General features: G+C 34.9%; 4 protein-coding genes and 1 long non-coding RNA gene across 7 annotated transcripts in view; 1 reads left to right on the forward strand and 4 right to left on the reverse strand.

Annotated features, from left to right (window-relative positions):
* The window catches only part of LOC133182704 (uncharacterized), an 18,399-nt gene extending 18,179 nt beyond the window's left edge, over window positions 1–220 (reverse strand). The window contains exon 1 of the mRNA XM_061317554.1: window positions 44–220. Within this exon, the coding sequence (XP_061173538.1) occupies window positions 44–178 (135 nt within the window). The 5' untranslated portion in view covers window positions 179–220. The remainder of the gene's footprint in view (window positions 1–43) is intronic.
* Window positions 221–9,642: 9,422 nt separating this feature from the next.
* LOC133183661 (peroxiredoxin-5, mitochondrial-like) lies at window positions 9,643–17,936 on the reverse strand. Its single transcript, XM_061318594.1, has 6 exons — window positions 17,825–17,936; window positions 16,389–16,523; window positions 16,237–16,278; window positions 14,395–14,484; window positions 10,331–10,425; window positions 9,643–10,053 (listed from the first exon to the last, which is right to left on the reverse strand). Exons 1-6 carry the CDS (start codon window positions 17,918–17,920, stop codon window positions 9,930–9,932), a joined length of 582 nt encoding a protein of 193 aa, XP_061174578.1. The 5' UTR covers window positions 17,921–17,936; the 3' UTR covers window positions 9,643–9,929.
* Window positions 17,937–26,735: 8,799 nt separating this feature from the next.
* On the reverse strand, window positions 26,736–31,588 carry LOC133183662 (splicing regulator SDE2-like). Its single transcript, XM_061318595.1, has 7 exons — window positions 31,540–31,588; window positions 29,569–29,674; window positions 29,159–29,270; window positions 28,431–28,600; window positions 28,129–28,270; window positions 27,344–27,761; window positions 26,736–27,081 (listed from the first exon to the last, which is right to left on the reverse strand). Exons 1-7 carry the CDS (start codon window positions 31,582–31,584, stop codon window positions 26,863–26,865), a joined length of 1,212 nt encoding a protein of 403 aa, XP_061174579.1. The 5' UTR covers window positions 31,585–31,588; the 3' UTR covers window positions 26,736–26,862.
* Window positions 31,589–31,700: 112 nt separating this feature from the next.
* On the forward strand, window positions 31,701–46,590 carry LOC133182330 (synaptojanin-2-binding protein-like). The gene is made up of 4 exons (XM_061317134.1): window positions 31,701–31,825; window positions 38,908–39,044; window positions 40,835–40,948; window positions 46,170–46,590. Exons 1-4 carry the CDS (start codon window positions 31,768–31,770, stop codon window positions 46,356–46,358), a joined length of 498 nt encoding a protein of 165 aa, XP_061173118.1. The 5' UTR covers window positions 31,701–31,767; the 3' UTR covers window positions 46,359–46,590.
* Window positions 46,591–50,556: 3,966 nt separating this feature from the next.
* Window positions 50,557–58,088, reverse strand: LOC133182332 (uncharacterized). 3 transcript variants are annotated; one of them, XR_009720538.1, is made up of 9 exons: window positions 57,854–58,088; window positions 56,893–57,064; window positions 56,237–56,307; window positions 55,035–55,181; window positions 53,207–53,711; window positions 52,953–53,043; window positions 51,932–52,852; window positions 51,686–51,778; window positions 50,557–51,579 (listed from the first exon to the last, which is right to left on the reverse strand). It is a non-coding gene; the product is annotated as an uncharacterized LOC133182332 (long non-coding RNA). The 3 variants fall into 3 exon arrangements; XR_009720536.1 differs by having other exon boundaries at window positions 56,237–56,310; XR_009720537.1 differs by having other exon boundaries at window positions 51,686–51,808; window positions 56,237–56,310.
* Window positions 58,089–62,991: the final 4,903 nt, after the last annotated feature.

Consider the following 62,991-nt stretch of genomic DNA (forward strand, 5'->3'; position numbering starts at 1 on the left):
CGACTCCTGATCCATCGCATCATTCATTAAGTAAAGCACTTACATTGTATCCTCCCCATACTATCATGTATTTATCTGAACATACTGCTACATGTCCTATCCGTTCTGGAGGATTTCTAACTAACTTTATTCTGTCACAATCATCACTGACACTGTTACAGTTACTTTCACTTGCCATGTTTTGATGGTTGTCATTTTCTGAATATCGAACCCGATGCTGGATTAATTTTTACTCGCAGTACGTTTTACAGCGGTAAAAAAAAAAAACTTTCTATTTACTGAAATGATCTCTAATGTATGAGTAATTTTCTTATATAAGGATTTTTTTCTTTTATAAATACAGTACTACTTAATTTAAAACAAGAGGCCCAAGGGCCTTAACGGTCACCTGAGTATAATGATCCATAGATTAAAACAAAATATGCTGAAAAATGAAGCTACGTTGCCCAAAAAGCAAGAGAAATAGGATGACCAGGAATCAGCAAAATATTAATTTAGTACTCAGTAACAAATCTTAAAGTTGATCTATTTATTTGCCTGTACTTTCCCCAGTTTGTCACTATCCTCACTATCCTGACTAAACAAAACAATAGTTCTAAAGCATTAGTTAACATTCCCCCTCACATTGGCCTCTCCTAGGCTTTGAAGATTATTTAATGTACAAAGATATAATATTTTGTCCCATTTTCATTTATCTATTATTTAAAAGTCTACATGACTATTAAAAACTATGAAAGTACTTTTTGTGTTAAATATTATCAAAAATTCTTGTATAACTATAATTCTGTTATTCAATTGACCTTTTAAGTTTACTTTATTCACAGTGATTAACTATCATAGATGCATAGCAAAGAGGAATAACTTCTTTCAGTAGAAATTTATAAACTGACCAAAGGGTACAGAATATCACCCTTGCTTATTACAACTTTACAATTACTCTGTTCGCCTCTTAGATGTCCAGGAGCAGAGAAGAAGATTTTCAAAGAAATAATCCATTTTCACTACAGATTCAATATAGCCCCACCCTTAAATACCAGAGCCCCTGACTCAGGGGACAAGATATTCACAATTTTGGAAGAGGCACCCTTGCTCATCATAACCATGTACTTAGTTTGTTTCCTTAATAACAATGGGCAGAGAAGATTTTCAAAGAAATAATGCATTTCTACCATATATTTAAAAGAGCCTCACTTAGCTGCAGGTCTGTACCTTGCTGGTCTGAAAAAATGGGGATGAACGACCAGAGAGCTACAGTGCCACCCATTGAAAAAAATGTATATTTATTGTGCACAAAAAGTAGTGCACTGTTTCTTGATTTATTTCTCCATATTTTTAAACTGCAATCTCAAAATATTACTGACCGTGTGTTCTTAACTCATTTTTTCACTATTCCCACATGAAAACATTTCCTATAACTGTTGTTAATAGCCCTTCTGGGCCTGAAATTTAGACCATCCAAAATTTCGCCTGTCAATACTGCCATTTTGGGTAGCTAGTTGACAATTCAGCCAAATGCAATTCGTAAAGATGTCAACTACAAGAGTAGTTGATAGAGGTCTAAGGAATTTTTTGAAATCGAGCTTTTGTGCAGTTGAGGTAAGAATTTGGAGAAATAATATCCAGAACCGAGCGCAACTTTTTGTGCGCAGTAGATATACAGTTCTTTCTATGGGTGGCACTGTAGCTCTCCGGTCTGTCAATTTTTTTTCGGAGAGCTACAGTTCTGCAGCTAAGCCTCACCTTAACACCAATCATCCCTGAACCGCAGTTATGAATTTCAAACTTTTTAAAAAAGATATCCTTGCTCATCATAACCATGCAATTAGTTTTTCTATAAATACCCAGGGGCAGAGAGGAAGATTTAAAAAAAAATAATGCAATTGCACTCTTTTTCAATAGAACCAGGAGTATAAACCCCTGACCCTTGGGTCACAATTTTGGAAGAGGCACCCTTGATCATAATAACCATGCACCTAGTTTATCTAGTTAAGAATTAATGCAATTTCACTATATAGTCAATAGACTAGCCTGCCCTAACACCACAACCCCTGATGCAGGGGCCAAGATATTCACAATTTTGGAAGAGGCACTCTTGCTCATCATAACTATAAACTTGGTTTATCTGGTAAATACCTAGGAGCAGAGAAAAAGATTTAACAAGAGGCCCAAGGTCCTTAATGGTCACCTGAGTATAATACAACAATTTAGAAGTTAAATACACTGATAGATGAAGCTTTGTTGCCCTAAAGCAAGAGAAGTAGGAAGATCAGGATCAACAAAATAATTAGTCTAGTATTCAGTATCAACTCATAACTTAAGTTCTAATCTGTCCCCCACTTAACATTATCACCATGCGGACTATTAACAAACTATTAGTGCTTCTGTACTGTTTTTAAACCCATATTAAGACCTCTAGCATTGACCTCTCTTATGGTCTTTGAAGAACTTTTAATAAGATAAGTTATTTTTGTCTCATTTTTATTTATCTATTACTTACAGGTCTGCCTGATTATTAAAACTAAGAAAGTACTTTTTGAATTATACGATAAACATTCTTGCATAATTATCTAGGGATGTCAAAATATTTATTTTCTTTAGTCGAATATTCGATTGCTTTATTCGAACGACAGTCGAATATATTCGAAACTTTTCGGAAACTAAAATTTTATTTCAAACTTCACTGGTACATCACATATCAAATCCCAAATCCCCTTTTTTTTAAAATTGATTAAAAAGTTACATAAAATGTTACACACAGATGTTCACAAGAACTTAAAATGTGGATAAAGTGTTTATTTTTACTTAGTATAGACCGTTAATTTCTCCAAAATGTAAGATTTCACCGTCAATCATGTTCATAAATTGGTCTGTAAAGTCGGTTTTTTAGGAAGCATAAAAAATGACTGTGTGATATATTTTTTTAAAGCTAAAATGATGGGGGGGGGGGGGGGGGCACATACGGTGACCTTGATAATGTTAAATATTTGAATATACTTTTTGTACCAATTATCAAAATGTCTTTAAAATATGTAAAAGAATATCAATTTTATAATAATTATCGTAGTGTCCAAACATGTCACGGCTATAATGGGTACATGGTATGAGATCAAGTCCAATTAATAGTTTTACAAAGAAAGCGCAGTATGGCGAGATAATTTTATTATGAAAACAACACATTAATTGACAATAATTCACGCGGAAGTGAAGCGTTTCTAATCACTGTACTTTCTACATGTAAAGTCAGCAGTTTTTAATGAGGAAAATTATCTTATCGACTGTGTCTGAGGGAAGACGGTTTCTCAATTTTAGGATGAGAATTCCAACTCTTTATCACTCTTTTATTGAATTTATTTATTCGAATGTCGTTTCGTTATTCGATCGTCGGTCCATTCGACTGATGGTCGAATAGTTGACTATTCGTTGACATCCCTATAATTATCTTATTCTATTAATCTTTCAAATACATTATTTACAGTGATTATCAAAGGTGAATGGAAAAGGGGAATAACTTCTCTCAGTAGAATACAAATTAATAGAGCCCTGTCCAGGACCAGAATGCTTAGACAAATTGTCCAGATGTTCAAAATTCTGGTAGAAATACGCTTACTTATATCATTTAAACTTTTACTCAGTTTGCTTCCAATATGCCCAGAAGCAGAGAAGAATTTCACAGGTACAATGCATTTTCACTACAGATTCAACAAAGCCTTACCCTAACACCAGAACCCAAGACCAAAGGTCAAGAAATTTACAAATTTGGAAGAGTTACCCTCATCATCATAACTATGGACTTCAAAGAATTAACACTTTTCCACTATATTATCAAAAGCCCCCCCCCCCCACCCCTTCCTCGTTATGCCAGAACCCCTGACCCTAGGACCACAAGATTTAAAAATTCTGTTCGAAGCTCCCATCTTCATCATAGCTAAGCAATTTATTTATCAGCTCAACACTAAGGAGCAGACAGGATTAGTTAATGATTAATTAATAGAGTTAATGCATTTTCACTATATAATCAATAGAGCCCCCCCCCCCCCCCCTCAAGAACCCCAAAAACTGAGGCCATGTATTTAAAAATTTTGGAAGAGGCATCCTTGCCTATCTTAATCATGCACTTAGTTTGTTTAAATAATCTCCAGTAGCAAAGAAGAAGATTTTCATAGAATCAATGCATTTTCACTATATAATCAATAGAGCCCCGCCCTAACACCGGAACCCCTGACCCTGGGGCCATGAAATTCAAAATATTTAAAAAGGCATCCTTATGCATCATAACCATGCACTTGGTTTGTTTAAATAATCTCCAGTAGCAGAGAAGAAGATTTTCAAAGAATCAATGCATTTTCACTATATAATCAATAGAGCCCCACCCTAACACCAGAACCCCTGACCCTGGGGCCATGAAATTCACAATTTTTGAAAAGGCATCCTTATGCATCTTAACCATGCACTTAGTTTGTTTAAATAATACCCAGGAGCAGAGAAGATTTTCAAAGAATTAATGCATTTTCACTATATAATCAATACAGCCCCGCCCTAACACCAGAACCCCTGACCCAGGGGCCATGGCTTTCACAATTCTGGAAGGAGCCCACCTCCTCATCATAACTATGTACTTAGTTTATCATCTTAATGCCCAGGAGCAGAGGAGAAGATTTTCAAAGAATTAATGCATTTTCACTATATAGTCAATAGAGCCCCGCCCTAACACCAGAAACCCTGACCCTGGGGCCATGAAATTCAAAATTTTGGAAGAGGCTCTCTTGCTCATCATAACTATGTACTTAGTTACTTAATTTAATACCCAGGAGCAGATAAGATTTTCAAAGAATTAATGCATTTTCACTAGATAGTCGATAGAGCCCCGCCCTAACACCAGAACCCCTGACCCTGGGGCCATGAATTTCACAATTTTGGAAGAGGCACTCTTGCTCATCATAACTATGTACTTAGTTACTTTATTTAATACCCAGGAGCAGAGAAGATTTTCAAAGAATTAATGCATTTTCCCTATATAATCAATAGAGCCTCGCCCTTATACCAGAACCCCTAACCCCGGGGCCATGAATTTCACAATTTTGGAAGAGGCACTCTTGCTCATCATAACTATGTACTTAGTTACCTTATTTAATACCCAGGAGCAGAGAAGAAGATTTTCAAAGAAATAATGCACTTTCACTATATGATCTATATAGCCCCACCCTGGGGCCAAAACCCCTGACCCTGGGGCCATGAATTTCACAATTTTGGAAGAGGCACTCTTGCTCATCATAACTATGTACTTAGTCACTTTATTTAATACCCAGGAGCAGAGAAGAAGATTTTCAAAGAATTAATGCATTTTCACTATATAATCTACAGAGCCCCGCCCTAACACCAGAAGCCCTGACCCTGGGGCCATGAAATTCAAAATTTTGGAAGAGGCACTCTTGCTCTTCATAACTATGTACTTAGTTACCTTATTTAATACCCAGGAGCAGAGAAGAAGATTTTCAAAGAAATAATGCACTTTCACTATATGATCTATATAGCCCCATCCTTGGGCCAGAACCCCTGACCCTGGGGCCATGAATTTCACAATTTTGGAAGAGGCACTCTTGCTCATCATAACTATGTACTTAGTTACTTTATTTAATACCCAGGAGCAGAGAAAAAGATTTTCAAAGAATAAATGCATTTTCACTATATAATCTACAGAGCCCCGCCCTAACACCAGAAGCCCTGACCCTGGGGCCATGAATTTCAAAATTTTGGAAGAGGCACTCTTGCTCTTCATAACTATGTACTTAGTTACCTTATTTAATACCCAGGAGCAGAGAAGAAGATTTTCAAAGAAATAATGCACTTTCACTATATGATCTATGTAGCCCCACCCTGGGGCCAGAACCCCTGACCCTGGGGCCATGAATTTCACAATTTTGGTAGAGGGCTCAATGCTTATTACAATGATGCCAACAGTTTGACTGCTTGATGTCCGGGAGTAAAGAAGAAGATTTTTAAAGATTGCATTATTTTTGGTGGTTTTAGCCCCACCCCTCAGGCCCCAGGGGGGCAGGGACCATGAAATTCAAAAATTTTGTTCCCCTTCACCCATAGATGCTATATGCCAAATTTGGTTGAAATTGGTTAAGCGGTTATAGAGAAGAAGCTAAAAATGTTCAAATGTTAACGCACGACGCACACCGCACGACGACGGACGAGAACGGATAGCAATAGGTCACCTGAGTGACTCAGGTGACCTAAAAATAAAGTGCCCCGCCACAGCATGATACGCCCATCAAATGTTATTCAATTGTCATAAACAGTTTAGAGTGCAAGAAAATCATGTCAACCTTGATTCTCAGATTTCCATGACTTTTCCATTCCTTATAATATTTGCTGTTTATACATCTCCTGTAGTGTAGGCATTAATTATAACAAATATTACATCATAGTCATAGATTTCTAAACTGGTTGTGTCAGAGCTTGACAAATGCCCATCTGCAACCCCCCCCCCCCCCCCCCCCTCATCTTTCATATTTGTTTGATATTTTCAAAAAATTAAACAAAAAATATCATACTAAACAATATCAAATTTAGTCTTAACAATTTAATCTATACCAAATTAATTTTGAAAATAAAAGGCTGGCCATCAAGTGACATATGCTATAAACTGACTAGTAGATCTTCTGTCTAATTCCCAAAGGATGCAGATAAGAACAGCTTGATCAGAGATGCTCTAACAGAAATGATTGAGACAGCTAGCCTTCCTACATTGAACTCATTAATTAATTATAATCTTTAACTGGATGCATGTCCACTCATTACTCCCAAGGGATGAATGGATCTGCACTGTCTGCTTTGTAGTCTGTATTGCAGTAAAAATGCATATTTATGTCATTCTGTTGAAAACAGAGATTTTTTTAATTTGTTACAAAGATTTATAAAAAGAAACAAAAACTTGTGTAATCTTGATGCAACATTTTTAATAAGGTTACTGCATGACTTTTAGATTTGTAGGGACTATACCTGCCACATTTTTAAAAAAAATTACTTTTTTTTTTTTTTTTTTTTGAATTTTAATGTCAAACTGCTTTTAAGCTGCAGTGCATATGGACAAATGGACATGCTGTTTCCAATATCCCCCCCCCCCCCCCCCCCCCCGCCCGGTAAAATTAGTTTTAATTATATTACACAATATCAAATTACTTTATTTTACAATATCATACAATATCAAATTAGTTTTAATTACTTTTCACCAAATTCATTTTAAAAGTTAGGCTAGCCAACAAAATCTATTTGATTCTAATTAATTTGCCCAATTTCCAAGAGATATAGATAACACCTGCTTGATCAGAGATGCTCTACCTGAGTTAGCTCCTCACACTAAAACTCATTAATTTCTCTCTAATTTGACATGCAATTTTCTGTTATCAAAATTCTCCTTGACCAGTGCTTGATAATTACACCCATGGGAGAGGTGGAATTTCTCTTATAACATTACATTTGTTATAGATTGCTGTGAAGTATATAGTGAAAAAAATAAATATTTTCTTGATTTAACACTTTTTAATAAGGATACTGCAACATTCTTACATTTTTTGGGATCGTATAATTCAATAGTATAGAGACACAGTTTTTTAAAAAATTTCACTTAAATTGAAGGTCACAGTGACCTTGAAATAGGTCGCGACACACCTTCTACCTAAGATGCATAAATTGGCCAAGTTTGATGATTCTAAGTCGAATAGTTTTCTTGTTATGAGCCGGACAGGATTTTTCCATATTTGGCCATAGCATCTTAATTAAAGGTCAGAGCGACCTACTTTTAATGTGCGACACACCTTCTACCCAAGATGTATCAGCTGACAAAGTTTGATAATTCTAGGCCTAATAGTATTAAAGTTATGAGCCAGACACAAAAAAGCTAACAGACGGACGGACGGACGGACATGAACGCCATAACATAATACGTCCCGTCTTAAGACGGGCGTATAAAAAAATAATGCACCTTCACTTTATAATAGTCTAAGAGCTCCCTCCTGCAGAACCCCTCACCCTGGCACCACAAATTTCCCAATTTTGGAAGAGACACCCTTGATCATCATACCATAACCATACACCTAGTTTATCTGCCTTATACACAGGTGGAGAGAAAAGGATATTGAATGAATTTATGCATTTTCATTATAATATGATCATTAGAGCCCCACCCTAAGTCCAGAACCCCTGACCCTGGGGCCATGAATTTCATAATTATGGTATAGGGCTCAATTAATGCTTATTAAAATCACACCAACAGTTTGACTGCTTGATGTCCAGGAGTAAAGAAGAAGATTTTCGAAGATAGCACTAATTTTGATGATTTTAGCCCCCTCCCCCAGGCCCCAGGGGTGCAGTGACCATGAAATTCATCATTTGCACCCCTTCACCCATTCATGATTGATGCTACTTGCCAACATTGATTGAAATTGGTCCAGTGGTTCAAGAGAAGAAGCTCAAAATGTTCATAAGTTTATGACCGACAGACAACACATGATGACAGACAAAAACAGATAACAATAGGTCACCTGAGTGACCCAAGTGACCTAAAAATCCTACAAATAAATTTTTTTTTGAAAGAGGGAGGATAAAACCATAGGCACCTAATGTATGGAAATTGGCTTAGTTGTTACAGATGGACAGACAGACAGATGCCAGACAAAATGTGATCAGAAAAGCTCACTTGAGCTTTCTGGTCAGGTGTGCTAAAAACAGTATCTTTTTCAATTGGAATTTTAGTTTGAGATTTATAAAATTGTGTTTCTATTGATGAGAACCTCATTGTAGCACTAATATTATACTGTGCCATCACATTGGCGCTGATTTTTTAATTGTGTCCCTCAAGAATAAACTGTGGCAGGGCTGCTCATGGAAAACCCTGGTTACACTTAAGGCACAATGTTAACATAGGGCCTTTTTGGCCCTGTGAATTTCTGAAAATTCAAAACTGGCCAGTTTTAGTTGAAAATACATTAAATTTCACTTGGACCCTTAGTGACTGCACATCTATTAAGAAATTACTGTAATTTTCTCGCTAGTTTATGTATCATGACATAATGAATTGTGTCATTATCTTTAAATGCTGAAAATTTTTTCAAAATTGGCAAAAAATTTAATTTTTTTGATCAAGGGGTGCACGGCTCATATTTCAATTCTTTGCTGAAGGTACTCACACTAATTTTCTTCAAAATTCAAGAACATTGCAATTTCACAAAGCCTGTTCTTCAATATTTATCTGGACCCTCAGAGGAAACTTTAGAGGCAATGAAAGCACTCTCTACTTTATACTGATGTTTAAAATGGGACACTGGGACTTGGTCAGTTACTTGGTATATGGGGAGGGCCATTTTATGGATAAAGTGAACCTAGCTCTTTTGTATAACCTGAAGACACTTTTGAAGGGAAATTGCCTCATTTTTAACACTTAATGAAAGAGAATCAAATAACAATTTAATAATTACCCAAGGTATACTTGAACAACTGGCTTTGGAACACTTGTGTTACAAAATGCTTCATAGTTTTTAAAGTGTAAACTGCCCTATCCCAGGTAATATACCATATAACTTGGGTTGCTATCAAATTCATTCCTTAAATAAATCTGTTTTCCTGTTAGTGTACAAACATGTATTTATTGTCTCACAAAAATCATATTCATATAACATAGAATACTACTTATATACACAAATAAATTGATTTACAAACACTAGATGTATATTATTTTCACAAACTTTCACATATTACATACTACATACATACATCTAGATGACCAACAAAATTTACACAAGATTGTCAGCATTGTTACAGATTCAAGTCAAACTCTCCCATTTGATGAAAATACAAACACTCATGATCTGCTCAACTATATTCTTAAAATTACATTCACTCCACACATGCAGTTCCTGGAAAAATCAAGTGGCATCTGCAGATTTAGCAGATTTAAAGTTTCTGATGCACAGTAAACAAGCCAGTCCTGTGTGATCTGGTTCTGTATTGATACTCTTAATAACACTGTCCTCTATCACAAGAGCATACCTATATAATCAAATTATAGGGGCAGAATTAACACAATGTAAGTGTCTGGAAATTTCACAATGCAATACAAATGGTCATTGTACTTCAACTTGCAGTAAGCCCAAGTTTGCATGTATTTAATTTTTTTAAAGTCAAAAATTGATTTTTCCCTCTAAAAGAGACTGTGATCTAATTTTAGTGCATATTTTAGTTTGTATCTGAATTTGAATAATTTGTAAGTAAAAAAGCCCTTTTTCATCAAACCAATCATTTTTTGAAATATGCAGTTATGTTCTACCTTTTAGACCTGATATTTCCAAGTAACTTTGTGCAATCCAGATCCATCTTCATGGCCTTTGTGAATTTGCACTGAGGGTCTGCCAGCATCCTTATCTATAAAGCAATACACTAATACATTCAATACATGTACATGGATTCTGAATAAATCCAGTCTAAGAAATCACACACTGCATATCTAAAAAAAAAATTCTTTGGTGAGACAATCTGAAGGTTAAATCTTTCAAAGAGGTTTGCAAGGACATTGTACATGTAATTCCATCATATGCAAAACTTTCATCTCATTCCTTTTTTGCCCATGCCTCTGACATGGCGTGGTTGACAAAAATCTGTATAACTGAAAAAAAAAAATGTGCAAAATCTGCAGCCAAACCTCATTATCTTGACTGAAAAACAAACTACCAGTAGATGTGTCAGTGTGACACAAATGCCCCCACTGACAGGCAAGTTTCAAATATCTCCAAGAATATGAAAATAACAGTGGGTGGAAATGGCACAAAAATGAAATAACATATTGCTGCTTTTACTTTCTGGAATCAGTTCTTTACCACAACATACTTTTGCTGCGTAAAATGGTGTTCACTTACAAGCAAACCAACAACAGTTAATGATTAGAAATTTTCAAATTCTAGGGGCATTATTTTTTGCAAAAATGGGTCAATCAAAAACGAAACTTATATTTGATCTGTAGGTCATCAAAATCGAGAGATATTCCAAAATCAACTCATAATCTATAAGCATGGCCAAAAAAAGCCCAGAAATCAGTTTTTTAAAGTCTCAACACAAGACTTGAACTTGATCTGTAAGTCACAATATCAAGAAAACATGACAAAAATCAGCACATTATCTACAAGCATAGCATAAGTCTGGAAAACTATGATGGAATGACAGAAAGACAGGAGGAAAGGGGTAACACAATGTGCTTGGCCATTTCATGGCAGGGGTATAAAAACTCAGAGAAATCAGGCCCCAGGATCTTGAAACAGACTTAAACTTAAGTCAAATTTCCAATGTAAAATGTTTATTAATTATTGAATTAAGCTCTCAATTTGCAGATTAAAAAAACTTCTGTGAAGCAATATTGAAAAATATTTTAATTTTGGTCTGATTGACTTCTACAACATTTTCCAATCTATCTGGTACTTTGACATACCCGTGGATTTTGACATAAGGCCATTCCAAGTTTTTTCTATGTTTAGCGTCCACCCATCTTTCAAACACCTACCTACCTATTCGCAAAAAACACACAAGCCAAATAATAAAACACAGACTATATAGTCTTTAAAATGACGTCATTCAAAGCATTTGATTTCATAAATCTATTATTCTCGTAGAAAGATCTATTCTTTAGCAAAAACAAGGTATTAAATGCTTAAAATATACCTAATATGATATATTGTACACAAATACTTAGAAAAATTGATAGAATCTAAAGATTTTGACCAGAAAAATCAATTTCAGGACTCCTGATTTTGTTTGTTTTTTCTGATATGGGGTGTCAAAAACCAAGGCGCACGTGGATGCTAAACATAGAAAAAACTTGGAATGGCCTAAGCTTAAGATGTTTCATGATCCCTGGGCCTGAAGATTTGAAATAAGGAGGTTAATAATGGGACTTCCAACCTATCAGGTACTTTGACATACCCGTGGTATTTGAGATATAAATTTTCAAGATAATGAAATTCAACTGTATTTAAAATGCTGCTAACATTTATAAATCAAGATTATAGCATTTTATTTGCAAAGATTATCTTATTCCCATGCAATCTATTCATATAAATAAAATACAATGGAGTTCAGCCACTGGCAAATAAAATATCTTATGTGATACAATAAATGCAATTTACCACTGGCTCAACAGCTAATTAAAATGTGTCATTCTAGCTACACAGGAAACAGAAGTACATGTACATGTATATTGTATCCTATATGCTTTGTTCATGGGCATTTACACAGAAAACCATCAAGTTTGTTCATGGGACTATGTATATTTGCATACCATTCTTTATAGACACAATTTAGTGCTTCTATAAGTTCTAAGAACTGTACATACATGTGGTGTAATACACAAGTATTTAGTGGAAGAAATCTTTCATTTTAAATACGCAAGTTTCAAGATTATTTCCCTTGGTGTGCTCTTTTGTTATGGAGGGGAGTTTTGTTTCCGCATATGCAGTTAGATGGGACAGTTATTTATAGATTGGATACATTACATCATCCATATACAGGTAAACTTCGTTATCTCGACATCGATGGGACCATCGGAAAATGTCGAGATATCCGAGGTGTCGAGATATCAGAGTTGAGACTTGACGTCCAAGATTTCACTGCACAGCAAAACAGACAAGCTTATTATATGTATATCACTTCAATATGGACTCTAGCTCGACATATTTAAGCAATCCCTCTATTTTCATTAAAAATCTAAGAAGTTATTTTTAAAAATCTTGTTTATAAAACGTGTTATTTTTCGAAATCTTTCTAAATTCACAAAGTTTCAGCACAAACTTACAGCATTCGCTTTTGTCAGAACAGGATACGATATGCGCTCTAAAAACTTCGAACCGTATAAAGTCGACATCCGAGATACGGAAAAACATTAAATGCGTATTATTTTTTTCTTATTTTATTCAGGAAGAATGTACATTATAATTATTTTTTAAAGAGATTTGTGTATCTAAACTAACACAGTGATGTTACAGATGTATGAATTACAGCTGATTCGGTCAATCGTGTTGTTAATTCGATTGTTTCCTGTTGAATACATTTTACTACAAAATATAATTAAAACATCATTTAATTCCTTAGTTTGAATTATTCAGTGTGTTTGTTATTTATTGTAATTACCATTTTCAAATTTAAAAATTATTTAGGTTTCGATATTAATAACTACCTGTACATTTACGCAGAATCGTGTCGATTTATCAATGATATTACCCAAGCTGAACATGAGCAATTAACGTCTCAAAGACGCCGAGGGGACTTTGGATTCACCTACATACACAGTCTATAGAATTAATTAAGCAGTGTGCAGTCAAAACTTGGGTGTGAAAGGTGAATTTTTGACGACGTCGAAATAACCGGAGTCGTCCGTGCGTGACGAGCGACCCTATCTGACAAACAGTAAGGTTTAGTAGAGCAGAAAATTGCCGATGTCGACATATACCAGGTAAATTTTGCTCTTGGGACTGTGACTATACGTCGAGATAACCGGGGTTGTCGACATTACCGAGGTCGACATATCAGAGTTTTTGCAAATCATTTATATAGTAAATACTGCCGGGACCGCGGACGGACGTCGACATATCCCAGGTTGTCGACATATCCGATGTCGAGATACCGAAGTTTACCTGTACCATCATAACTGATTGTCGGGATACACTCTTCAAATTGAAAATTACCAAATTAAAGTAATATATTTTCTACAAGCAAAAAATAGGAACAAAAGAAAATAAAAATCAGAACAAAATGAAATATCAGTGGATAAGAACTTATCAAACGAGTGAAGAGATATGGATCTTTACATGTAATAAGTACACACACATGTGGTCATTGTACGTTGGCATTCTGAATGGCTCTTTCCCTTATAATAACTTCAAATAGCCCAATAACTTTTTAGAAAAAGTTTGTACAATCAAAGAATTATTTTTCTTACAAAGACTATAATGGTTCTTTTGTTTTCAAGTATCTTAATTGAAAGTAAATTTTGTAAATATGTATAGTAGAGCTTTACAAAACCATCAAAATGATCACTGCTTAGCATTATCATCTTTCTAAAACATTAAATGAATTGTAAAAGCCATAGCCATCATTCATTTATTTAAGCATGCAAGTTTGTATACATAAATAACCTGTCCCAATTCCATGCTGATATGGATACTTTTTGCGCCTCTATCGTCAGAGAGTTACAATCTCAAAACTCGAGTATTCTCCCCAACAGAAGAATGCTGGCACATGCCTTTTTACATATTTTATTTAGCATTAAAATATATGATGCCAGTATCCTGAAATTATACCCCCATCCCATTGTGGAAATCATTTTTGAAAATGATAGGGTTTTCATACCTTTCCTCTAGTCTGCAATTTGTCTGCCCAGGCTGACATAACAAATGGATCATTGACAGCCACACAACAAATCATATCATAGCCTTCCTCCTATAAAACAATATGTACATCATTAACAGCCACACAACAAATCATATCCTAGCCTTCCTCCTACAAAACAATAGCTACATCATTAACAGCCACACAACAAATCATATCCTAGCCTTCCTCCTACAAAACAATAGCTACATCATTAACAGCCACACAACAAATCATATCCTAGCCTTCCTCCTACAAAACAATAGCTACATCATTAACAGGCACACAACAAATCATATTGTAGCCTTCCTCCAACAAAACAACAGCAACATCATTAATATCCACACAATGAATCATATCATAGCCTTCCTCCTACAAAACGATAGCTATATCATAAACAGCCACACAAATCATATTGTAGCCTTCCTCGTACAAAATGACAGCTTCCTCATAAACAACCTTACAACAACACATATTGCAGCCTTCCTCTTAAAAAACAAAGGCTATATCATTAACAGTCACACAACAAATCATATCCTAGCCTTCCTCCTACAAAACAATAGCTACATCATAAACATCCACACAACAAATCATATCTTAGCCTTCCTCCTACAAAAACAATAGCTACATCATAAAAAGTCACACAACAAATCATATTGTAGCCTTCCTCCTACAAAACAACAGCAACATCATTAATATCCACACAATGAATCATATCATAGCCTTCCTCCTACAAAACGATAGCTACATCATAAACATCCACACAACAAATCATATCCTAACCTTCCTCCTACAAAACAATAGCTACATCATAAACATCCACGCAACAAATCATATTGTAGCCTTCCTCCTCCAAAACAATAGCTACATCATAAACATCCACGCAACAAATCATATTGTAGCCTTCCTCCTATAAAACAATAGCTACATCATAAACAGCAACACAACAAATCATATTGTAGCCTTCCTCCTATAAAACAATAGCTATATCATAAACATCCACACAACAAATCATATCATAGCCTTCCTCAAACATCATTAACATCCACACAACAAATCATATCATAGCCTTCCCTACAAAACAACAGCTTCATCATAAACAACCGCAAAACTACAAAACAATAGTAGCTACTTTATGAACACAAAACAAATCATATCTAAGCCTTTCTTCTACAAAACAATAGCTACATCATTAACAGACACACACATAACATATTCATAGTTTCATCTTAGCAGAGAAATTATACATGTTTATTACATTTAATTGCATAAAAATGATATTTTCACTGTGAAAAATTATCAAAAGACTGTTGTAAAAAATACTCCCTATAGACTTTCATAAGACAGAGTAAATAAACAATCTTTACAAAGACTAAAACTATTAATGTTTCACCAAATTGTTATTAAAATCCATGTTCACAATTTTCAATCTCACTGTTGCTAAGCTATGATGTCTCAACTGCTCAACTATGATGTCACAGCCTATGACACTGCATTATGAAAAGACAGGGGCAAAAGAAAATGCAATAAACATAAAATTCAATGTTTTGTAATTGAAAAGGGAATTTATTTCACTCAACATACAGGATTTTTTTTACTTTCACTTGTGCTTCATACTCATGAAAATATTTTTTAAAAAAATCCTGCCCTACGTGTGAAATAAATTCCCTATTCAACAACAAAACATTGAATATCCTCTATATATCATGATATATACAAGTACATTTAATTGCTTTATATCAGATATTATTAGTAATATTAAAATGTCTTCCTTTTCATTCTTAAAAATGTTTTTTACATTATCATCATAAAAATTATGCTTACCTTCAATTTATCATGGTGATTTAGATACTCTGGGATGTGCTTCTGTAAAAAAAAAAAGAAGATGTAATTGGAGGGTGGAGTAGCAGAGAAAATACACCCCATCTTCAAAATATGCAATTTTTATAGTATTGTCAAAGTAAAGACTAGCCTACCTCTGAACAGCCAGGAGTAAAAGCTCCCACCACAGCAAACAAGACACCCTTTTTCCCTTTGAACAATTCCTGAGCATTCAGGGGTTTTGTTGGAGAATCTTCAAACAAGTCTTCTGAAGGAATTTTTTCACCAATCTGAAATAATTAATTCTGTACAACTCAGAGCAAGAATATTTCAGGTATAATTTGACATAAATGTAGAAGTTATAAAATACCAGTATTAACAAGATGCTTTTGTCATTCTGACACCACTAGTTTTGGGCATATGTAATACCACCTCATCTATTCAGCTGTATTTTATTCTCAGTGCGTTCTTCTCTGTCCCCTCACTGTTCACAACATTCTACTCTATTCCTTCAGTGTTCACTCAATTGTTCATACTCTGTTCCCTCATTGTTCACACCATTCTACTCTATTCCTTCAGTGTTCACTCAATTGTTCATACTCTATTCCCTCATTGTTCATACCATTCTACTCTATTCCTTCAGTGTTCACTCAATTGTTCATACTCTGTTCCCTCACTGTTCACATCATTCTCCTCTATTCCTTCAGTGTTCACTCACTATTCATACTCTGTTCATTCACTCTTCACATCATTCTGTTCTATAATTCCTTCAGTGTTCACTTACTGCTCATCTTGTATTCCCTCACTGTTAACATCATTCTCCTCTATTCCTTAAGTGTTCACTCACTATTCATACTCTGTTCATTCACTCTTCACATCATTCTATTCTATAATTCCTTCAGTGTTCACTTACTGATCATCCTGTATTCCCTCACTGTTCACATCATTCTTTTCTATTCCTTCAGTGTTCACTCACTTTTCATTCTCTGTTCCCTCACTTTTCACATTCTACTCTATTCCTTCAGTGTTCACTCACTATTCATACCCTGTTCCCTCCTTGTTCACATCATTCTACTCTATTCCTGCAGTTTTCACTCAATAATGTAGATCTAGAAGAGCACAATGTTTCATGGACTGTAGTGTGCCACATCTTTTAACCTCAATTAATCTGTACTTTTGGGATTTAATTGCTGCATTCCATTGGTACTATAACAATAAACCATTACTATGGCCATGCTTAAATATTTAATCTCAGAATATTTGCTTTTTTCTATATAATAGCATACATCTCTACGATCTAGTAGTCATTATTTGTGGCCAAATGTGGACACTTGGATGAAGCATAAGGTTCAGGTTCAACCCCCCCCCCCCCAAATCTAGACTTGAAAATAAGAGAGTAAGAAAATATAAAGCTTAACTCTTCAGTGAAAGTGCAATATCTACCATCTCCAAGGCATGAAAATGAAGCTAATCATTTGCAGGAAGTCACTGCAGGGAAAACTGAATGATTGTGCAACCAATTGTACCATATGGTGATTAATCATGATTATTACAGGGTAAAACTTATCACATTTTGTACATCAAAACATACCCTAAATGTTCGATTACTGTTTACTGCAGGGTTACATAAAGATCGAGTAACAACACGATTCATTCCTGCACAAAAAAATCTCATGGAGGTTGCCATTTTTGTTTACTTTCGATGCACGTAAACGTCACTTTTATTTTTAGGTACACGTGTCTACTTTCGTTTTTTGTTGGAATGATAAACATACGGTCATCCGTAGCAAAATCCTAGGCTTAAGCTTCACTCAGGAAGTGAAGATTAAGGCTAAAATTTTGCTTTACTTTATTACACCTTTACTGATAAAATTACCGACTCCAAAATAGTAGAGATGAAAGCAAATGCTTTATGACATCATTTTTAATATATTCGATCAGTGCATATTATCTATTCAAGATATATTACTAAAGTCAGGTACTCTTCACACAATTGCTCCGAAGAAAATAGTTCCATTCATGATCAGTAGATACAACATTACAACAAATGTTAAGAATAATGATGTGTATTCAATACGTTAAAGAAAACAAAATTAACGTAAAAAGATTTTAAGAAAATCACTTTTCCCCAGAAAAGGAAATAAAAAGTTTTCATATTCCTACGCTCGCTGCCTCCTCAGTCTTTTTCACGAAAATATATAGGTCATCCTTCGATTGATAGTGATAAATCTTTTCACCAATTATATAACTGTCATGATTATTGTTCGTTAATTGCCGTATATTTTCTTTTGAGTGAGAATATTAATCATTAACTGTGTGTGTGTTTTTTCTCTTTTTTTAAATAACGGAATGGTTATTATGTGGTTAAACACCTGCAATCGTAACTTCTCGGCAAAGCAACGTGATTTGCCGAGCTCGTCTGAAAGGATCTTCGCACGTGTGTTAACCTAGTCTATTTGGTCTTGCAAGCACAGGTATGTGCACCGTTCGCTAGTGACGCTTAGATCATGTAGACTGGGTATCAGTATTTGCTACGGACATGAAGAAGAACTATACATCAGTTTCATAACAAGTGCAGGTTTTTTACTCAAGCCCTAGACTGGGCTAGAGGGGCTGAGTTACCTAAAACGATGCTAGGTCATTGGTCTAATCAGTTTAAAAACACGAAAATATACTATTTTTGTAAATAAAAACATTTCTAGAAACAAAAATGAAGTCTATCTTCAAAACGTCTCTATATTCAAAATCTATATAAAGTGTTAAATGTCGGATTTTATTCTTTGACGAAGGAGTGATGCTCCACCGCCGCAACCGATCTCGCGCTTTCCTTTGCGTTTAACAACGGCCGTCAATGTATCTCTAGACAAGTTCATTGATTACTCTTGTTGACCCATCTTTAACATCTGCCTATACTTTGAGTGATAGTACTTTAATAGCACAAAATTAAAAAATAAATTAAAATCTATCCTTGATAGATCTATAGTTTTGCTATATAAAAAATTGGGCTATCTTTGATCTTTGCTTGGACTTGTTTCGAATTTTTACAGAAGATTCTATCATTGGAAAGTTAGATGGTACACATGTAGCACAGGCCCATAGTACGCGGGATTTTTTCGGAGCCCCCCCCCCCCTTCACTTTGAAAACGTTGCCTGTAACATGCTATTTGGATTAAATATTCCTGAAAATGAGTGAGCTGTTAAATACATCTTTAAAATTATATGGTTAATTATATTTAGTCTATATTCTATGTGAAATTAAAACTATTTCTATAAGCATCTGCAACGTTGTGATAATAAAAGTCACTAATCGCATGTATCGTTATATTATATACATGTATGTACATGCAGTTTCCTTAGTACATGCATATTTTATTCAACAAAAGATGTTGAAACTCAGTAGCCTAAATATTATGTCATTTTAGGTTATTTATGGCCATTGTATAGTTGACTTTCTACAGCTTGAGTATCTCTGACGTTTTATCAGTAAATAGTTTTTTTTTTTTAAATTAGAAATCATCTGAGCACAATGAAAATTCGAATAAATTAAAAGTCGAATATCTTGGATATGGGGTAACCCATATCTATTCTTGTTATAAGTAAAACGGACCAGTCAGCAAGGTCAGCCAAGAGCTTGTACACAAGGATAATTTATGCATATAAGGGTGGGGTTGAAAGGGATATCTAGGGGAAAAATTACATGTACTCCATGGCTTGCAAGATTTAGAATTATAATTCTTAAACCAAAATAAAGTATGCATTTTATAACCCATGTTTGACCTTTAAACTTCAACATCTTGCAGACAGTCACTGACAGTAAAACTCATGTGACAGATAAAGACTGCGGCCTCTGCATTTTTTGCAGCTGACAAGATAATTATGTATAATCCCAGGAGACTCGTGAAAGCTTTCCTCCTTTTCTACTGTAATCAGGCCCGTAGAATGCAGGGGGGGGGGGGGGCTTTTTCTGAGTATAGTCTTTTGCAGTAGGATGCTGCATGGTTGCCCAAAAAGTTAGAGAAAGATCCAGCCCCAATCTCCCAACGCAAAGGGATTTTCAAGTTTTTATGTTTTTGGGAGGTTGACCCCTTCTTCTAAGACCCTTACTACGGGCCTGTTATTTGTAGTTTAATTTCTAGGAGTTATCTCTTTTTCCCATATTTTTTCTTATAAAGTTAGGAATCCACCCCATCATCTCATTTCCTGTCTCAATGACGTACAAAATCAACTGCACTACAAAACATCTAAATATGTCTAACCACAGGCCCCTGAAGTGTGGATCGATAGCCCCCCCCCCCCCTTTAATTAAAAAAAAAAAGTAAGAGCTTATAATTTCTCAAAAATATATAATTTCCCCGTCAATCACAGCCACATATCAGATTGTACTTTTTCTTACGTTTAGAGAATGGCCTTATACTGTATAATAACAAGAATAGATATGGGTTACCCCATATCCAAGATATTCGACTTTTAATTTATTCGAATTTTCATTGTGCTCAGATGATTTCTAATTTAAAAAAAAAAAACTATTTACTGATAAAACGTCAGAGATACTCAAGCTGTAGAAAGTCAACTATACAATGGCCATAAATAACCTAAAATGACATAATATTTAGGCTACTGAGTTTCAACATCTTTTGTTGAATAAAATATGCATGTACTAAGGAAACTGCATGTACATACATGTATATAATATAACGATACATGCGATTAGTGACTTTTATTATCACAACGTTGCAGATGCTTATAGAAATAGTTTTAATTTCACATAGAATATAGACTAAATATAATTAACCATATAATTTTAAAGATGTATTTAACAGCTCACTCATTTTCAGGAATATTTAATCCAAATAGCATGTTACAGGCAACGTTTTCAAAGTGAAGGGGGGGGGGGGGCTCCGAAAAAATCCCGCGTACTATGGGCCTGTGCTACATGTGTACCATCTAACTTTCCAATGATAGAATCTTCTGTAAAAATTCGAAACAAGTCCAAGCAAAGATCAAAGATAGCCCAATTTTTTATATAGCAAAACTATAGATCTATCAAGGATAGATTTTAATTTATTTTTTAATTTTGTGCTATTAAAGTACTATCACTCAAAGTATAGGCAGATGTTAAAGATGGGTCAACAAGAGTAATCAATGAACTTGTCTAGAGATACATTGACGGCCGTTGTTAAACGCAAAGGAAAGCGCGAGATCGGTTGCGGCGGTGGAGCATCACTCCTTCGTCAAAGAATAAAATCCGACATTTAACACTTTATATAGATTTTGAATATAGAGACGTTTTGAAGATAGACTTCATTTTTGTTTCTAGAAATGTTTTTATTTACAAAAATAGTATATTTTCGTGTTTTTAAACTGATTAGACCAATGACCTAGCATCGTTTTAGGTAACTCAGCCCCTCTAGCCCAGTCTAGGGCTTGAGTAAAAAACCTGCACTTGTTATGAAACTGATGTATAGTTCTTCTTCATGTCCGTAGCAAATACTGATACCCAGTCTACATGATCTAAGCGTCACTAGCGAACGGTGCACATACCTGTGCTTGCAAGACCAAATAGACTAGGTTAACACACGTGCGAAGATCCTTTCAGACGAGCTCGGCAAATCACGTTGCTTTGCCGAGAAGTTACGATTGCAGGTGTTTAACCACATAATAACCATTCCGTTATTTAAAAAAAGAGAAAAAACACACACACAGTTAATGATTAATATTCTCACTCAAAAGAAAATATACGGCAATTAACGAACAATAATCATGACAGTTATATAATTGGTGAAAAGATTTATCACTATCAATCGAAGGATGACCTATATATTTTCGTGAAAAAGACTGAGGAGGCAGCGAGCGTAGGAATATGAAAACTTTTTATTTCCTTTTCTGGGGAAAAGTGATTTTCTTAAAATCTTTTTACGTTAATTTTGTTTTCTTTAACGTATTGAATACACATCATTATTCTTAACATTTGTTGTAATGTTGTATCTACTGATCATGAATGGAACTATTTTCTTCGGAGCAATTGTGTGAAGAGTACCTGACTTTAGTAATATATCTTGAATAGATAATATGCACTGATCGAATATATTAAAAATACACAAAGTAAGAAACAGAATTTGTAAACAAATGGGGGGGGGGGGGTTCCCTGCTTCGAGACATTTTCAAGGTAATAACAGTGTTACCTATCATAATGTTGCAAGCACTCTGTCAGAGAGATGTTCTTCTACTAGTCTCTTTAACCTAAACCCCATCATTGGTGTTTTATATGCCGTAATCGAACGATTTATTAATCGGATACATAAAAATTTCTCCATTGACTGCTTTGAAGGAGGTTTTGCAGTTCGCAGATTTTGGAGTTTGATTTTCGACCCTAGTCTAACGGAGATAAACTCTTTTGATATGAGCATTTAATTCATTCATGTGATATAACACTGTTTCGTAAAATTTGCAATTTTTACCTCATTCTGTCAGTTCTATAGAATATATTTTATATGGAATGCCTAAACAATACAGAGGTTAAAAACGACGTCAAGGGGGGTGGGGGTGGTGGTGTTAGGGATGTCTTTTCCCCACATTTTATAAAGTTTCACCCATGAAAAAAACTGGCATAGACCTTGGAAATGTTCAAAAAGGCTACAGAGAAATAAAATGCATCCAGGGTGTCTTTTTTTTAATGCCAACAAAAAATAATCAGAGAGAGTAGAAACGAACACTTATGCCAATTTGTAGTCCGGGTGTCCAAAGTCGGTCAAGATGAAAAGTCCTCTTGTGCGGTAGATACTGAACGACAAGCAAATTATGCTGGCATTTATAATCAAGTGAGGATCTTTCCCCATGTATATATCTGTTTACAATATTATGGATCGAGATCAGCTGTTCATGACATTGTAAAGTCAAATAAACTAGACGGGCTTAATTCAAGGGAATCATCATCAAGAAAAATGTATTGAGGCAGAGAGAACAGACACTGAGAAACAATATGATGTCGGACGTCATAAACTCAACGGAGACAGCGCCGGATAAGGCCATTCCAAGTTTTTTTCTATGTTTAGCACCCGCGGACGGATATGAAATTAAAACAAACACAAATTAGAATTGATATATAAAAATCTTTGAAACACAATTTACTTTTTTGAAATCAGCAACTCTTTTTTTTAAAGTGCTGTTCAATCATCGTCGCAAACCACGGCCAAAATGTACGATCCTCTCCCAGTCTGGGTAGGAGAGGGCTATATGCGGACTCCGGACCGTGGTTTGAGACGATGGTGTTCAATAAACTAGTAGTTAAACTTAGTAACATTGTTAGAAGAATTCTTAAATGATGATGGGGAATTCTAGAATTATGCTTAAATTGTGTTTTTTCCGTTATGGTTTGTGTGTTTTTTTTTTCAGGTAGAAAGATAGGATTTCGAATTTAGGGTGGACGTTAAACAAACAAACAAACAAAAACTTGGAATGGCCTAATCATAATTATAATGTCTATCAACTTATCAAGATAAAATTTTCAACATTTCTGAAACTTTTGTTGTTTTATGTTTCTTATAAATTTTGAAAGCATCGACTACATAGTATCAATTTTATCGCATCAGTGCATGAACCTTTTGATATTCCCTCAAATTTAATATTCCTAGCAAATAATAACGAAAACAATTCTCAGAGTAAAAATTTGTAGGGCTTAAGTTCCAAGATATTAAAATGAAACAAATATGTAAGTTTGAAGAAATTTCTTCTAAACATCCTTCACCACAATAGCCCCCCACCCATATATCTTGTTTCTTTATGATTTTGTGAGCAGTTTTTGAATTGAATGTAAATATGACAAGAGTTTTCCTTGGATACCAACATTGTTGACCTCTTGACCTTGAAGTTTGACCCACTTTTGCAAAATTTTACCAAACTTTAACCTTGGCCATAACTTTTGAAGAGTTAGTGCTAGGGCTTTCATACTTCACACACGTATCCAACAATTTGATCTCGACCTTGGAGTTTGACCTACTTTGGTAAAACTTTAACCTTGGTCATAATTTTTGATAGTGCTAGGACTTTCATATTTCACAGGTGTATTCCTTGTGACAAGACCTTTCCCTGGGTTTCAACAAGTTTAACCTACTTTTGAAAAACTTTAATCTTGGCCATAACTTTTGAATAGTTGGTGCTAGGGCTTTCATATTTCACATTTATTCCTTGCGACAAGACTTCCCTTGTTTGCCAACAATTTTGACCCTTTGACCTTGAGTTTGACCCTCTTTTGAACAGTTGGTGTTAGGGCATTTATATTTCAGATGTATTCCTTCTGACAAGATCTTTCTTTGGGTACCAACAATTTTGATCTCTTGACCTTGGAGTTTGACTTGCATTTGAGAAACTTTAACCTTCACAGGCTGCCATACGGGGGCATCAGTGTTTCATAAACACATCCTGTTTTTACTATGCATTCTCAACATTCCATTACTACAATTAAACCTTGCACTGGTGTGGTTCTATTACAATATTTGATTATTTTATGCAAAGGGATTGATAATTTTTTTTATTAATACCAATTGTCACATACATGTTTATAATATGGCATTACAACATTACATGTATATCATTAATGAATATAATAAACAAATACAAAAAAAAAATATTATAATAGTGACAATTGAGAGAGAGAAAGAAAGAAGGAGAGAGGGAAGGGGGTTGAGAAAGGTAAAAAAAAAAAAGAGCATGATCATAGAGAAATGTCTCTTCATTAAAGTACTGGTAAGAGTATGTCCAAGAATTGCAAAATGTCTTTAAGTGCCTAGTCGCAGGGTCTTACATAAGTGAAACCAATTTTTTTCCATTATTAAACTCTTTCATTTGATTACTTTTTGTTGCACTATATTTCATGGTAGAGAGTAATGTTTTAACATCTCCATGTAATCCTTGTAATCTCCAAACCTCATTACAACATTTAGCTCGATCTGTATATAAATGACAGTATTGTATTTAATTCTTTACTATTGGGTATTGGGTTTCCAAATATGAATGTACAACTGTCTATTGGAAAATCTATATTATGAGCTTCACAAAGAATGGTAAAACTATTTATAAGTTCCTGAACCTTCTGGCATTCCCACATAATATGAAAAATTGTTTCCTCACATGTCTGACAGGAGCTACACAATTTAGTATCTTTCAAACCCATTTTATATAAAATTCTATTTGTTACTAAGATATGTTGATTTATTCTGAATTGTAGCCATTGTAATTTAGAACTTTTTGTACATTGAAAAGAAATTTTCTATAGCATTTCCAATAGGGAATCTTGAATTTCACTTTTGAGAAAGGTACTACATGTTCTGTGTTCAAAATGTTATACATAGGTTTTGTTCCTTTTTTAAATAAACAGAATAATTTTAAATAAAAAGGTAGAATGGGCTTTGGGTTTGATCTTTCTTTGTTTACTTTTCCTACAGCCATAGCTACTTCTATAACTTTCTGTAGACTCACATAGATAAAAAATTGGTTTCTATATTAAATTTTGCTTGAAGTTCTTCTAATTTTAGAAAAGTTCCCTTTTCATCTGACAAATCTGATATAAGGGATTGATAAATTACCTCTACAAACAATTGGAATACTGTATATCACTTAATTTTCATGAAATTGTTATTTGGTATTTGTAAGGGAGAAAAAGTTTCTATAAATATCTTATACATAGGATTTTTTTTTCCATTTAAATGATGGTGGATTTCTTAAGAGGTATAGATAAATATAACTAATGTAAATTTGAAGAATGAATCTTTATTATACTGTGTAAAGTGATCATATGCATACTTGCCAACCTCCAACATGTAAAAATCTGGTCATGACCAGATTTGGAAAGTAAAAAATCTGGTCATAACGCGTAACCACATTTACGACACATTTACCATGATTAAATTAAATATATATGTATATATAAGCATTTGTGTATTGAGAATTATTTTATTAAAGTGAGGCTTTAGCTTACAATGACAACAAATTAATATATATTGTCAGATTAAATTTAAATGCTTAAAGGATATGATGACAAATTTCATTGCACAGAATGAAGATAAAGTCAAACATTGATATCTCAGACTTGATAGGACCCTGAAAAAAACTCTGTACATGTATTAGAGATATCAATGTTTGAGATACTGATCATGAAGTTCTACTGTATTTACTCATAAAACTGTATTTGCACATATACATATGCAGTGAAACTTGTCTAATCCAGATGTTGTGTATTCCAAAATCTTGCCAAATAGTAATACCGTCTTATCTTTAAGTCCCCTGCAGTAAATTCAAGTGATAAATGTTGTGTAATCTGGAATGTTGTCTAATCCGGCTAATTTCTTTGGAACAAATGGTGTCCAGATTAGACAAGTTCTAGTGTACTTCTATCATGTTAGAATTTACTTCATTTACAAAAAATTCACTTAAAAATAATAACATTTTTCCAATTCATTGAATACAAACTCTGCCAACCGTTCAAATTATTTCTTCAAATATTAATGTATATATAAATGTACTTTAGCAATTGATACCCATTCCAATATGCTGCCTCAAGTTTATAATCAAGCAGCTATATGGTGTTGCTATACCAATATTAACATAAACTCAACAATTGAAACCACAGGAGTATTACTTCTTCCCCTTGCCCTTGGATGGTTTGGCCAGCAGTGAGGGATTAATGTCCTTAAGGTCCAGCCCTTTGACTGAGAACAGCCTCTCAGCCCACTGCTGTAGGGTCCCCCCACACTTCATCCCTCTCTCCATAAGAAGAGACTTCAATTTCTCAAGTCCTAACACCTCCAGGTCAGCCACACTGCTGTAGTCATCAAAGTCAAATGGCTTGTCATCCTACAAAACATGCCATACAGAATTTATGACACAATATACATATACATGATATAAAAGCTCTATCAGATATCCATATTTATATTTATAAAACAATGTGAAAAGTCTGAACAATTCACTATAACAAAACCTGCCGTTGTAGCAGAAAATGTGAAGCAATACATACAGCTTTACTCAGAAATGCTTTTTTTCTAGGTTAAGTTTGCTTAAAAAAATTCAATCCCTATTACTGTTAGTTCTTTCATAATGTGTTAAAACTACACACCTCTGTTTTCTCTGACTGTTCTGGGGCTGGCTCTGATGTGCTTGGTTTTTTTAAGTCTTGCGTATTACTATCCTTTTGACACTCCTTTTGAGATTTCTCAATGTTTGTCTTATTCTCTGCATTAGAAGGATTTTCTTGTTGTTCCTTCAAATTTGCTTCACATTCTGGTGTTACCTGCTCATTAGAGTCACTGTCTGATGTATTTTCAGTAATCACTGTTACTGTGTGTTCAGATTCTGTTGAGCCATTACCAGCCTCACTTTGATCACCATTACCAGCCTCATTTTGATCTTCATTACCAATCTCACTTTGATCACCATTACCAGCCACACTTTGATCTGCTGAAGACTGATCACTTCTAGGGTCACTTTCTTCATCGCTGTCAAGGTCACTTAGATTCTCAATGTCAATCCCTAACCTAAAAGAATATAATATACACTAGGAATGTCAAAATCAATATTTTCATTATTCCAATAGTCTACTGCATTTGTCAACGAATAGTCAATTATTCGGAACATTATGCTTTTTGCATTCATCAGACTAATTTCTTTTACGAAGAACAATCAATAGTTATCTTTCTTTAGTTTAAGCATGTTTAGACCACACAGCATTTTTGATAGACCAGTCAGCAAGGGTCTAAATAATATTTAATGCATTGCCAACTGAAACTAAGCAGTTTTCTTATTTTTTCAGAAAGTCACAGGGCCAAAAAAGACCCTATTAAGCAAACCTTGCTCTTTTACAATAGGATATCTTCTGCATAGACAATCTGCCTAGAATCTTACCATTCATTGTGCTTCTTGACTTTGTGACAGGGACCCCCCTTGTCATCCCTTTTCCGTTTGAGTCCACTTCCTGATGGCCCAGCCTCTTCCTCTGAGGTAATTGTACATGATGCTTTCTGTTTACTTTGTGCTCGCTGCAATCCTACATACATAAAGAATGAAATTAAACTATCAGTTATATGCACTATATCATAATATAGTTCCTTTAACACAGCATCCAATATCATTAAATGAATTCAAATCGCTTTGCTATGACTGATCAATTTTCAATACAAACTGTACGTAGAGATTTAATAGCTAACCAGTTTGTAAAGCATCCTCTTGGTTTTCTGCCACGACTGCCTTCTGTTTATCATACAGTGGGTCCTCGAACTTGTGATTGGGCAAGGCTCTTCTTCTCTCCATTCTCTCCCTCCTCTTTTCCTCTCGTTCTTTTTCTTGCTCTGCCTTTTTTGCCACCCATTCTTTTAGCCTAACATAATCCACAGCATGAATAAATTTGAATATAGTGTAATACGATTATAATATTTAATAGAATTTTTTTTAATATCTGAATTATTACATTGTCAGATGTAAACCACCTTCAAATATTGTATTCAAATGCACATATTTTTATCAATGCCAAATTCTTGTCAAAGCATTTTTCTTTGCTTGTAAGTTTCCATTGAAACTCTTTTAGATTTTTCAGATACAAGAATACAGGCATTTATAATGGGGGGGAAATGTCAAGAGGAATGGTGGGCACATTGAATTATTTTGGTGGGTTTAAAATTTGTCTACTTTGGTATCATATTCTTCAATACAACCATATTTCAAATATTTTACAATGGAATTTTACACCAAAAAACATGTTTTATTAACCATGCAAAATGTGAAACCAATTAAACTAAATCTCACAAAATAACTTATTACCCCTCTGAAAAATTCTACTTCTCTAGTATTGCAGAAATTCCATATAAAGGTCATATAGTTTAGTACTGACAATTTTCTGCTTAATTCCTTTTAGTCCTAAAAAGTAATAAAAACCTACTGTTTTTCATTGTTGACATCTCTCATTCTTCTCCCACTTAAATCTCGACACGCTTCTCTGTTGTTAGTTTTGTCAATTTGTGCTCCAATGGCCCTCAACATAGAACCAAAACCTAGCAAATAATTATTATAACATTCATACAGGTGTATCATAAGAAAGAATTACTGCTCAATAAACATGAATTCAAGATAGCAATTTCCTATGATTATTTTTTAGGTTCTGCAACAGAAATTACACATTTCATAGATAACTATTTAAATGATTATTTTCAAATTGTTTTACCCTCTCAAGATTTTATCAAAGACTTTTCATAATGTCATATGTATAGTTGTTGGTAAATACAGTAAACTATGAATTGAAATAAATTAACTATAAATCTTGTAATCCTGTATACTGTATGCATGACTTACCTCCCTTCCCACCCACCAACCTTGGTACAATGTGGTAGATGCTGCCCTCTCTGATCTCCTCATGTTTTCGAACAATTTTTCCATTACAAGTGATGTAAAAATCATTCTGAAATTCAATTTAGATAGTTATACTAGTATTTTTGATGTAATTAATTTATTTTAATACAGTTTGTCTAGAAATCAGCATCCTGGGGTTACTAGAAGGTAAGCCTTTTCTATGCCCAAAGCCACACTGAATGTATCTTCATGTGAGAGTAGGTAATGTGTGTTGACAACCAGAGTGTAAATGCATAACAGAGCAAATAAGCTCTTTTCCTACATTTCAGGTACATGGGACATAACTTTGGTGAGAGCCAGTCTCATTAGGCATTTTAACTCCTTCAGTACCAAGTTTATCTACCCAAACATTGTGCACAACATTACAAATTTTTCAGACTAAAATTATTCTCTGTAAAAATTTAGTTTATTTGATAAATGTGATGCAGTTACTGTGTATGATGAGAGATTTTTCATATTATTTTAAAGCATACATTTTTAAATACATAAAATATGAGTAAACACCACTACCAAAGCAGTGATTTGGAAGGTCATGAAGGTCAATGGGACTATGGTGCAACTGTCAAATTTTTAATGGGCCAGTTTGAAAATGAATGGACCATCTATATATTCTGAGGGGCCATTTTAAGAAATAACAAAATGACAAACAAATATGATATACACAAAAAACTTGTTTTTTATAAAGAATTTTTTTTCATGTATGCAGTGCAGCACATTTAAAAGAACTGGCATACTGCATGATTTTTTTTTTTATATTTTTGGACCAGTAAGGTCGCCAAGATCAGGGACCTATATACGTTAGTATTTAAGTCCCAACTGAGATGATTCAACCTGAGAAAATCCTGGGAAATATGTCTTCTGACTTCATCAGTCATTTGTGTGGAATATGTAATTCTCCATTTCATTTTACCAGCTTCCCATAGTCATCAACTCAAAGGGTTACAGCAATAATCACTTTGAAGTTCCAATATTAATGTACAGTTATACAGAGTATGTGTATATTTACATTATCTAAAATAACTTCCAATGTCCATCTGTTGATATGAACTTAGAGAAAATATTCTGTTTGTCTTATTCTCTTTAGCTCTTTAGAGTAGTGGACATGCAGGCTTCTGCCATAGGCGAAATATGAGAATATCTCATAAGCAGTGATAAGAGAATATCTAAAAAGAGAATAGGCAAGGTCCAGCACGATCTCCTGATAAAGCTATATAGCTTTATTAAGCTATTCAGAATAGCTTGATTTAGGTATTTTATCACACTTTTTTCTTACGTGTTATTTTTGCAGCATATACAAAAAGTCGCACCTTGGTGCAGTACGTGGTAGTGTTCAACTTTGAACTCCTCTGAAAACATTGCATGTAAAAAATCACTCATCAAATTACAAGTTCTAAAAGTTTTGGGGCTATATAAAGCAACTGAATTGTGACCATACAGTTACTTCTTGAATGAAATTATATTAAAAGGCCGCAGGCCAGAGGTCAATTCTGGTCAACAAGATCATTGATCGGTAATAACTCACCACAATGTAAAGAAATCATACTTATCCACGCCTCAACATACATAAGGTGCTTTTGCTTAAAAGTATTCAAATGCTGCAATGTTAAGACTAAATTTGAGTATGGTTGCTTTTTTGATAGTCCATAGTACCTAGTATATATTTCAAAAGTCAAATACTTGTGATTTTTTGTCTATGCCTTACAACAGACATTTTTGAGAAAAACTGCATATAAATAGCTTATCAATCAAGCTATTTTGAATAACTTAATAAAACTATATAGCTAATTCAAGCTATAACGTTATAGCTTAGAGATTTTGCCAGACCTGATAGGCTACATATGTATGTCTCAAAGGCAATGATTTCAAGGCTTAGAAAGTAAAATTAAAAAAAAAAAATAAAAAATATGTACTTACATTGTTTGACTCTAAAAGATCGATTATAAGCTTTAGATTGTTCATATTTTTTTCGTCAAAGAGCTCTCCTCCTTTTAATTTCTTTTCGGAGAACTTTCTGGCGAAGTCATCAACGTTTAACAAACGCTTCGAAGATAAAAATTTACCTCCGCAAAGCGAAAGAGTGCGAAAAACCAAAAAACCGACCTTTGAGGTGCAAAATCGAAACTATAATTTTTCGCTACATCCATGGCTGAGGCACCCCCAGACAATATAGTAGAAATAACTTTGGAACGAGGAGATCATGGTAAGTGCGATATATTAGCTGTATATCTGTGCTGTGTTCCTTGCATTTGCTGAACACGAAGTTCGCTATGGTTTCGAATTTCCTCGACCGTTATATTCCGCACCGCGCCGGGATCTAGCAAGCCAGTTTTCTAAACTGAGACTTCTAATGATTTTTCATATTTTGGTGTACGCCAATCTTGCTAGCTGCAGAGCTCAAGATCTTTAGAAAATTGAATATGGACAACCAAACCAGAGAGCTACAGATCCACCCATTGACCATGTTGACACTGTTAATATTAAACTGAGAGATATGTTACCTTTGTAATTGGATTAAATAGCCTTGTAACAGGGTTACAATTGATCATAACTACTATGCGTTTTGCACAAAGTAAACTGTATCTTTGCAAGGTCAGCCCAATGGACAAAAGGGAACGAAATAATGTTTATCTTCTGACTGCTACCAAACATTTGGGCGTGTAGTTATAAGAAACACAAAAACAGAAATTCACATTTCTTGTATTTACAGAATCATTTGTTTAAATATGTGCCACACCCAGCTTAATACCTAAAACTACTCTTTATTGGTTTTATATTTTGATCTTAAATTATGTTAACAAATGGCTAATTTCAGGCACGTAGCTGCCTATACGCAAATATGCAAGTGCGTACACATCATAATCCCCCCCCCCCAAAAAAAGGAGAAAGAAGAAAAAGAAAGAAAAGAAAAAAGAAAGAATTATTCGGAGAAAAAAATCTCAGTACCATCCAAAAAATATTTGTGTTTCAAATTATTCTGTGTCATACATTTTGATTTAAATTTTGAATTATCATGGCTGTATGATAAAATTTGAAATTCTATATTTAATCACTGCCAAATCCAAATAAATCATTCATTATTTTGTCATTGTTCTATCATACATTGATATTTTTTTTAAAGATCTTTGAGAAATTAAATTTCAACCACATCGTTGAATGCTATAATCTACTCTAGTGTGATTTACATTACAATATTTTTTGTTCATAATTAAAATTTAGTATACATGTTTTTAAACGTTAAAAAAATTATATGATACCAATATATCGGTTATATTTTAAGCTTCAACTACATGTACAATAAGTTTCCATAGAAGTTTTAACTTTGTTAAAACAATAAATATTACTATGTCTTTTATTTTACTAGGCTATTATTTTTTTGGCAAGAAAATGAATTAAATATTTGGTAAAACTTGGGAGCTTAATTTTAAGCCCGCATCAGCAGGCACATAGTATGGGGGGGGGGGGTCCACCCCAACTTATATTCAAACCTAACCTTTTACTATTGAAAATGTACATTATTGAAAGGGTGGACCCCACTGTTTCTTGTAGCATTGTTAAATCATGGTGATTTGGTAATGTATTGATAAACTTTGGTTTGTGAAAGTTGGATCCCCCCCCCCCCCCCCCCCCCCCCCCCCAATAAACACACACAAGAAATAGGACTTCAAATTTTGACTTTTTTCTTTCTTGCTTGTCAAAGTGTTTAAAGTTGTAATTTTTTACTGGCTGGCAGAAACTATATTACATGTCTGACCAGAGCCCTTGACACACTGGGGGGCATCAAGACCCCCCACCCCACCCCCTGCCTTTCTCTGCGTACACATCATTTCCATTCTGGCTACGCACCTGAATTTTATTATGGGTTTTATATACAAAAGTTTCAAAACTATGATCAAACGGTGCCAAAATCTTGGATATATATATGAGCAAACATGGGTCACCTGTTCCCTTTTCAAATTCCTCCTTTGTTGTATTAAATTAAAAAAAAAATTATATGAAAAAATAACATTCTGAATTATTTTAAAGGTTTTATATTATTATCTTTCATACTTTTATAGACATGTGATTTAGATACAGGGTTCTCAGAGAATTCTAAACAATAGGCATGATAAGACCCACAAGATTTCAAATGATTGTGAATCTCTGTTATTAATGTCTCTGCTGCAATTATTCCTTGTATTTTACAATTTTCTCTCTTATTTTATGTGTACTATAATCACAGTCTTAGGCAATCAAAATGCAAGATGTCATAAAACTATTTTATGTCAGATGACAAAGTTACGAACCCAAAAGTTGCTAAGGCTACTGTGAGAATTCTATGATTTTTTTTTTTTTGAAAAGAATAGATTCAACTATTGACAAAAGCTACATTTCATGGCAATTTTATTTTTTTGCAAGCTTTATATATTAAGTATTATTTATATCATATATATCACATTATATGAACTCCACTACCTAAAGCATAGTATCCATCTATTTACCCATACTCTTGTTTTTCGGCTCACTTGAACCGAAGGTTTAAGTGAGCTTTTTAGCTCACCTGAGCCGAAGGCTCAAGTGAGCTTTTCTGATCAAAATTTGTCCGTTGTCTGTCGTCGCCGTTGTTGTTGTCGTAAACTTTTCACATTTTCATCTTCTTCTCCAGAACTACTGGGCCAATTTCAATTAAACTTGGCACAAAGTATCCTTGGGTGAAGGGGTTTCAAGTTTGTTCAAATGAAGGGCCACGCCATCCTCCAAGGGGAGATAATTACGAAATAGCAAAAAATTAATGGCATTATTGAAAAATCTTCTTCTCAAGAACCAGTGGGCCAGGAAAGATGAAACTCATGTGGAATTATTGTCAGCTAGTGTAGATTCAAGTTTGTTCAAATCATGACCCCCGGGGATAGGGTGGGGCCACAATGGACGATCAAAGTTTTACATAGGAATATATAGGAAAAATCTTCAAAAATCTTCTTCTCAAGAACAGCAAAGCTATGGTTGGTCATATTTATGTGGAAGCATCCTCAGGTGGTGTAGATTCAAGTTTGTTCAAATCATGACCCCTGGGGGTAGGGTGGGGCCACAATGAACAATCAAAGTTTTACATAGGAATATATAGGAAAAATCTTTAAAAATCTCAAGAACAGCAAAGCCACGGTTTGTCATATTTATACAGAAGCATCCTCAGATAGTGTAGATTCAAGTTTGTTCAAATCATGACCCCCCCCCCCCCCACTCCCTTTTTAGGGGTAGGTTGGGACCACTTATGCATTTAAGCTTTCGCAGCTAGGTTAAGGACGCCCATGAAATATACGCCTTTATATATTCAGGGAAAATGAATACAATTTTAATATTTTTTTTTAACAGCAATAGTTTTGATAAATGTGAATTGTGGTGATTACATTTGTATATATCGGGTCTCTGCTGAGTTCGGCCAAAGTGACATCGCTTACATCAGCTGTTTGTCACGTGACAGGTTTAAAATTGGACCATATATGTACTACTACAAAAGATCGTAAAAGTTCAACGATATACGGGCATTCTTCCGCTATAAAATTTATTTTGTTTTCTTTGAGACAAATTCCTTAACCCGAAAAGTGCTGGGAGCAACTTCCTCATGCTTGAGAATTGTTTAAAATTTAGCCGTCTTTCTATAAACTCCAGACAAAAATGTAATACACATTGGAATAATGTTAGATTACGGAATAAATAAACAATGTACAACCAGCTCCCAGCACTTTTCAGAATAGTAGGAATAATGGCTACACGTGTTTAAAAATTCAGAATTTATAGTGAAACGGATATCGTTGAACTTTTGATATTTTCGAGGGGCTGGACCCCTCATTCTAACACGTTACTGTACAAATGTGCTCCCTACGGCTATATATAAAGTCTACACATTATCAATTTAGTTTGACAATAAAATGTAGATTAATATATTTCAGAATATGTCTCTCTTTTTGTATGACTACGCATGTCTCGTATTTATTTTTATTTTTACAAGCCACGATAAAAGTTTGATCCACGCCTCAAATACAGAGAAACTGCGTGTCAAACTAAGAAATGACGTCATCTCAGTAAGTACAGCGAGATCAAGCTGGCTTTCATTCTGCATACGCTAAGTGCTATTATGGCAAGATAAGTTGCACATCCATTTATTTTTATAACATTTATGAGAAACGAAAGTATTTCGTGTGTTTTAAAAAGAACATTATAGTATTTATTCATCGAGATTCATTTGTATTGTTTTAACGTGACGTCATAATAGCTCTCCCAAACCTCTGCATAGGCTGACGTAGATATGGGAGTCCTTAACCTAGCTGCGTTTCAATACTAAACTGATTTTTCCTTTTTTCCTAGCCACAGTGCTCAGGTGAGCGATGTGGCCCTTGGGCCTCTTGTTGTTGTCCATTGTCTGTTGTCATTGTTGTCGTCATAACCTTTTTACAATTTCATCTTCTCAAGAACCACTGGGCCAATTTCACCCAAACTTGGCACAGAGTACCCTTTGGAGAAGGTTCAGATTTGTTCAAATGAAGGGCCCCGATCCTCGTCTAAAGGGAGATACATGTAATTAAGAAATAGTGAAAGTTGTTGGGGTTATTTAAAAATCTTCTCAAGAACCACTGGGCCAGAAAAGATGAAATTAATGTGAAAGCTTCCTGACATGGTTAAGATTCAAGTTTGTTCAAAATCATGACCCCTGGGGTTAGGGTGAGGCCATGGGCAATCAACTTTTTACATGAGAATACAAATGAACAATCTTTAAAAATCCATTTCCTGAGACCATTGAATCCATGAATAGTCATATTCATATTGAAGCATCCTCAGGTAGTTATATTCTAGTTTGTTGAAATCATGACCCCCTGGGGTAGGATGGGGCCATAATGGTTGATCAAAGTTTTACATAGGAATAGATCTATAAGAAAAATTTTTCTCAACAACAGCAGAGCTATGTATATGGAAGCATCCTTAAATAATGTAGGTTCAAGTTTGTTCATATCATGACTACCTGGGGGATCGGGGGTTGGGTCAACTTATATTTATATATATACTTATAATTGAAAACTGTTTTCTGCTTTTTCTTAGCCAAAGTGCTCAGGTGAGCAATTTGGGACATGGGCCTCTTGTTTTCATTTAACCTTCAATGCTCCTAGAATGTGGCATTGTAATGTCAGATTCTACTCTACTGCATTACAATAAAGGGGCATAAGTTTAAACAGTGTTTCATGCAATTAATTTCACAACAAATATCATTTAGAAATGTTGCAAAGTCAATGAAGTACCATAAGAAAAGTAGGAGTAATATCTATGTTTAATCAATGGTTGCCAAGCTCTCAGGAGGGAATTGCATATAATGTGAGAAATGATGCTTAACTAAAGAGTTTGCAACCAAAAAAAAAATGTTACCATTATTCAAAGGTTTTTTTTTCCCTTTTTTTTTTTTTGGATGAAGAGATCTGTGGCTATCTAATAAGTCAGTCTGTCCAAATTTTATTTATCAGAGAGCTATATCTACAGTTCTGCAGTACTGTATTATAAGAAGTCATCATGGTAACACATTTGGTGCATAAAATAATATAGTTTTTAGCTCACCTGAGCCGAAGGCTCAAGTGAGCTTTTCTGATCACATTTTGTCCGTCTGTCCGTCTAGCTGTCTGTCCATCTGTAAACTTTTCACATTTTCGACTTCTTCTAAAAAACCACTGGGCCAATTTCAACCAAACTTGCCACAAAGTATCCTTAGGTAAAGGGGATTCAATTTTGTTCAAATGAAGAGCCATGCCCTCTTTCAATGGGAGATAATTAAAAATTAGTGAAAAATTAATAGCATCTTTTAAAAATCTTCTCCTCAAGAACCCCAGGGCCAGGAAAGATGAAACTCATGTGGAAACATCCTTAGGTAGTGTAGATTCAAGTTTGTTCAAATCATGACCCCTGGGGGTAGGGCAGGGCCACAATGGACAATCAAAGTTTTATATAGAAATGTGTAGGAAAAATCTTTAAAAATCTTCTTCTCAGGAACAGCAAAGCCATGATTGGTCATATTTATATGGAAGCATCCTCAGGTAGTGTAGAGTCAAGTTTGTTCAAATGATGACCCCTGGGGGTAGGGTGAGGCCACAATGGACGATCAAAATTTTACATATTTAGGAGAAATCTTTAAAAATCTTCTTCTCAGGAACAGCAAAGCCAAGATTGGTCATATTTATGTGGAAGCATCCTCAGATAGTGTAGATTCTATTTTGTTCAAATGATGACCCCGGGGGGTAGGATGGGGCCACAATGGGGGATCAAAAATTTTACATAGGAACATATAGGGAAATATTTTCTTCTCAAGAACAGAAAATCATTTTTAGTCATTTTGATATGGAAGCATCCTCAGGTAGTGTAGATTCAATTTTGTTCAAATGATGACCCCAAGGGTTAGGGTGGGGCCACAATGGGGGATTGAAAGTTTAACATAGGAATATATAGGAAAAAATTTTCTTCTCAAGAACAGAAAAGCTATGTTTAGTCATATTGATATGGAAGCATCATCAGGTAGTGTAGATTCAAGTTTGTTCAAATGATGACCCCTGGGATAGGGAGGAGCCACAATAGGGAACAAATTTTTATATAGGATTATATTGGAAAAATATTTTAAAAATCTTCTCAAGTACAACAGCACCACTTGTTATATTGACATGGAAGCATCTGCATATCGGGTTTATATCTCTCAGTTGATTCGATATGCCAGAGCATGCTCTAGGGATAAATAATTTCTAAAACGAGGTAAGTTATTGATGAACAAGTTGATGAAACAAGAATATCAGCAGTCTCATTTAAAGTCATCATTTCTTTAGTTCTATGGTCGATACAATGACCTTGTCAGCAAATACAATCTTTCATTAAGTCAAATGCTGACTGACTTTTTTCGTAGTAATTGTTAGACCATTATTTACACATGAATTGTCGACAGATTTTTCCGTTATTTCCCATCATGACAAGGAGCACACGGCGGGTGTGACTGGTCGGCAGGGGATGCTCACTCCTCCATGGCACCTGATCCCACCTCTGATGTCTTAGGAGTCCGTGTTTGCTCTGCTCCTATTTTGTAATGTTTAATGGACTTTTGAGCTCAAATACTGTTCGTTATCGCCACATTTTTCTTCAGGTAGTTTAAATTTAAAGCCCTCCCCCGTAATCTTTTCAATACTGAACTGATTTGTGCTTTTGCCTAGCCAGTGTGCTCAGGTGAGTGTTGTGGCCCATGGGCCTCTTGTATTGCATTGCTTTAAATTTCAAATTGTATTACAGGTCTAGGTTTTAACATCAGAGGAGGTGTAGACATTCCATATGTACAAGGAGATTCGGGAATATTTGTGACCAAAATCAGAGAGGATGGTGCAGCATTTCAAGATGGTCGTTTAAGAGAAGGAGACAAAGTTCTTGAAGTATTTATTCATTGTGTCATCATTTTTTTTTACACTTAATTGAGGCTGCTTAATTGGCCTTGAAAATATCTTTAGAGATTTATCAACGCTCTAGCCAAAATATTAATGCACCTGAATACAATGAGATTCATTATTTTGCATGATGAAAGTTCTCATTGCAAATTGAAAAATACATGTTCATCAATATTTTTTTTCTATCTTCCTTTGCTCATGGTTTCTAGCACCAGCACTTCTTTCCTCCACAACTTTTTCTGCCTTGAAGATCTGAAGGAGGGAGGAGGGGACTTATAGTTTTGATGCCTTAATTGTCTTTCTATTTTTCAGTTCATGATTTTTATATGCCAGTCTTAAGATAGAACATATTATGGTATGGCGTTCATGTCCATCTGCCTGTCTGTAACTTTTTCTTGTTCAGCTCATAACTTATGAGGCCTAGAATTATCAGACAAAAGTTTGATAGAGAATAATCAAACTTTTTCAGATGATACACATTGGGTAGAAGATGTGTTGAACATTTAAAGTAGATCGCTGTGACATTTAATTGATATGGCCAAATATGGCAAAATTCTGTTTTGCTCATAACTGGAAAATTATTGGACCTAGAGTCATCAAACTTAGTCAATTAATGCATCTTAGGTAGAAGGTGTGTCACATCCTACTTAAAGGTCACTGTGACCTTTAATTAGGGTTTTTGTTTTGAACATATTTTATTGTATAATTAACACAAAGGGATTGGTTACAAGTTCTAACAACTTAGGAAAACCTTTCCCCATAAATACATACAGTAATTATATCTCTTGGGAACCGGGCAAAGGAATCTGGCCTCTTAATTGCAATTGATAGTATCTGGCATATCAAAATAGGTCTTATTAAATATTAGGTATCCATTACTTTAAAAATCAATTTGTTATAAAGTTATTAAAATGAATTTGATATTGTACAAAATAATATTTTAATTATTTTTATATCTCAACAACCAATTGCAGAGTGTCATGTCTCACTAAGATGACAGTTTTACATTAATTAATCAGTCTATTGCCATAGAAATAATGATTAGTGTTTTGATGTTTTATAAGGCTTTAGCATTGTTCTTTACAACAGATGGGCATCTGTAAACTCTTACACAACCAGTTGAGAAATATATGCTATATTATCTGTTCTAATTAATTACTACACATAGGAGAGGCACTTTCAAACATTAAGATGGAAAAATCATTGAAATTTTTCAACCAAAGTTGACATGGTTTTCTTCTTTGCACTCTAATCTGTAAATGATAATTGAACAATATTTGTCGGGTGTATCATGTGCAGGGGCAGTGCACATTATTATCTTAGTTGAACACTGTTCAATGTTAAAGATCAAAGTTAAAAAAAAAAAAAAAAAAAAAAAAAAAAGCTTTGTTCATACATCATTGTTCAAACTGGGCTTTGTAGGTACCATGACTCTACATGTATGTTCATAATTGCAACCACGTCTAGTTTTCTCATGGCATTTAACATTTTCAGTTTAATAAAAAGATAATAAAATGAATTAAAATCTTTGGCAAAGGTGGGTTTTGGGGATTGATAAGTAGTATAGATAAAATTTGACGAAAAAAAGAATGGAAGAATATCTTTCACTAAAAATTGAGCCTGTTCAACATGTAGGCACTTCAAACTCTAAAAGTAGAGTTCTTGTCCTTGATACCAGTACTCAGCTTTGTTAATTATCATGTATTTATTTTGCATTGTTTTAAGGTTTCTTTGGTGTATTATATTTTTGCCATTGAGTTTTGTCTCTTTTACTTCAGATTAATGGCCATAGCTTGGACAGAGTCACACATAATGAGGCAGTACAACACTTTGTCAATGCTGGGGAGACGATCACATTGAGGGTTTTGCAGGGGGCAGAGGAGGCAATACAGGTGAGTTAATCCAAACTCATATGTATAAGGCATATATATTACAGCAGTATACAAACATTTGTATTTTATAAAAAGGTGTCTTTCCTTTATAAATTGAATTATAATCCATAATCTCTTAATATAATAAGTAGTAAGTAATTAATAGCCATTCTCTGTAACCACTTAAACTTTTGTGGCATGCATAGTCATAGATTTTTTTCAAATTTGGCTGGAATTCAGCACCTCATAAACTACTCCAAAAAATATTGTTAGATCATATGAATGTTGAGCAGTTACCATGGAAACAGTGTCTAAAGTTGATTTTTTCTGAAAATATGCAATTTTTAGGAATGTTATTCAATGAAATGCGGCTACTTCAATTCATGATACTCACAGAAATAAAAAGTATGACATCTGATTTTAAAAGACATTTAAAAACATTGTTGGTATTCAGTCTATAAATATGAGAAATCTATGATTAAAATAGCAGACATTCATTTAAAAATTGAATTATCTCCCTTTGATAATTGTGAGCTCTTTAGTGTGAGAGATAAAAAAAATCATTGGACAAAACTGACTGGAAGTTGCTTACAATACGTTATATTTCCATTAGTGAACTCTTCAAAATTAGAGGCACGTTTGGTCGTCTGACTGGGACAGCATGGTGTTGCGGATAATACGAAACACGCCAATCTCAATCCAATTTTAAATGTTAAATGTATTTGTCATTCCAATTAAAGAATAGAAGAACTAAAAGACATATGTAAAAGAGCGAGAACCCTAAATTTATCATCCATTAATAAAAAATACGATATTTCCGAGGCATGTGTATTGTATTTAGATGTACCATACGATAAATAGATACATACGATCAACAATAGATATAAATTGATATCGTTGTCATTCCTACTCTTGATGTATATAAAGTCCACAACAATAAAATATTTCATTTGCATTTTCTTAGGATTTGTTCATCAACATTCAACACATTGTTTACATGTTTACGTTACATTTGTCCCAGAAATCCCGCGAGATTTGTACATTTTCCGACTTTTTCACAAAAGAGCGCACTAAGAAGTATAACTCTTTCCTAGTGGAAATAGAACGTATTGTCAACATATATCCTGGATTTCAAGTAAAATCAAGTGTTTTTTCTGTTTATTTAATGTGCATACAAATTTTAACCTCTTTGTTTATTTCCTGGATGCAAAAGAGTAATTTTGATGTATGAACAATGGCGAAATGTACATGATCACACTATAATGTGAGAGAAGTAGGCTTTTGATTTCACCTAAATGATTAGATTCAAGCTACATTTAAATGATCATACAAAACTGGAAGTTGAAAGTTGGATAAAAAATAGACTTGGCAACAACAAAGTACAGGTGTATCAAGTTTATATTGAATGAAGTGATGTAAGTTGATGCCTGTCATTAAAGGGAGGACCATTTGATTTGTTGGGGGGGGGGGGTGACAGATTTTAGAAACTTATAATCTGTTCTTGAAATTGTTGAAAATAAATAATCTGTCCTCTACTGACAGGAAAATAAATAATCTATCCTTGATAAGTGCTACAACCCCCACCCCCACCCCCACCCAAAGGCACTTGTTTCGGTAAATAATTTTTTTTAACCCATTAATAGTATAATAAGTATTATTATTATACTATGGGTTAAAAAAATTATTACCAAAATAAGTGCCCCCCCCCCCCTTCCCAAGAAATAGAGTTTGGGCGTATTCCTTTTTTTTTTTTTTTTTTTTTGGCTCTTCAGACTTTTTTTAAGGTGAAACAGAAAATAAATAATCTGTCCAGGATCATCTTGGAAATAAATAATATGGATTTCACTACCACGAAAATAAATAATCTGACTAGGAAAAAACAAACGCTCTTTACACCCCCATCTAAAATTAAAGAACGAAAAAGTATATTTTATCTCTATTTAAAGGCTACATGTAGAAAAAAATCCACACCTAAAAACCAGTTTTTAGTGAAGGATGTAACAGAAAATTTAATCTTTTTAATTCTTCCTACTGTTTGCCTTTATCTGTATCACAAAGAAAGAGAAAAGTTATGAGTGTATATTTCAGAATTTGCTTTTTTATTCAATGATTTTGAAAACATTTAGAAAGAAATTGATAATTTTGCTGAAGCAAGAATTTTCTTTAAAGGAAAGGTCTTTACCCAATAAAAAAAGAATAAATTGTTAAGGCCAATAATAAAAATGTTTTGTTTGATTCCTGTCGAACAGTCAAAATTATACTTTCATTTTTTTTTTGGAGGGGGGGTGGGGGTGCATAGAAATACAAATTGTCTGAATCATATTTAAAGTTAACGGTTTATCATTTTTCTAGACTAAGATACATTTAGATTGAACCTTGTAGCAGTAAGATTAATTTTAAATCTGTCTAGCTGTATTTCATTTACAACGAAAACATAAATAAATTTCTGACAAGCCCCCCCCCCCCCCTTTCTACCAAAAAAAAAATCATAAAATTAAATTTAAAAAATCTATACCCCGGGAATGGGGGCAGGTTGGGGTTTTGTATCACTTATGAATGAATCACTTCGGAATCCTTTAATATTTATAAATAACGCTTCTTAACGTTTTACAAGGGATTTTTTTTTTTACATGGTACCTGGAAGGGATGGAGTAAGTCCTGGTCATTGGTTACTTTACTATATTCATTTTTTTAAATAAAATGAAAACCGTAGGAATAAGGCAGGGACATATTATTTATTTTCAACATTTTCAAGGACTAAACTTTGGAAATTATGTTTACATTACACACCATAAGGTGTACGATTCCATCAAGCTTACCAACCAACTCAAATTAAGCAACCGACATAAATTCAAGAAAGCACAAAAACAGATTATTAAATTTTGGGAAAAAGCAGATATATTATGTGTAAACCCATGCATATTTGGGTTGAAATATTCATCATCAATGTCTCTAAATTTTCAAGTTTTTAAGAATAATATTGCAAAGTAATTTAAAAATGGATTTAGGCTTTTTCTGTCAATTTCTCTGAAAAAAGTCACAGGAAAACATAATTTGATTGTCACTGGAAAAGTGTGGGCTGTTGAATAGGGTCAAAAATGTACATTTTAGAACAAGGACTTAGTCTACAAAAACAACAAAAGAGTTCTTACATGCATGTAGCACAATTCTCTACGTACAAGTCATTCAATATGGTAAGTGTATAGGCTTTCAATATTTTGACTTGGCTACATTTTTATCAATAAATGACCTTTAAAAAACATTCTCATAGCATTTTCACATTATATATGGATCAAGCTAAAGGTGAGAATGTAATTTATTTACCAGTTTCAGTATAAAACAGGATACGCTTTCACAATATCCAAGTATAAATGCAATACTAACAAGCTAATTCAGAGAATCTGTGTCCCCTGCTTAAGGAAAAAAGAAGAGCATGTACGGATCTAGAGGGGTGGTGGTCGTAGGGTGGTGGGGGACGGGACACTTTCAGAGGAGCGGACTGGACCATAGGGAGTTATGATATAAAATTTCATTGCAAAAGCTTAAAAGCTTATATGAAAGTTTTACACACAAACAGAATGTATAAATTTTGACATTGACCTTTGACCTTTTGACCTCGAAATCAATAGGGGTCTTCTTTAGTTCATAGGGAGTTGTGGTTTAAAATTTCAATGCAAAAGCTCGAAGGCTTCTCGAGATATCGCACAGAAATAAAGTGTTTAAACATACTGAATTTATGAATTCATGACCTTGACCTTTGACCTTAAAATCAATGGGAGTCTTCCCTAGGCCATAGGGATTTTTAATGCAAAATTTAATTGCAAAGGCTCAAAGGCTTCTCGAGACATCGGGCCGAAACTAAAGTGTTACAGAAAGACAGACTGACGGACAGATGGACGGTCAGACAGACCCAAATCAATATCCCCCACTTTCAGTGAAAGCGGTGGACAAAAAGGCAATTTTTATATACCATTGTGACCTTGTACTTTGACCTTCTGTCTGTATTTATTAATTCAGGTGATGCTACATGTAGTTATTGCCCACCAGAATGGTAATTTTGTTTATTCATGCTGTTTAAAACAAAAGTATTAGTTGGGACACAGAAAAAAAATGTGTTCAGTTTCCTTAAATTTCTATCTAAATCGAGCCATTTTGACCTTGACCTTTGACCTTTTGTCATGAAAATTGATTTTTCTCTTTGTTTTTGCTATTGTGTACCACATAACTAGATTTGTTTTCAATTCATTTTAAAATACTCAGGTATTTATATGGAAACTGATTGTAAATATCTATTGCCCTTGTCTAGAATTCTTTGAAAAAGCATAAGTTTGTAACCATGGTAACACGAAAACAAAATATGAATACCAAGTGTTTCTTTGCAGTTTATATAAGAACTATATATGGACTTTCAAACCAATGTATTTAATTTTTCCCATATGTCCGCAAAATTTTACACCAGGCTTTTCAAAAGAGCATAAAATCTACAATTTTTCCACAGAAAAATCCTACCTAAAAACGGGCGATATTTTTTCTATTAGGTAAAGTTACTCAAATACTAGAAATTATCTAAAGAACTATAAAAATGATGTATTTTGGCAAAAAGATGAAGTCATGTAAATATCTTGTTGTGTTAAAGACTTTTAATTAGTCAAAAAGGGTCATTTTTCATCAAAATTTAGCCTTTTTTAGGCCATGAAAAATGTATGTTGGTTGCCATGGTAACCATGGACCATAGCAACCATTTTATTATGAATTTTAGTTTCATACATCAATATAGGAATGTGTGCCAAGTTTCATAAAAATCTAAGACCTAGCATGCCACACTCCCTATATAAGAGTTTAAATGCTTACAGAGAATGGCTATTAATAAGTAATCGGAAATTAATTATTTTACTGCACTCCCTTTTCTATTATGAGGAAGAAATGCAGGGTAATCAATATGGGTTTTAGGCTACTGACCAAAGCCTTACAATACTGAGGTACAGGGAGCCATAGTATTGTTCCATGGTTAAAGCTTCAAATTGAAGTCCATGTCAGTGTTCATTTTTAAACTAAGCAGAAAATGACTGTACAATATTAAATTTTAAACATTTAACCAGATACTTTACAATCTTACTAAGTTATAAAAGTGAATTGATAAATGTTGTGATAATTTGAATCCAAAGTTTAGTAATCTGCTTTAGCTATTACTATGAATACATCTATTAAGAAATAAAGTTGACACCTGAATTTTACTCTACAGCAGCAGCAGAGGGAGAATGAAGAGAATGAACAAGGCCCATCCCCAGCTAGCTCCCGTTCCTCCATACCACGCATTCCCTCGAATTCCTCCTCCTCCTCTTCAAATACAGCTCTCTTTGGTAGCTTATTTTTGGTGGCAGCAGCAACAGCAGCTGCTGCAGCTTACGTTTACTTTAGGTACAGAAAATGAACAGTAATAGTTCAATATGTAACATTCAATTGTTTTAAAACACACCGTGAGGGATCATCCATCATAAGTTATTTAAATCATATGTACAAAATTTTGATTAGTGGCAGTTTAGACTTATTCAGAGCTTCTGTATGATAATGTGATAGTTACAATTGTAATGCAATGTGTTTATTTCCTGTCTCTTGCAAATTGCAAGATTTTTATTTTTGAATAAATGTTTTGCTCTATTGAATTTCTACATCTTATTCTTATATTCTTTTTAGCTCACCTGAGTCAAAGGCTCTAGTGAGCTTTTTTGATCAAAATTTGTTGTCCGTCGTTGTCATTATCGTTGTTGTTGGTGTCATGAACTTTTTACAATTTTTTCTTCTTCTCCAGAACCACTGGGCCAATTTCAACAAAACTTAGCACAGAGTATCTTTGGGTGAAGGGGATTCAAGTTTGTTCAAATGAAGGGCCACATCTTCTTCCAAGGGGAGATAATTAAGAAAACGCAATATTTGGGTGGGCTGATTTAAAAAAAAACTTTTTCTCAAGAACAGGATAGCCATTAAAAGTCATATTCATATGGAAGCATCCACAGGTAGTGTTAATTCAAGTCTGAGCAAATCACGACCCCTGGGGGTAGGGTTGAGACACAATGGATGGTCAAAATTTTATATGGGTATACATAGAAAAAATCTTTTTCTTACGAACAGCAAAGTCATAATTAGTCATATATGTATGGAAGCATCCTCGGGTAGTGTAGATTAAAATTTGTTAAAATCATGACCCCAGGGGGTAGGGTGGGGCTACAATAAGTTTAACAAAGGAAAATATAGTAAAAAATCTTTTTTTTTCAAGAAAAGCAAAGCATAAGCAGTCATATTTATATGGAAGCATCCACAGATAGTGTATATGTTACATTAAAAGTTTAAATCTAAAGTTTAAACTTATCTATAACTATCTAGTTAGTTATAGATAAGTTTAAACTTTTAATATAACATATATTCAAATTTGTTAAAATCATGACCCCTGGGGATAGGGTGGGGCCTCAATGTGCAGTTAAAGTTTTACATAGGAGAAGTCATTAAAAATCTTCTCAAGAACAGGAAAGCCATGATTAATCATATTTATATGGAAGCATCCTCAGGTAGTGTAGATTCAATTTTTTTTCCAAATCATGACTCCTGTTGGTAGGGTAGGGTTACAATGTGGCAATCAAAGTTTTACATAGGAACATTTAGGAAAAAGAATCTACTGATGAAGAACAAGAAGGGCTATAGTTACTCACATGAGCGTTGTGGCCCATGGGCCTCTTGTTTTTTTATTTTAACTTGAGTCAAAGGCTCAGCTGAGCTTTTCTGGTTGAAATTCACTTTTTTAATGTCTTCACCAGAACCACTGGGCCAATTTAAATCAATCATCAAAACATCCTTTCAATTTGATTTTTATTCAAATGATGAGCCACACCATTTGAATCAAATTAAGAAAAAAGTGGGTTTAAAAAAAAATTAAGAACCATTGGGTGAGAATTAATCCTCTTCTAGTGTAAATTCAAATTAGTAAAATTCATGCCCCCCCCCCCCCCCCAGCACTAGAATGGGTCCACAATGAAAGATAAAATATTTAAGATACAGGTATAGTTATATGTAGAAAAAAAAATCTGAGAAAATCTTTTCGAAGGAAGCATGACAACAACAAGTTATGTAAAAGTAGAAACTGGTTTGTTCAATCAAAGATTGGTCCCTGTGGCTAGTTTGGGATCATAATGTGGGGCCAAAGCTTAATAAGGGAATACATAGGAAAATATCTTTTAAAAGTGTCTTCTAAGGAACAGCAGGTCCCTAATAATTCATATGCAAGCATCTTCCTGTATTGTAAATTCAAATTTGTTCAAATTAGGAGAGATGAATTATATTTTTTGCCTAATTTTTTTTTTTTTTTACGATGAAAACTTCAGACTCCTGTGGGTCACGGTGGGTAGTGGGTCAAAGTTTTACACGGGGATATATATAAAGAAAAAGAATCTAAAAAAAAATTTCTAAAGAAAAGGTGGACAGAAATTAGTAAAATACTGAAAGTAGATAAACCATATCCATGTCATGTACATGCATATTTGTTCAAATTATGGCCCCTGGGCTCTCTTTTGGGTAGAGCAACAGTAAAGGTCAAGGTTTTACATGGAAATATATGAGAAAAATCATTAGAGCCATCTTCTTAAAAAAAAACATTGCCACAGTTAGATACTGACACTTAAGCATCCCCATTTAATGAAGATTCATGTTTATTTTGAGTAATGGCCTCACAGATTAGGTCAGGTCACTGTAAGGGAACACATAAATGCAGAAATGTATAATGACATTCACAAAAACAAAATGATAAAAAATGTGAATTTGACATGAAGTCTCAGTATTGTAACAGTGTAATAATTGATATTAATTTGGTGACCATATATATAGGGTTTAATGTATCTACCAGAACAGAACATCTTTTTCCAGGAAGAGAACAATTACTCTGATTAGCATTGTGGACTATGGGCCTCTGATTTTATTTTTGATTTTCTTCGGCCACTGTTTTGTGAACTTTTCAGAAACTCCATGCATTTCACTTGAAGAAATTTGGTTACTTAATGTTATTGTCCCCCGCTTTCACTGAAAGAGAAAACCTCTATCAAGTTTTAGATCAAAAAGTCATGGATAAAAATTCATATCGTGAATATAGTTTCCTGGTGAAAATTCATATCTTGAATATAGTTTCCTGGTGAAAATTTTATTTCTTTTTGAGGTTTTCAAATGAAATGTTTATACTTTTAGTCAATATGACTTATAAAAGACCCCTATTGAATTTAAGAACCCTCTATACACTGTACACTAAAGAGTTCTGATTCTGTCGCATTTTTTTGTAGTTAGAGTAATCTGCCCTTAGATCTAAAATACAATTTTTAATCAATTCAAGCATTCTTGACATTTTGATAGGCCAAGATGAATTAATTGAAAACCTCATCTGCATGCTTTTTCCCCACTTAGGTAAACAACAGTGATTTCTGTTCATCAAAACTTTGTTGACTTTGAACATTTTTCCTGGGGTAAAAGCCAGGCACCCTATGTTGAAAATGATATAAATAAGCTCCATATTTCCACCTTTATAAGATATAATTTTCTCAATGTCCAAAAAAAATTTTGTTTAGTGTAGAGAGGGTCCTTAAAGTCAAAAAGTCAAAGACCAATATTAAGGTAAGAAATTCATATTTAAATTCATATATTGCATACATAGCTTCCACATGATAACTTAAGTTTTCTATCTGTTCTCTCTGTTCTTCACAGTTCACTTTTGTCAGTGATACATGTATAAAGGTTTCTGAGGTCATGGAAATTATATTCATACTGAAACAGATTGTGGCAATCAAATTGTATCAATATATGATGGATCGATACACCTATAGAGGTCATTTATTTGAACATTGGAGATTTTTCTTACCAAAGCAGCAAAGGAAAAGGTACTAATATTTGAAGCCACAATAACAACTGATGTAAAAGGAGTTACTGACAATTTTTACCTGGCTAACTAAAGAGTGCATTAAAATCGGTCACAGAAAAGCAAAATATAATCATGGAATGCTGTGGAATAATCATGCACTTTTCATGGGGGAACAAATTAATGTTTGTTAATTTCATGCGTCACCCTTATCCATGAATTTACATCCCCTCGAACAATTAATTTTACATTTTTATTCATTGAATCTTCTGTATATACGGCCAATATATGATCAGTTGAGCTCCACCAACTGGCAGATGCCATGTCAATTATAAAATTTTGTTCCCATTTACCCATAGACATTATGTGGCAAAATTGGTTGTAATTGGTTCAGTGGTTCCAGAAAGGAAGCTGAAAATGTTTTTTGTTAAAAAGATAAAAACAGACACATGTAGCAAAAGGTCACATTAGTGACTAGGGTGACTTAATAACACAAAAAACTTCTCCTCTGCTTTTTAATAAGGGCTTGGAACCTTCTGCTTGAAAAAAAAAGCCAAAATGAAAGCAATGTTGTTTTTTTTTCAAGCAGGCAGCATTAAAAGTTTTGTGCTTTTTTTTTCTGTTTTTTTTTTTGTTTTTTGTTTTTTGTTTTTTTTGTTTTTTGTTTTTTTTTTTAGCTTCTTTTTTTTTGGCTTCTTTTTTTTTTACTTGTTTTTTTTTTTCATATTTTCTTTCTTTTTTCTTTTGTTTTTTTTTTCTTGGTTGTGATTTTTTTAACAATGCACAAAACTTTGGCCAATGAGTTCAGAAAATTTAACAATGCACTAATTCAAAAATATTCATTCACTGTCTCAGTTTAACATTTACTAATACAATTAACATTTCACTGCATAACTATTTACAATTCACCATTCACTGTCACAATTTTACATTAACTACTAATTTAACATTTACATCTACTTTCACTGCATAACTTAAGTCGCAATTTATCATTCACTGTCACAATTTAACATTTATGTAACTAATACAATTAACATTTACAAGTATTTTCACTGCATAACTATTCACATTTCCCCATTCACTGTCACAATTTAACATTTACTACTAATACAATTAACATTTACAAGTATTTTTACTGCATAACTAGTTACAATTCATCATTGACTGTCACAAATACAACAACACATTTACAGCTACTTTCACTGCATTAACTCATTAAAATCCACCATTCACCATCACAAATTTACATTTACTAATACAAGCAATAAACATTAACATGTACTTTCAACACAGAACTAGTCACACCAATAATAAATGCTGATTTACATTCAATAATACAATACATTCTTAGTCACTATTGACCATCTTATTACAATAGAATGAGTGAACTTGTATAGACTAATCACAATTATAGCAAAACAATAGATAATAGAAGATATTTACATTAGAATATTTTCAAAAATAACATACCGGTAATTATTTCAATGGCATAGAGAAAAAGAATGGGGTCAGTGTGGGAGGAAACCGGAGTACCCGGAGAAAACCCACGTGTCTGAGTGGGCGACCCCATACCCTCTTACAACTCAGACACCCATTTCCAAAACAAATGTTTCAAAGAAATTTGTTTTGGATAATAAAAAAATGATAACATTGTAAATGGATGTGCTTGTGTATGCGTCACAGATCTGGCTTTCTGCATTGTCATCTTTCTTTGTCTTTTTCCAAACACGATCACAAGGATTTGCCTCTTCAATACTTTTATTTTCTGTCAATGGATGAAAAAAAATAGTATTTAACCATTAGGACCGACAAAGTAAAAATGAAGAACAGATTTTTACAGAATGGAATACTTGGGTAACTTATTCCCATACCTGAGGGCTCCTTGTCATTCATAATGTCAAGCACACCATCATGACATCATTTGAGTCTCGTACTAGGTACTGTCACCAAATCATCAAAGCACACTTATAAAATAGAAGTTAATACTTCAGCATCTACAATAGTGTAAGACAAAAATTAAGAATATTTTAGCAAAATATTTTATAGCCCTAAGATGATATTCTTTTGCTGTACTTTTTCAAAAAAAAAGATGCTGGATTATTGATTATGTCACATACCTGATCAGTTACAGTTATCATCAATGATAAGTCTTGCTATTGGGAGGGTTAACATCCATCAGTCTCATCTTTTCCAGTTTCCACCAATTCCTGTCTGGCTGTAGCTCTTCATTTCCACATCTTGGAGGGTTAAGGTGCATCAACATTGCATTTTCCAGATGATTCCACCAATTCCTGTCTGGCTGTAGCTGCTCCTTTCCACATCTTCAAGGGTCAACATCCATCAGTCCTGGCATTTCCAGTTGTTTCCGCCAATTCCTATCTGGCTGTAGCTGCTCATTTCCACACCTTTGAGGGTCAACATCCATCAGTCTAGCCCTTTTTCAGTTTTTTCCAGCATTTCCTGTCTTGCTGTGGCTGCTCATTTCCACATTGTGATGGGTCAATGTCCATCAGTCTTGCCTTTTCCAGGTTTTTCCACCAATTCCTGTCTGGATGTAGCTCTTCATTTCCACATCCTGGAGGGGTAAGGTCCATCAGCATTGCATTTTCCAGATAATTCCACCAATTCCTGTCTGGCTGTAGATGCTCATTTCCACATTGTGATGGGTCAATGGCCATCAGTCTTGCCTTTTCCAGGTTTTTCCACCAATTCCTGTCTGGATGTAGCTCTTCATTTCCACATCTTGGAGGGGTAAGGTCCATCAGCATTGCATTTTCCAAATAATTCCACCAATTCCTGTCTGGCTGTAGATGCTCATTTCCACATCTTAGAGGGTAAATATCCATAAGCATTGCATGTTCCTGATGATTCCACCAATTCCTGTAAGGCTGCAAATGCTCTTTTCCACATTGTTGAAGAAAAACTTCACCAACACCCTTTCTTTAGGTCTCCTTTCCAGCCTGTCAGATGTAATTGTCTAATTTTTTAATCACTTGTCAAGGAAGAGGAGAAAGGGGTAATTGATACTCCTTAAGTTTCTGTAAAAAATGAATAAAAGGTAATAATCAGGTCCAATAAAGTAGAAATGAGGAATCAAGAGTCATAGAGAATAACATACTAAGGGTATCTTTCATATACCTGAGGGATCTTCATCATTCATAATGTCAAGCACACCAACATGACTTCATCAGTCTCCTCCTGAGTACTCTCACCAAATCATCAAAGCACTCTATAAAATAGGAGTTTTTAAAATATACTTAAGCATCTCTCAGTATAAAACAGAAATTATGAAAAGAACAAACATATATAAGTAAATTATTATATAACTCAAGGATCAAATATTCTTTTGTTGTACTTTTTTCAAAAATAGTCTTGGATCATTGATAATATACCTGATCAGTGATAGTTATCCATTGTGATATGTTCTTGCTGTTGGGAAGGTCAACATCCATTAGTCTCATCTTTTCCACTTGTTTCCACCAATTCCTGTCTTGCTGTAGCTGCTCATTTCCACATCCTGGAGGGTCAACATCCATCAGTCTTGTCTTTTCCACTTATTTCCACCAATTCCTGTCTGGTTGTAACTGCTCCTTTCCACATCTTGGAGGGTCAACATCCATCAGTCGTGGCATTTCCAGTTGTTTCCACCAATTCCTGTCTGGCTGTAGCTGCTCCTTTCCACATCTTCAAGGGTCAACATCCATCAGTCCTGGCATTTCCAGTTGTTTCCACCAATTCCTGTCTGGCTGTAGCTGCTCATTTCCTCACTGTGAAGGGTCAATGTCCATCAGGCTTGCCTTTTCCAGGTTTTCCCACCAATTCTGATCTGATCGTACCCGCTCATTTCCACACCTTGGAGAAGCAGCTAGGTTAAGGACTCCCATATTCCACATCCGCCTGTTCAGAGTTAAAACAAATGAAACTTAGATGATAAATATAATTGTTCTTTTCTTTAACACTCAAATACTTTTGTTTTCCATAGATAATGTAAATATAAATTGATGTACAACTTATCTAGCCTAAATAACATTTAACTGAATATAGAATGAAAGCTAACGATCTTGCTGTACTGAAATATCACTGACTAGTTTGACATAGTCTTTCTGTGGTGTAGGCATGGATCAAGCTATTACAATCATAGCTTATAAATATCAGAATATGAAACATAGCATATGACTAAGATGGAGACATTTTCCTGAGTATATTAAATTTTTTTCCCCAACTACATTGAGAATGCATGTCTATACCTTGTATAAACCCATAAGAAAGCATACTTCTACTGTAACATGCTATGATAACAGACAGAACCCCCAATTAATCCCAAAAGTTCAACAACTTATCAGCTTCACTAAAAATTCAGAGTTTTTAAACACATGTAACTTGTATCCCTACTATATTTTGAAAAGAAGTGAGAGTTGGTTGAGTGATGTCTTTTCTTTCCTCAATTTAGCATTACTTCAATGCGTATTACACCTTTTTCAGAAGTTAATAGAAAGACTGCATGAGAAGCATGAGAAACTCACTCCCGGCACTTTTCATGGAATTTTTCTCAAAGTAAACAGAGACAATTTCAGAATAAAAAGATATCCATTAGGGATGTTAATTTACTCAGACAGCTTAGTCAAATAGGCATTTTTGCGGAGGACCTTTCACAAAACGTACATTTAATAACTGTTTTTTTCATCGTGACATATTTTAAAGTATGTCCAAACTGTAGAATTTGAAGGCATGTTTGCCAACCAAAATCAAGATGCAAATAATTTTCGTTGAACAATTAACTAAGACCAGTTAAGCCTTACTCTCTGAGTTTTATGCACAAGAACACCGATTCAGTTGAAATAAATTAGGCAGATCCAATCTTATTACCTTGAATTTAGTAATAGAAATGAGTACTGTAGCAAATTTTAATAACCAAGTAAAAAAGTATTAGTTGATAGTCATGTATGATCAAATGATAGCTGAGTACTCAAATAGTCATTGACATCCCTGATATCCATATACTGTATCATTGAAACTTTCACAATTTTTGCAGCTGGACATATCTTTTTTAATTTTAATCCATCATGTGACAAACAGATCATGTAAGTGATGTTGCTTTGGCCAAACTCAGCAGAAACCCCTTTTTACTTATACAGACAGCAGAATTCCCATTCAACTAAAATTTCACAGATTAATTTTTTTAATATTGTATCTTTTTCATAAAATATATAATGGGCATACTTCCTATGAGAGTCCTTAACCTATCTGCAGCCTGCAGGGTCAACATCCATCAGTCTTGCCTTTTCCAATTGTTTCCACCAATTTCTGCAAGGATGCAAATCCCCTATCCACATCTTTGAAGAAAAACTTTGGCCAATCCTCTTCAACCTGTCAAGTACAAGTGTCTTTTTTTTACTTAATTCATACTATGTATGGCGCATAGATTAAATAAATATTAGCACTTATAAATTCATATTAAAAAAATGCAGATTTATTAGATATATAAGTGCATTACATCATATTTTTTTCTTAAAACTATTTATTTTCTAAAATTCTTAAATTTATTTATTTATTTGTCTTCAAGTATACGAAATTCAGGTAAATCAAGGTGCCCAGGATGTATTGTGCTATAAAACAAATTAATTATCAAAACATCTATTGTTATTTGCAAGTGTGAATAAGTGGAATTGAGATTTTTCAGAAGTGGGAATAGGTGGAAGACACCGAACACTTGACAGTGGTCCAGAAATTCAAAAATCTGGTAAAATACCCTTGCTTATTACTGTACTCTATTTGCTCTTACATGCCCATGAGCAAAGAAAATTTTCAAAGAATAATGCATTTTCACAATAGATTCACCATAGCCCTGCTCCCAACACCAGAATCCCTTATGCAGGGGCTATGAAATTCACAATTTTGCAAGAGGCACACTTGCTCATCATTACTATGCACTTAGTTTGCAAAATAAACAGGAGCCGAGAAGATTTTCAAAGAAGTTAAATGTATTTCCATTAGACATGTATAATCAATAGAGCACTGTCTTAGAACCAGATGCCCTAGACCCAGGGGGCTTAGAAATTCACTGTTTTAGAAGAAGCACCCATACTCATCATTATCATACACCATGTTTGCTGAATACCCAGAGGCATAGAAGAAGATTTTCAAAAAATCGATACAATTTCGCAATACCCGGTATATTCAACAGAGCCCTACCCCTTACAGTGTTCCAAGATTTCTTTTATATCTAGAGACAATTTCTACACATTCAACAAAAAATTCAGTAGATGTGTATCCTGACAAAGATTTTATTTATACCTCAGGGTTTATTCTAATCAAAGGTAATATATTTAGGAATTAAGTGAAATAAACACTAAAGCAATGCAATACCAACTATAAATTCAGTAATACAATGTACTTCGAGACACATTGATCTTGTTATTTACCTTACTATGCATTAGTTTATCAAGGTGGGCTCATGACATGCCTGTGGTAGTTCCTCTAGTCAAAGGTAACCCTACTGATAAAGGGATACTTGTTTAAATATATATTGTTTGCAGTGAGGAATTACTGTAAACCGACTTTTATTCACATGCAGAAAAATATCCATGAATTTGGCGAACTATGAATATTGAATAATAGTTGATTTACTGTCAAGTCTACTAAAACAATAGAAATACTTTGGAAATAAGGTATCATCTTAAAACTTTTATCGGGATGCAAGTACGTGTTGGCATGTGATCAAATCTACCACAAAGCCTTTTGGGCTTATAACTTATATTTACATTTGAGACTGATTTACAACGTAATGTTATGTACTTAAGTTTTAATCCAATAACATGATTTTTTTCAAACCTCAATGGTACAAATTGAATGTGTTGAACTCGTCTACCATTTATGATGTCACTGTGAAATTACGTCAATTGTTTATGACTGAACAATGAATTTAATTAAGGAAACATGACAAACCTGTTTTTACAGAGAATTAAATACGCCTTGTTTAGATATTGTTATATAAGGAAAAAAAAATTGTTAATGTAAATATTTAAGAATGAATGTACACAGTGTTATATCAGACTGCATAGAGGGCCCCCTGACTTACTTCTGTTTTCTGGTAAATCTCAAAGATGTAGATCCTGTAAGATAAGGTCTCTTCTTGCCAATTTTTTTTTCTCTTATTCATGTGTTTGTATAGTTCCGTGGCTCTGTGTGAGGACACAATTAAACTGAAGATCACTGCCAAGCAGAGCATCCCCTCATGACATCAAGAAATGCTAAAATAGAGTTTGGACCAATTTACAGAGCATTTATACTGGTCAGAGTTCACCATGAGTTGAAACATACAGGTATTATTTTTATTATGGATAATCCACTGTAGATGCCTAAGTATTCACGAGGAATTAATTATTGTGTAATTTCGAGAGAACATCAATGGCAAAATAAAATCACTGTATACAGAAAATTTTCCACCGTTTTATTTTCACCCTACACTACTCACGGATAGGCAAATTTAAGGGGCAAATTCAAAGAACACAGTATAATTTCGTAAACAGAACTGTGATTGAGCAAATTTAAAACAAAGCAGAATTGTTTGCAAAGGGCAAAAATAACACGGGGTGAAAATAACCCTGTATACAGTACTTTTTTTAATGGTTCTTAAATCTATGCAAGATCTCTAGAATTATTACTCTCACGATTTGACATTTAATGGCCATTTCATGATATTTAAAGTATTTGTGTAAAAAGGAATCTACAGTATAAAGTTAACATTCACAGTAGTAAAATACTGTACTTAAATCACTTTGTAAGAACTTTTGAATATAATCATGCAAGACCTTTGCCTTGCAAAAATCAGATTCTCACAAGTATTTGACTTAATGTAGATTTTACACAGCAACGACTGAAATTTATGAAAATTTTGCTTTACTTATAGCATCTTGCAAAAATATGCCAATTAATAGATAGGTGTTTCAAAAATTAAGTTATCTAATGAGCCGGTAATTAGACATATCCTGAGAAATAATTAACAAAAAAACTTTGAAGAAAAATAGAGATTGACCTACTGAAATAAGACAGAATCATGCCATGTCCTAGGATTCTCCTCATTCCATGCTGTTCCTCCTTATAGACCATAGCCAGTCCTAGCATTCCAGCGCTGAATCCATCGACGACTGTGGCTCTGAAACGAAAGTGGCAGAACAAGTGCAAAGGGGAGGGAGGAGGAGGGGTTAGTACTTAGTGGGTGGTGCAAACACAAAAAAATGAATGAAGGGAAAACTCTTACCTCACATTTCTTAAGAACTAAGAAATACCTCTTTTCCAGCAATGTTGGCATGCTGTTCCTCCTTATAGACCGCCGCCAGCCCTAGCATTCCAGCACTGAATCCATCGACGACTGTGGCTCTGAAACGAAAGTGGCAGAACAAGTGCAAAGGGGAGGGGAGGAGGAGGGGTTAGTACTTAGTGGGTGGTGCAAACACAAAACAATGAATGAAGGGAAAATGCTTACCTCACATTTCTTAAGAACTAAGAAATACCTCTTTTCCAGCGATGTTGGCATGCTGTTCCTCCTTATAGACCGCCGCCAGCCCTAGCATTCCAGCGCTGAATCCATCGACGACTGTGGCTCTGAAACGAAAGTGGCAGAACAAGTGCAAAGGGGAGGGGAGGAGGAGGGGTTAGTACTTAGTGGGTGGTGCAAACACAAAACAATGAATGAAGGGAAAACTCTTACCTCACATTTCTTAAGAACTAAGAAATACCTCTTTTCCAGCGATGTTGGCATGCTGTTCCTCCTTATAGACCGCCGCCAGCCCTAGCATTCCAGCGCTGAATCCATCGACGACTGTGGCTCTGAAACGAAAGTGGCAGAACAAGTGCAAAGGGGAGGGGAGGAGGAGGGGTTAGTACTTAGTGGGTGGTGCAAACACAAAACAATGAATGAAGGGAAAACGCTTACCTCACATTTCTTAAGAACTAAGAAATACCTCTTTTCCAGCGATGTTGGCATGCTGTTCCTCCTTATAGACCGCCGCCAGCCCTAGCATTCCAGCGCTGAATCCATCGACGACTGTGGCTCTGAAACGAAAGTGGCAGAACAAGTGCAAAGGGGAGGGGAGGAGGAGGGGTTAGTACTTAGTGGGTGGTGCAAACACAAAACAATGAATGAAGGGAAAACTCTTACCTCACATTTCTTAAGAACTAAGAAATACCTCTTTTCCAGCGATGTTGGCATGCTGTTCCTCCTTATAGACCGCCGCCAGCCCTAGCATTCCAGCGCTGAATCCATCGACGACTGTGGCTCTGAAACGAAAGTGGCAGAACAAGTGCAAAGGGGAGGGGAGGAGGAGGGGTTAGTACTTAGTGGGTGGTGCAAACACAAAACAATGAATGAAGGGAAAATGCTTACCTCACATTTCTTAAGAACTAAGAAATACCTCTTTTCCAGCGATGTTGGCATGCTGTTCCTCCTTATAGACCGCCGCCAGCCCTAGCATTCCAGCGCTGAATCCATCGACGACTGTGGCTCTGAAACGAAAGTGGCAGAACAAGTGCAAAGGGGAGGGGAGGAGGAGGGGTTAGTACTTAGTGGGTGGTGCAAACACAAAACAATGAATGAAGGGAAAACTCTTACCTCACATTTCTTAAGAACTAAGAAATACCTCTTTTCCAGCGATGTTGGCATGCTGTTCCTCCTTATAGACCGCCGCCAGCCCTAGCATTCCAGCGCTGAATCCATCGACGACTGTGGCTCTGAAACGAAAGTGGCAGAACAAGTGCAAAGGGGAGGGGAGGAGGAGGGGTTAGTACTTAGTGGGTGGTGCAAACACAAAACAATGAATGAAGGGAAAACGCTTACCTCACATTTCTTAAGAACTAAGAAATACCTCTTTTCCAGCGATGTTGGCATGCTGTTCCTCCTTATAGACCGCCGCCAGCCCTAGCATTCCAGCGCTGAATCCATCGACGACTGTGGCTCTGAAACGAAAGTGGCAGAACAAGTGCAAAGGGGAGGGGAGGAGGAGGGGTTAGTACTTAGTGGGTGGTGCAAACACAAAACAATGAATGAAGGGAAAACGCTTACCTCACATTTCTTAAGAACTAAGAAATACCTCTTTTCCAGCGATGTTGGCATGCTGTTCCTCCTTATAGACCGCCGCCAGCCCTAGCATTCCAGCGCTGAATCCATCGACGACTGTGGCTCTGAAACGAAAGTGGCAGAACAAGTGCAAAGGGGAGGGGAGGAGGAGGGGTTAGTACTTAGTGGGTGGTGCAAACACAAAACAATGAATGAAGGGAAAACTCTTACCTCACATTTCTTAAGAACTAAGAAATACCTCTTTTCCAGCGATGTTGGCATGCTGTTCCTCCTTATAGACCGCCGCCAGCCCTAGCATTCCAGCGCTGAATCCATCGACGACTGTGGCTCTGAAACGAAAGTGGCAGAACAAGTGCAAAGGGGAGGGGAGGAGGAGGGGTTAGTACTTAGTGGGTGGTGCAAACACAAAAAAATGAATGAAGGGAAAACGCTTACCTCACATTTCTTAAGAACTAAGAAATACCTCTTTTCCAGCGATGTTGGCATGCTGTTCCTCCTTATAGACCGCCGTCAGCCCTAGCATTCCAGCGCTGAATCCATCGACGACTGTGGCTCTGAAACGAAAGTGGCAGAACAAGTGCAAAGGGGAGGGGAGGAGGAGGGGTTAGTACTTAGTGGGTGGTGCAAACACAAAACAATGAATGAAGGGAAAACGCTTACCTCACATTTCTTAAGAACTAAGAAATACCTCTTTTCCAGCGATGTTGGCATGCTGTTCCTCCTTATAGACCGCCGCCAGCCCTAGCATTCCAGCGCTGAATCCATCGACGACTGTGGCTCTGAAACGAAAGTGGCAGAACAAGTGCAAAGGGGAGGGGAGGAGGAGGGGTTAGTACTTAGTGGGTGGTGCAAACACAAAACAATGAATGAAGGGAAAACGCTTACCTCACATTTCTTAAGAACTAAGAAATACCTCTTTTCCAGCGATGTTGGCATGCTGTTCCTCCTTATAGACCGCCGCCAGCCCTAGCATTCCAGCGCTGAATCCATCGACGACTGTGGCTCTGAAACGAAAGTGGCAGAACAAGTGCAAAGGGGAGGGGAGGAGGAGGGGTTAGTACTTAGTGGGTGGTGCAAACACAAAACAATGAATGAAGGGAAAACGCTTACCTCACATTTCTTAAGAACTAAGAAATACCTCTTTTCCAGCGATGTTGGCATGCTGTTCCTCCTTATAGACCGCCGCCAGCCCTAGCATTCCAGTGCTGAATCCATCGACGACTGTGGCTCTGAAACGAAAGTGGCAGAACAAGTGCAAAGGGGAGGGGAGGAGGAGGGGTTAGTACTTAGTGGGTGGTGCAAACACAAAACAATGAATGAAGGGAAAACTCTTACCTCACATTTCTTAAGAACTAAGAAATACCTCTTTTCCAGCGATGTTGGCATGCTGTTCCTCCTTATAGACCGCCGCCAGCCCTAGCATTCCAGCGCTGAATCCATCGACGACTGTGGCTCTGAAACGAAAGTGGCAGAACAAGTGCAAAGGGGAGGGGAGGAGGAGGGGTTAGTACTTAGTGGGTGGTGCAAACACAAAACAATGAATGAAGGGAAAACTCTTACCTCACATTTCTTAAGAACTAAGAAATACCTCTTTTCCAGCGATGTTGGCATGCTGTTCCTCCTTATAGACCGCCGCCAGCCCTAGCATTCCAGCGCTGAATCCATCGACGACTGTGGCTCTGAAACGAAAGTGGCAGAACAAGTGCAAAGGGGAGGGGAGGAGGAGGGGTTAGTACTTAGTGGGTGGTGCAAACACAAAACAATGAATGAAGGGAAAACTCTTACCTCACATTTCTTAAGAACTAAGAAATACCTCTTTTCCAGCGATGTTGGCATGCTGTTCCTCCTTATAGACCACCACCAGCCCTAGCATTCCAGCGCTGAATCCATCAACGACTGTGGCTCTGAAACTTTTTTAATACCTAAATAAAGCCTCGTTGTTTTTTTTTTGGTTCATTGTCTCATATTTACTGTAGATTCCTTATTTTACGCAAGTACCTAATATCGCGAAAGGGCTCTTAGACGCCAAATCGGGAGAGCAATAATTCGTGAATGGACGGTTTACAACGAGATTTAATATTAATTTCAACACCATAAAATAAAAGGGAGTAATTTTATTTCGTGAGTGGTGCTCCTCGCGTAATTACGCGTTAATTAATTCCTCGCGTATATTTAGGAATCTACAGTAGTAAATAAATATGATCTCTTAAATATTTATAGAATAAATGCCTTTACATGAGATTTATTGATGAATGGAAATTTCTGATGTAATCCTTTATGGAATTAAACAAGGTAAACCAAGACCAATATGAGGGGAAAATGTGAAATTCAAGGTCACAGGGAAGGCCAAGATAAAAAAAAAACAAAAATGATTAACTTAAATTTCTCGCACGGTGTGAGTCAAACCAATTTTATCAGTAAGGAAAGTTTGATAAAAGAAATCTGAAACCTTTTTTTTTTTAAATGGTAACTGTAAAAATGGTGAGAGCAAGGGTATTCTGTTCATTGCCAATGATAACAGGTAATCATCAAGGTGTCAACTGTGCTACCAGATGTAATTGTTCCTTATTTTCATTAAAAGTGTATGTTATCAAAGACGGAGATGTCAGATGTGGAAATTTTGCAAAAAGGATATGGTATATAATGACATGGATATACTTAATTAATACTTTGCTGCAAATAAGTTTACAAGTTCCTTACACAAAACAATTCCTCCATAAACAATACAGTGATCAGGAAAAATATAACTACAGTACTCTATTATTAATTTAATGAGGAAAGGGAAACAATTTCATGGTAGCTAATGAAGAGTCTGAAAAGGGAACTCTGCAGATTATGAAATTGAGTGACTCAGCAAATCCTGCATTAACATCAGTATATAAACATAGATAATCAAAGATTATGAAGCTCACCTCGACGAATGTTGCAGTCTATAAGTAAGGCAAATTTCACATAAATTTTTTTTTCTAGTTAGGGTACATCCCAAGATCAGTATCCATGCAAGTTTGGTTTAAGTAGGACTTATAGTGACTTGGAAATAGACCTGCTCAAAAAACTTTTGTTTGTATGTTGTTTAACGTCCCTCTCGAGAATTTTTCACTC

Source organism: Saccostrea echinata, unplaced genomic scaffold (genome assembly GCF_033153115.1).
Source record: "Saccostrea echinata isolate AGI-Se365-2 ecotype Australia unplaced genomic scaffold, CSIRO_AGI_Sech_v1 ptg000009l, whole genome shotgun sequence".
NCBI classification, from domain to species: Eukaryota; Metazoa; Mollusca; class Bivalvia; order Ostreida; family Ostreidae; genus Saccostrea; species Saccostrea echinata.

Coding starts and splice junctions, on each gene's coding strand:
- LOC133183661 (XM_061318594.1), bottom strand. CDS start 17,920: ATGGCAACCTCCATGAGATTTTTTTGTGCAGGAATGAATCGTGTTGTT. Junction 14,485..16,236: donor ATCACCATGATAAATTGAAG/GTAAGCATAATT, acceptor ATTGTTTTATAG/GAGGAAGGCTATGATATGAT. Junction 10,054..10,330: donor GGAAATATCAGGTCTAAAAG/GTAGAACATAAC, acceptor TTGATTATATAG/GTATGCTCTTGTGATAGAGG.
- LOC133183662 (XM_061318595.1), bottom strand. CDS start 31,584: ATGAACAATCTAAAGCTTATAATCGATCTTTTAGAGTCAAACAAT. Junction 29,675..31,539: donor ATCTTTTAGAGTCAAACAAT/GTAAGTACATAT, acceptor ATTGAATTTCAG/AATGATTTTTACATCACTTG. Junction 28,601..29,158: donor GATGTCAACAATGAAAAACA/GTAGGTTTTTAT, acceptor GGATTATGTTAG/GCTAAAAGAATGGGTGGCAA.
- LOC133182330 (XM_061317134.1), top strand. CDS start 31,768: ATGGCTGAGGCACCCCCAGACAATATAGTAGAAATAACTTTGGAACGA. Junction 31,826..38,907: donor TTTGGAACGAGGAGATCATG/GTAAGTGCGATA, acceptor ATTGTATTACAG/GTCTAGGTTTTAACATCAGA. Junction 39,045..40,834: donor AAGGAGACAAAGTTCTTGAA/GTATTTATTCAT, acceptor CTTTTACTTCAG/ATTAATGGCCATAGCTTGGA.